Below are 72,089 nucleotides of genomic sequence, written 5' to 3'. Positions count from 1 at the left end.
CTCCTTGACTCTCTGCTGCTTTTGACACTATGGACCACCCTCTCCTTCTGCAAATCCTTCACTCAATTGGTCTGTGTAATACTGCCCTCTCCTTGCTGTCCTCTTACCTCTATGATCACTCCTTCTCTATTTCCTCTCATGACTAATTCTTCTACATTCAGTTCTCTTTTACATGCCATACACTGGCTCCCCTTTCTCTTCCGATTCCAATTCAAGCTTCTCACACTCCCACCCGCCCTCTTCATTCCACAAATACATGCCATCTCTCCTGCCAACTGATGACTTCCTTCCATTCCTGCCTCCAAGATTTGGCCATGGTCCTCCCTACCTCTGAAATTCTCTACCTCTCCCTATCAGACTCTCCACCACTTCTTCATCACCCAGCCATCTCTCATCCTTCTAACACTCTCTTAAATGCTTACTTCTACCCAATCTTTCATCCTAACCCCGTTACATGGCTCACTTCTACCCCATCTGTGTCACCTTTCTGTCTGCCCCTCCCCTTCAGAATGTAAGCTCTCACCAGCAAGGCCCTCTCCCCTCATGTGCTTTTTCCTCTCGTAGAACATTTTCTACTCCCTAACGCTGCCACCATTATTTCAATGTCCTGTCCACTGATGAAGCAATGTTAATATACCATGTATTTGTCCTAGATTGTCTTGTACTGTTAGTCACTGTTTTCTTGTTTTCTTAATTTTTTTATGTACTTTGTTAGGCACTGCGGAATCCTTGTGGTACCACATAAATAAAATAATAATAATAATGATAATAATAATAATAATAATAATAATAATAATAATAATAATATTAAGTAATGTGGGACCAAATATCTTTCTGTGCCAACATTTTTTAGTTGAAAAGGAAAGACAGATGGCATAAGAATAGATGTCCCAAAAATGTCAGACTATTTCTATGCCAAATCTAAGGCTAGCCTGCTTTTCATTAGGTACAGTATGTCCATTATACCCAGGCTGATAAAGAATGTACCCTAATGTCTTATTTATTAAGTGCACTACTTTAGATTTGAACTATTCATAGGCATAACTGTAGTGGAAACAAGGGGTGCCATTGCTAAGTGGTCTAGAGGCTTAGGAGGGCCTGGACCCAGGTTATAAAGTTGCATACCAATTTCCCAGATTTGCCTGCTATGTAATTGGGTCTGATCCACTGTCCAGTCTGAATTGTGTGACATTACATTTTCAGTGAGAGGAGTCTGTAGTGGATGCTATAATAATAAGTGGGCACTGTAATGTGGCATCATTTGAAGTAGAGATGTGTGCCTGGCCATTTTTTGGGTATGGTTTTTTTCCCGTATTTTGGTTTTGTATTGGTTTCACCAAAACCACCTTTGTGTTTATTCGTTTTGGTTCTAATTTTTTTTAAAATAATAAAACAGCTAAAATCACAGAATTTGGGGGTGTTTTTGTTGCTACAGTATTATTATCCTTAATAACATTCATTTCCACTCTAATTTAGTCTATTTTAAATGGGTGGTCTTCAGGTTGCCGGCGTCCGGCCTCCCGGCGACCACCATACCGGCGTCGGAATCCCGACCGCCGGCATACTGACATCTTTTCTCCCTCTTGGGAGTCCACTAGATAGCGTGGCGAGCGCAGCGAGCCCGCAAGGGGCTCATTTGCGCTCACCCAGCTGTCAGTATTCCGGCGGTCGGGATTCCGGCGCCAGTATGCTGGTTGCCGGGACCCTGACCGCCGGCAAACCATACAACACCCATTTTAAACACCTCATAGCTCACAATATTGTTTTCATCCAGTTTAGGCCTAAAGATTGCACCAAGGTAGCTGGATGACTAAGCTAAGTGACAGAAGTGGGTGGCACAAACACCTGGCACATATAGGAGTGGCACTGCAGTGGCAGACCGGATTGCAGTTTTAGAAACTATGTCCAAAAAATGCTCCAAAGAGCACATAATGCAAAGAAATAAGGTGCAAGATGGAATTGTCCTTGGGCCCTTCTACCCACTCTTATGTTGTATATATTAAACAGGAGATGCACAGTTTAACAAACCAATAATTTCAGCAACAGTCACTTGTGGCTGAAATGATTGCTTTGATTGGGCCCCCACAAAACAATTTTTTGAAGGACTTCCTCTGTTAAGAATTACTGTGAGGATGTTGATGATGAGGTGTTAATTGCATTATAATCTTGTAAAATAAATGTAATGTTTTTGCCGCAAATGACGTAACATGGAGGAGAAGCCTAGATGGCTTACGTTCCTACCTCTACTAAATTTGGCCTCACAAACGGAACAGATGCTTTCATAAACATTGTCAGGATTGGGGTAAAAAAAATCTCACATCCAAGTTGTGGATTTTTCGGTTTTATGCCCAGGCATCGCAATGTCTTTCTTTTTATCATGGTCAACAACTGCAGCCACCAGTAGCTGACTTACACAAACAACATTATCGTCAACATCCTCATTGTCAGACAGTACACACATATCCCCCTTATCCTGTCCCTCTTCCACATACACAAAATCCTCAATTAGTATTATGTACTCCTCGTCAGATTCATCATCACCGTCTTTACTTGTACTGCTCCCCACATGTTCAGATGGTTCAGAAATGGTGGAAGGAGGTGAAAGAGGCTTCACTATGAGGACAGTGTGAGAAATATCAGCTAACGTGGACACTCCTAAACGTTCCTCAAGAATGTCTGATGGTTCTGATAATGAATGCGCAGATTGTCTTACTGCCTCTGCAGATAACTTTCCTTTTGTTTGTTTTTTTCTTTATCACTCCATATAATTAAATGTTTTTACATACCCTGGCCTAATCCCTCTATGCCCCTGGGCTTCTGCCTTAGCAGATGGCATTGACGAACTTGCATTGTCAATGTCATGACTAGTGGCAGCAACTTCAATACTAGTAATAGCCTCCATTATCAACACAAAGTGGGGTTGACCTTCACCGACAGCACCGCACACATAAGTCAGAAATATATATAATAAATAATTACATACTGTGGTTGACTTCACCGACAGTGTAGCACAAATAAGTCATAATTGTATTTAATAATAATTACACAGTGCAGTTGACTTCACCGACAGCGCAGCACAAATGAGTCAGAAATGTATATAATAATAATTATAAACTGCGGTTGACTTCACCGACAGCGTTGTACAATATGTGTATACTGCAGGTTGACCAGCTGTGTCACAGCTTCAACACTAATAGTAACCTCCATTCTGAACACAAAGTGGGGTTGACCTTCACCGACAGCATCGCATACATAAGTCAGAAATATATATAATAAATAATTATACACTGTGGTTGACTTCACCGACAGAGTAGCACAAATGAGTCAAAAATAATAATTACACACTGCGGTTGAAGTCACCGACAGCGTTACACAAAACGTGTATGAGTAGGAAATACTATACTGCGGTCTGACCAGCTGTGTCACAGTACTTATGAAAATAAAATAAAAATTGTATAGTACACTGGGGTACAGCACAAACAAACAAAAAATATATATATTTTTTATAATTATAATTTTAGGCGTTTTGTTTTTAGCTTTTATTATTTTAATTTTACACTGGGGCAGAGCCCCTGGATGGACGGACAGATCACCCCTTTGAGATACAGCAGACAGAGAGAGCACCCCCTTCAGATACAGCTGACAAAGAAAGCACCCCTTTACAGATACAGCTGACAGAGAGAGAGCATCCCTCTCAAATACAGCAGACAGAGCACCCCTTTTTCAGATGCAGCACACAGGGCACCCCCACCCGCCGCACGCCACGCAGTACTGAGATGGACACGTCTAGTACACTCTACAATGCCGGAGTGAAGATGGCGCCGATGCACGAGGACTTATATACAATCCAAAACCCACAAGAATCCAACAGCGGGATGATGATGATGTTTTGCCTTGATAATGTCATCGAGGTGGGCAGGAAAACCCGAGCCGGGCTTGGATCGCAAAGTTCGTGGGGGTTTGGTTCTCAGGGAGGGCACTGTAATGTGTCATAATGTGATCAGCTCAATGTAATGTAGAGGGCACTATAATCTTATATAATAAGAACTGGGGCACTGTAATGTGGCATAATATTAAATGGAGGCACTATAGTGTGGCACAGTATGAAGAGTGGGCACTGTAATGTGGCATAATATGAACTGGGGACACTGTACAGTATTTCATAAAGTGAATTTGGGGGTACTGTGTGGCATAATGTGTACTGGCGGCCCTACAGTGTGACATAATGTAAACTATCAAACTATGATGATTCATAAAATAAACTAGGGCACTACTATGATTCAGTAAGTAGTCTATGGTCTATTATGGAGCATAAAATTAACAACTGCTGTGAATAGTGTCTCTCAAGACTCATTGAGAGAGGGGCAACTTCATTATGTTGCTATGAGGCCCACAAAGTTCTGGTAACGCCCATGGAACTATCCCTGTGGTCAGGGCCGGTTCCGGGGCTTCTGGCGCCCCGGGCGGCATTAGGGGGCGTGGTTTCATACAGGGGGCGTGGTCAGTTATGCCCCCTGTACTGTTGTAGGATGTGCGGTGCGCGATGACGTCATCGCGCACCGCACAGCAAAGGTCCTCTCCACGAAGGTAAACTAGACGCTAAGCATCTAGTTCCCTTCGTGGAGAGGACCTTTGCTGTGCGGTGCGCGATGACGTCAACGCGCACCGCACATCATTACAGTTAAGGTCCTCTCCAGGAAGGGAAATTAGACGTGTAGCGTCTAGTTTCCCTTCACAGCGGGCAGCCCACGAAGGGATACTAGACGCGTAGCGTCTAGTTTCCCTTCACAACGGACAGCAGGCCGCAGCAGCGGGGGGCACCACAGCAGCAGCAGATCTTGCCATGGTGCGGCGCCCTCCGAATGGCGCCCTCCGGAAGGCGGCGCCACGGGCAAAAGTCCTGCTTGCCTGTGGCAAGATCCGCTACTGCCTGTGGTAGTGGATGCGGCTGCCTTATGAGCACTTTGTACTTTGAGCTGTTAATTCATGTTTATGAATGAGAGATGTACGGGCTAATTTTCCTGAAACTATGAACCTCAGGGATCCAAGGGAACCCCAGTACTGGCTCGGATTTTCCAGTCTGGTTTGGATTCCAAAGCGAGGCAAAACGTAATCATCCCAGTATTGGAACTTGTTTGTTTTGGATTAAATATAAGTCCCTCCTGCAGTGATTTGGGCTCCATTTCACATTGGAATGAAGTGTTGGATGTCAGGCAGACAGAATAGATTACAAGCAAGATTCAAAGCGCACAAGAGAACACTGATTTGCAGTGGCACCCACATGTCCCTTACTTAATGTTCATGCTGGCCAAGCTAGTTTTATATGTAGGCAGTTAGCAATCATTGATTTTATTTATTTTTTATAGTGCAGGAACATCTAAGTTGTATTGTCTAATTGTGTCACACTGGTGCTGTACTTAACTGAGCATTAACCCTTGGTGCAACTGCACACTGGTGATTTTTTTTTTTGTCACTGCCAGGAGCTTCTAATATACTCTTGTGTAGACAAAAGTGATTGGACACCCCCGTGCAAGCAAAATGGTGTGCTCCTGCAGAAGACACATGTTCATGAAAGTATAATATGGGTAGAGGGGCATTGATTAGATCATTTGCTAACAAAATGGCTTGCCAGAAGGAGCTAACCTGAAAAAGGGATCATTGTGGGCTGCTTGATCGGTGGTATATGTGGAAGAAGTAAGGTGTATGTTAGGAAGGTTCCTAAATCCACTCTGTCTTTTATCATAAATTCATGGAAGAAGAATGGTCATTGCAGGAATGCATCTTGCCCTGGAAGACCCTCAAAATTTCAACCCAGAGAGTGCTAACCAGGAAGAGGAGAAAGAACAGGGGTCGTCACATGCATACTATTGCACAAGAGTTTCAAATGGCCACTAATGGGCAGTTTTCAACAAGAATGCTTCACAGGGGGTCCCATGCACTTAGATATTATGGGGGAGCAGCTGCTCATAAACCTCTAATCACAAAAAAGAATGCAGCCCAGCGCTTATAATGGTGTAAAGAGCAAAAAAAGTGGACAGAGGAGTAATGGTGGTGAATGTGATGGAGTGACGAATCACGATTTACACTTTTCAGATCAGATGGACGTGTTTGGGTTTGGTGATTGCCAGGAGAACGTCTGATGCCAGAGTGTACAGTACCTACAGTAAAGCATTGAGGTGGTGGCGTTATGCTATAGTGCGGTTTCAGCGGGTTTAGCATTGGTCTACTAATTATAATGCATGGTCACATTAAATATAGAGGTGTTCTCGATAACTCTGCTCCCTAAATTGTGGCAGTTATACGGAAACGACAAATGTTTTTATCTGGACAACAATGCCACCTGTCATCTTTCCAGGGCGAGGCTGGACTGGTATACAGAAAATTTGGTAACCTGGATGGACTGGCAAGCTCAGAGTCCAGATTTTAACCACACTGAGAACCTCTGGGATGAATTGGAGCAACAGCGGCATTCTAGGCCGACTCAACCTTGTTCAGTGCAGCAGTTGATCACTGTACTTAAGACAGAATGGCAAAACATACTGCTTGCTATCATCCAGGAATTTGTGGACAGTTTGCCAAGAAAGGTGTCTGCATGTGGTGGACCTACAAACCACTGCTGTCAATAAAATCTCATTGATCTGTTTGCTACCAGTGTCCAATCACTTTTGTCTACGTAGAGTATACCCTGTCCGAAGTGTGGCGAAGAGTTAAAAATACATTTTAAAAATGTGTGGGGGGTCCCCAAATAAATAACCAGCCCCGGACGCCTTAGTCTGGGCTAGTATGGGAAAATAGGGGGAAAATGCGTGAGGTTCCCCCTATTTTCTTATGGGTGTGGAATCAGGTCAATACCATATGGTCAACAGTCATAGGTCAACAGGTACAAAACGTTGAAATGAAAAAAGTAGACAGTACAAAAGGGTCGACATGTACCTGGTCAACACAAAAATGGTTGACACAAGTTTTTTGGGTGTCATTTTGTATGTTTAACCATATATGACCCAAATTACTAGAAACTTGTACCCTCACGGACTCTTCTCGCCACACTTTGGACAAAGTAACTAAAGGTAATAGTGGCATGAACAGTAAACTAAGCAAAACTTGAAAAAACAAAAAACATATGTTGACCATATGTGTGTCGACCATTTGCATAGTCGACCTTTTTACCCTGTTGACATATTGTACTATTGACTTTTTGTAAAGTCTGTCTTTCACATGTCAACTTTTTTACCTTGTTGACTTTTTGTACCTGATGACCTTGGGATAAAAAAATGGTAATACCTATACCTGGTGCTATGTAGATGTTAACACACCAATAACCATCAATTTAAATCCCAAATAAACAAGTATAATAGATTATGGCAGGTGAAAAAACAATGGGTTTATTAAAACATGTGATACACATAAATGATAATATACATATAATATTAAAATACATATAATAGACCACTGGATATGGATAAAGGATAAGTTATTTCTTAATCGTACCCTTGAGTGGGGCTCAATCAGAATCAGAATCAATCAGAATCAAATTTATTGGCCAGGTATGCACATGTACTGTATACTAAGAATTTTTCGCTTTCAAGAGCATCAGCCAGGTATTCACATAGAAAGAGGGAACACATATGATATACATTACACAGTGTCGGACTGGGACATGAAGGGCCCACCGGTAAAATGCAGTGATAGGGGCCCATACTAAAGGGTGTGGCCAGCCCACAAAGGGGGTGTGGCCAGCCTCCACAGAGGCTTGAAATACAAAATAGTCTAGTGCAGTGTAATGCAACATATCTACCATGTATAATACAAGTGCACAGTCTGGAACCTGATCCCTAGAGGAAGGAGTGGGCACTCAGGCAGTGGGGCCTACCGGTGGTTTCCCTGGTGCCCCTGTGGGCCAGTCCGACCCTGGATATACATAAAGTACACAATGCAGTAAAATACAGTAATACTGTAAAATACAATTCCTATCAAGAAAGACTACAATACTATAAAATGGGAGTGTCTACCATCCAGCAGCGATACAGTGCAATATTACATAAAAAGGAGATTTAGTTAGAGCCTCCTATTGGGTTTGCTTGGAGATCCAGAGTCCCTGCATATCTGTCCGTATAAATGCATTTCAGAATCAATCCTTTTTCAAGAAGTATTTAAATGTATTGGTATGTTAAACATCTACATTTGACATAGCGCCAGGTACAGGTATTACCATTTTTTATCCATATTCAGAGAGGGTGGTGTCACCTAATTTCTTCCTGTTAGGCAGCTTAGTCACTGTTTACTGCGCTAGTACAGGTGCTGTCTCATTCTTCTCTGTACCTGAGGACCTATTCACTGTCAACCATATGGTGTCGACCTATTGACTATAAATCTATTATCCGCTACCCTATAACCAGCATCAGGCTGAACCAGCCACGGGGCTACTGCTATAGCAGGGGGGCTCATAAAGTGGGATCCTCTTGTCATAATGGCCATCAACCCCAAACTGGTAAGCCCAGGGCTTGATTTCCTCGGAAAGTCAAAACCCCCAAAAATAGGGTCCGTCTCCCTAGGATCAATTAGTCCTGTGCTGAAAGCACCCACCATGAATAAAGGTTAAAAAATGGTTAATGGTTAAAGAATAGATAATATTGTTTCTGACAGGCAGAATACAAGCCCCAGCAAGCCTGAATCCGGCATGCCGGCACTTGTGGAACCAGCATGCCCAAACATTAAGGGCCCACTGGCACCTGTAGAATATCTGTAAAGAAACTAATAAAATAACCACACACACCGGCTGTAGTAGTATTTTAATTAAAAACAAAACAACAACAACAAAAAAAACCCAACAACAATTCACGTACCATTGAATGGCCTCCTCTTAGGCATCCAGTGGTCTTGGTAAAATAAACTGCAACAAACCCATCCAAACTACACTTTCAGACCAGGGCTGGTTGCTCCTCTGTAAGCAAGAGATTGGAGGATCAGGGAGTTGCTTCCTGAATGTGAGCTAGGGGTGCACCCATTTGCCCCATATGCAAAAGCCAGATAATGAGATTTTCTGTTGTGGGAAGAACATGATCCTGAAGAAGCAGACATTGGGCCTAATTCAGAGATCAAAGTAAACCCCTATGGTTTTAGATTTGCACATGTGCAGAAGCCGCAGTGCACATGTGCAGATCTTGGGCTGCAATGTTGTTTGCAGTGTCTCAAACGCTGCAGCATGATCGATTTGCTGCTGGCGCTTGGGGTTGGCAGTGACAGGAAATGTCCCAGAAAGTGTCCCAGAAAACAGGGGCGTGTCAGCCCATTTTCTAGGCCTGCAAAGCCAGTGGCTGCATCCTTGGGCGCAGTTTTACTGGCCCCAGCAGTGCTATTTAACAGACATCTGTGTCCGATGTTCATGCAGAGGATCCGATGCTGCTTCCTTGAACACAGCAGCAGTTTACAGGAGCCTGCAGTGATCGTCTTTTAACTCAAGGCGTTTCTTGTGGCTTTTGCATATTTTAACACAGCCGCGGTGCTAACTGCGTCCATCCCTGAATCAGGCCCATTATGCCATTTTTTTTTGGGGGGGGGAGGGGGGGGTATGTATTGTCATGTAGCTGCAGATTCTCTTTCTCCCTTAAAACGACTTACATTAGGTCTTCTTTATATGTATAAGAGCATTTGAGGCCGCTGCCGGAACTCTGACATCACTTGGAATGCCGACACTGGAATCCAGAATGTAAGTATGCCGGGATCTCCTCCTAGGTTTTGGCAACATGGGTGGGTGGGTGGGTGGGTTAGGTTGCTGGAAAGTAAGAGTTAGGCTGCAGTGAAGGGGGTAGGTTTAGGCACCACTGGGGAGGGTTAGAGCTAGGCTACGGGGGTGGGAAGTTAGGGTTAGGCTGCAGGAAGGGAGGGTTTGGAGGGGTAGGGGGGAGGTTAAGTATACTTACCTGACCAATGTCGTTCTTATGACCGCTGGCATCCAAAAACGCTGGTACTCCGGATCACACCCCAATAAAAGCATTACTAACAATAAATAGGACACCCCATTAGCCCACATTGCCCAACAAAAAGTCATTTAATAAGAAGGCAGTGTGTTGTGTTTATATATTCATCTACGATTGACTAGGGTTAACTGCATTGCATTTCTGAACGCACACTGCCGTGTTGTTAGTGGCCATGGCAACATATATTGTTCCTTGACACATACACCAGAAAAATATCTGCTTACTAATTCTCCCGTTTTACAATATAGTAACTGTTGCTTGGAATAACGTATTTAAACGTCATAAATGACATAGAAGCATTTTGGACATGTGGTCCTTGGGATTAAAGGAATAAGTATCTACCTAAAGATATATTTGATAAATGAATACGCAATGAAATGGGCAGTACTATTATTAGCTATGTGTTTACAGTCTGAATCCTTTAACTTTTTTTTTACGTAACACTTTAATACATTTAAAACTTTAGGTTTTAATGGTAACTACAGACCAGATCCAAACCTCAGCAGAACCACCAGTAAAAAAGACACCGCTAAGGGTAGAATCCAATTAGCCATGAGTTTTACACAGTGGGTTATTAGCCACGCTGGGATATTCAACAATTGGTTTTTATCTCCATGTGTTAAACCACATAGGTGGACTTTTTCTATCAGCTACAGGATCTGTGAGGAAAAAGTCAACAAGAAAAGGCACAATCATGGGTTTAACGCGTGGGGAAAACCCACTGATTATGCAGCTTATATGGAATGGGTAGGGATAGCGCACATTAACCCCTGATTTACCGCATGGAAAAAAGTTATTTAATTGATTTGCCTTTCCCTTCGCGGCTCGTAAACCCTGCAGCTGATTGGTGTCATCCACTAAGTGCTTCACCTTCCTGAGTTTTTGACAAGGAAAGCATATAAAACCCCAGATTTGTCATAAAAAAAGCCTGACAAAATGAGATGCTTCTGACGGGTGACTGATAGAATGAGCTGCACAGATTCTTCTATTTTTATTTTATGTTAATTTAAGTATTTTTTTTTTATTTTTTTTGTATTATACATAGAGCATAGTTGCGTGGCGCTAAGGAATCTATGCAGTTCTGTAGATGGTTGGTGCATGATAACTTTTGCAGCAGTTATTTTTGCTTTGCTTAGACCATTTTTATACCGACAGGCATCAATAGCGGGTTTAGCATAAATAGGGGGAAATTCAATTGTTTTGTGGGCACCCAAGTGTAATGGGTGTCCAGCTGTGTGTGAGCACAGTGTGTGCACGCTCATTAGTACCTGGTTTTACCACGCAAAGCATGGACAGCAAAACTCCTGTTTGGGCACCCAGAGTGCCAACTTATTGCACCTTAGGAGGCAGCGAGCTGAAATTTGCTCCCCTTTACTGCTATTTGCAACTGAACAGAGCAGCATTTAAATTGCTCTGTTGGACGCCATCTAGTGGCAGCCATGAGAAAAAACAACTGAATTAACCTCATAGTCAAATCGATCATTTGTAAATTTAGGGGTTTTGACCTACAGTATAAACCAGTAACGTGCGTTGAGGTTAATGCCTGGGGAGGCAGTGGCTAGTATCAAAGGCAGATTTACACACACATATACAGATGTAGCCATGCTCTTGCTGCGATGTGGCATGCTGCAACTATTCACAGCCGTCGATCGCTCCATTAATTCCTAATGGAATTAATAGAATTAATTCCTAATGGTATGTGTTGGGAGACTTTCCTGCCTCATCTGCTTAGAGAGGCTGAGGATATTTGCCCTCAAGGGTCGTTGGTGGTACACCTGAGTGGCAACAATCTTGGAACCCGGACATCTGTGAACTTGCAGTTGCCCAGGACTTGAGCAATTTGCTCTGTGGAGTTCTAGATGCTCAGTGGTGTTGTCATCCATCATTCCTCTCTGGTATTGGTGTGGTGGTTATAGTGGTGTGGTTGGGATCAAGGATAGAAGGAAGGTTAACGCCTTAGTGTCCTGGAGAGTGGTTGTGATGGGTGGTTTGGTGGTGACACATCTGCTTTTACGGTATGTTTATGCTCACCTTTTCCGGCCGGATGGTGTACATCTCAACGTGGATGGTTTTTTTCTTTTTCTGGAGAGTGTTTTTCAGGATTTAGATAGCTTGTTTTGAGTTATAGTGGTCGGCTTGACTTCTGATCAGTGCCTAGCTTAGCCGAAAAGAACTGCAGCCAATGGGCTAGTGAGCAGCTTAATTGGTCACACCCCTATAATTTACCTTTTGGCTGATTATCCCTACTGGGATCAGTTTCCTAACCAGGATATGATGGCGTGGGATTTTTTTTTTTTTATACCTATGTACTTGCCTTGAAGGAGCAATTTGCCCTGCAAGTTTTTGTCATTTGATAGGTAGTCATTGACCTGTTAGTTGCTGTTTCTTTTGGTTGCTGCTATATACAGTTTATTATTATTGAGATTTAAATACAAAGGGGATACGTTTTTAATACCTACTTGTACTGTGGACTGCCTCAGTCTGTGTCACACTCACCCTTAACTCTGCACTCATTTCCCCACATTTAGATAATATTTAATTCATGCCGTATACAGATCTGGATGTGGGGTTGGATATACAGTACAGTGTCTCCAACTCAACATACAGTATGCAACAAAATCTGCTTTTTATTTGCATGCATTTTTTGGGGCGTATATTTGGTGCATTAATGTCAACTCTACATGAGCCCTTATATCTTTAATGTATGGTATTTTGCATGATACATATTTGCATTAGACACATGCTTTTGGGGTTTAAAATGTAATGTATTTTGTTACACTGTGGTGAGAACAGTACAGGTCTCTGTATACTGCTGATGGCGGCAGGAGGGAAAGTAAGGCATTCACTTCTAATCCCAGTTAAAAAAAGACACATTGATTTCTTCTATTACAATTTAAATTATTTCATCAAATGCTAGTCACCTGTGGCGAGGTGCACAGTGTTCACAATATAATAATTTCCTTTGCTTCTATGATGTATAACACTAAAATAGCAGGCTTAAATTCATATTTATCAAGGCTACATAAAAAATTACTGCTAAGAATTTTTAAGAAACTTGCTCAATCCTTCACAATCTGGATATAACTTGTATTTTCAAATGTAGTATTCAGAATTTCTACATAATGTATATTATAAATGATGTGGCATATTTAGTGTCAGTTATGTATATTATAAATTATGTGGCCAGGTGTGCCTCATGCCTTACAAAATTGGCATATACAGTATGCAAACTTGATGCCAGAAGACGGCAGTTGCATACAGTGCCATTTATTTTGGCAGGTGAGCAGTGCGATCGCACGGGGCGTGCGCTGTGGCACTTTGTGGTTCCATTCTTCTCCCCCTCCTCCCTCTTCCCTAGTACTCCGCTCGGGGGCGGAGCATCATGCAATGACGCAGTTGCGTCGGGATGTTATGACGCAACTGCATCATTCTGCGGAACTCCACCACCCGCGCGGAGTACTAGGGAAGAGGGAGGAGGAGGAGCAGAATATCAGCGCAGCAAATATACACCCCCTTGGCAATGAGCATTACACTTGGCAATGAGCATGGATTCAAAGCATGAAACCCCAGGCAACGAGCATGACACCAAGTGCATGAAACCCCTGGCAATGAGCAGGTAATTTAAAAGTAATTAGAAGTTTTACTGTAGGGCATAATTTATCACGGGCATTGCGGTGTGTGGCATAATATGGTGCAAGGTGCATTACTGTGTGGGGCTTAATATGGTGGAATCTTTTTTTCTGTGGTGGCCGAGGTCTGTTGTTGCAGGGTCAAAAACTGGAGTGCCTTTTCCTGTGAGGAAACGCCTATTTTAGTGAGACCACACCCATTTTAGAGAGGTCAGGCCCCTTCGCCGGCAGCGTGCGCACTGATGGCTATAGGGGGCGGGGCATTCTTTTTAATACTCCCACTGGGAGCCAAATTGTATACAAACAGCCCTGGTTGAGCTTGATTTATGACAGGAACATCAAAAGCATAATGCATACTTGCCAGCTCTCCCTAAATGTCAGGGAGACCCCCTGATCTCACTGTTTGCACCTTATTGACATTATGTAACTTCTATGTACTTGGAAAAAAAAATATCAGAGTTATATGATATTGCAGATCCGCAAGGAAGTGGCTATGCAATACTGTACAGTTAATATGCTAATGCAGCAGGAGGCATCTTGTGCAAATAGATGCCTCCTGCCAGCTTCAATGATTGCTATTGCATTTCAAGATGCACCATCGGATCACTATGCATGACCATTGGTCATCTGAGCACCCTGGAGCCTCCCTGCTGATCCAAGAGGGTATGCAAGTATGAGTGACCCTGCGTCCCCAGATGCAGACACTGACTTTGGCACTCCCACAAACAGGAGGCGACACATTTGAGGAACGGATCTGTATGCTGCCCGTTCCCTGCCCCAAAACACCCTCAGCCTGTCAATCAGACTGGGTCTTATGGAGCACTATGTGTGAGGATGCAGGACCTGTTCTGTACAGTGGCGGAAATACCGGAGATAATGGAGATGGTCGCTGCGGTGCACCAGTTCTGAGGGAGCACCCTGGCCTTCTCTATTGTCTCCGTACACCAGCCAGCAGCAGTATTCTCCACAGCCGTGGACAGTGGTGGTGGAGTTTTGACGGCGGTGTCAAGCAGTGCTTCCGCCTCCTCACAGCCCCGCAACCTATCTCTGACCTGAACGTCTATCTTATCCTCCCCTCCCCTCTCCCGCTGTTTGTCTCCTGGCCAAACATCTCTCACTGCCGCTCGTCACCCGCGCGCAGGGCCGGCTCCAGGCCTACTAGCACCCTGAGCGAGAAAATGTAAAAGCGCCCCCCCCCCCCCCATGCGCGCGCCGAAGGCGATCGCGTTCCCGGAAAAGTGGGTGTGGCCTCTGGAAAAGTGGGTGTGGCCTCATAACTTCATATCATCAAACTATAAACATATTTTCACACAATTAGCAGCCTTACACATAGCCACAGTAGTGTTCCTTACACACAATGTCTCCAGTATAGTGCCAGATACACATGACATGCCCCGCAGCAGTGCCAGCTACACATGACATGCCCCGCAGCAGTGCCAGCTACACATGACATGCCCCGCAGCAGTGCCAGCTACACATGACATGCCCCACAGCAGTGCCAGCTACACATGATAGTGTTCACTTTTTAGGGCATGGTGCTGATCACAGGGAGGGCACATTTTTAAGTTAGGAGGGCAAAATGATGTACATACTGCTTGTTGTTCCCATACCTATATGCAAAAGAATGGACAGTGCGCGCCGAAGGCGCGCAGCAAAAATTAAGGGGAGTTACTTCGTGGGGAAGGTACGTGGCCACATAATAGTGGCAATTTACATTACACCACACTAATACACACTGCACCAGGTAGAACCTCCTATACACTTTGCGCCAGGCACAGCACTGAGACACATTGCCTAGCCACAGACGCCTAGCGGGAACACTACATGACACGCCCCCCAGCAGTGCCAGCTACACGTGACATGCCCCCCAGCAGTGCCAGCTACACGCGACAAGCCCCCCAGCAGTGCCAGCTACACGCGACATGCCCCCCAGCAGTGCCAGCTACACGCGACATGCCCCCCAGCAGTGCCAGCTACACGCGACATGCCCCCCAGCAGTGCCAGCTACACGCGACATGCCCCCCAGCAGTGCCAGCTACACGCGACATGCCCCCCAGCAGTGCCAGCTACACGCGACATGCCCCCCAGCAGTGCCAGCTACACGCGACATGCCCCCCAGCAGTGCCAGCTACACGCGACATGCCCCCCAGCAGTGCCAGCTACACGCGACATGCCCCCCAGCAGTGCCAGCTACACGCGACATGCCCCCCAGCAGTGCCAGCTACACGCGACAAGCCCCCCAGCAGTGCCAGCTACACGCGACATGCCCCCCAGCAGTGCCAGCTACACGCGACATGCCCCCCAGCAGTGCCAGCTACACGCGACATGCTCCCCAGCAGTGCCAGCTACACGCGACATGCCCCCCAGCAGTGCCAGCTACATAAATGGCCACAGAGTGCCAGATACATAAGTGCCCACACAGTGCCAGATACATAAGTGCCCCCACAGTGCCAGATATAAAAATGCCCACACAGTGCCAGATATGTCCCCACAGTGCCATATATAAAATTGCCCCCACAGTGCCAGATATGCCCCCACAGGGCCAGATACATAAATGCCCCCAGTGCCAGATACATAAATGCCCACACATTGCCAGATGCATAAATGCCCCCAGTGCCAGATGCATTATTGCCCCCCACAGTGTCAGATACATTAATGCCCCCAGTGCCAGATATGCCCCCACAGTGCCAGATATACCCCCACAGTGCCAGATATGCCCCAGTGCCAGATATGCCCCCACAGTGCCAGATAAATAAATGCCCCCCACAGTGCCAGATAAATAAGTGCCCCCACAGTGCAGATATACCCCCACAGTGCCAGATACATAAATACCCCCACAGTGCCAGATACAGAAATGCCCCCACAGTGCCAGATACATACATGCCCCCACAGTGCCAGATACATACATGCCCCCACAGTGCCAGATACATACATGCCCCCACAGTGCCAGATACATACATGCCCCCACAGTGCAGATACATAAATGCCCCCACAGCGCAGATATGCCCCCACAGTGCAAGAAATGCCCCCACAGTGCCAGATACATTAATGCCCCCTCACAGTGCACAGATAAATGCCCCCCCCCCCGCAGTGCCAGATAAATGAATGCCCCCCACAGTGCCAGATAAATGCCCCCACAGTGCCAGATACATAAATGCCCCCACAGTGCAAGATTCATAAATGCCCCCACAGTGCAGATATGACCCCACAGCGACAGATATGCCCCCACACTGTGCCAGTGCCCCCACAGTGCAGATATGCCCCCACACAGTGCCAGTGCCCCCACAGTGCAGATATGCCCCCACACAGTGCCAATGCCCCCACATAGTGCCAGTGCCCCCACAGTGCAAGATTCATAAATGCCCCCACAGTGCAGATATGACCCCACAGCGACAGATATGCCCCCACACTGTGCCAGTGCCCCCACAGTGCAGATATGCCCCCACACAGTGCCAGTGCCCCCACAGTGCAGATATGCCCCCACACAGTGCCAATGCCCCCACATAGTGCCAGTGCCCCCACAGTTCCAGTGCCCCCACACAGTGCCAATGCCCCCACACACAGTGCCCGGCCCCGACGATCCCAACATACCCGGCGACGCTGGGAGGGGACGTGCTGCTGTTGAGCCTGAGGGCCACCGACTGTTCCCGGCCGCTTGGTGCGCGCTGCGCGGCGTCTGACGTCAGACGCCGGCGCCGCGCAGCGCACAGTTTTGAAAGGCCGGGGACGGCGGGGAGAGCTGCCTGCAGTGTACAGGGCCGGCTCCAGGTAAGACTATGGCGGCGCCAGCGCGCGGCGCCCATTAAGGGTGGCGCCCCGCGCGGCCGCTCTAGTCGAACGTGCCTAGAGCCGGCCCTGCCCGCGCGGGCCGCGCGAACACCTCCCCTTCCCCCATGCCATCGCAATAGCGCATGTGAGGTGAGGAGCAATGTGGGGAGTAATATGTGACACTGGGAGAGGGGACTGACGGGAAAGGCTGTTGTTGTAGTACAGACTGGAGGGCACACATCCAGCTCAGGTGGGAAATAAGAGATCATAAGTTATTTAGTATGTAAGTGTGTATCTGTGTGCATATGGCTGTGTATGTACAAATGGACGTTTCTGTGTGCATGTGTGGCTTTTTATACGAGGCTGTGTGTATATGTGTGACTGTGTGCATGTGTGACTGTGAGTGTGCATATGTGGCTGTATTTAATATGGACCGAGCGTGTGGGGATGGGACTGAAATGCCAGTGGATGGGATGCCAGCAGTCAGAATACAGACCATGGCATCCCGATGATCAGATTCCCCACAGGGGAAGGTAATTATACTTACAGTCCCCCCCCGGCCCCCTAACCCTCCCTTCTAGTAGCCTAAACCTAACTCTCTCAACTCCGCAGCCCAACCCTAACCATCCTGGGTGGTGCCTAAACCTAACCCACCACCCCACAGCCTAAACCTCCCACCACCTCCCCCACCCCTACGGCTTACCTGTGCTGCGACCCGGCGGATGTTCCTTCAGGATCCCCGTGCTGGCCTGGTGACCCTATTCTGACTGCTAGTATCCCGACCAGATTCCAGCTTGTGTACCCCCCACCCACTACATAGTACTGCCCACTGTTACATCCACACTTTGAAATTCCATCACTAGGGGATCAAAACTGGACCAAAGGATAAACATAGAGTTGTCCTTAACAACAGTGGAGGAAATCGTGCAATGTACAGTATTGGGATGCTTAACCAATAGCCTTAAAAAAAAAACTACTACAGCTACATCCTGAACAAAACTTTTTTTTTTTTAAATCTGTTTATTAATTTTCACAAAATATGGAATACAGATACAATCAGTCACCGAACATAAAAGAAGATACAGTAAATATAAAGATATACATATACATATATCAATGAGAAAAAGCCTAAAATCACCAATCCAGTGACTATGAAACAGCTGAAACAGACAAATATATAATACAATATATCTGTGTAGTTGGATAACAGGAACATTCAAGACAATCAAGTATTTAGCCAGAAGTCTAAAATTTTGACACAATATGAGTTGTATGACAAGCATAGAATAAACAGCATTGAAAGATAATGTATATAGCCAATAAGGTGTGTGACAAGATAATTTTTCGGCACCAGAACAGTTAGGAATGGTAGATACTGGCGTCGTGCAGGACCCAGATCCCATTCATTAAAATTTGCACAGAGACAGGTCAAAGGAGTAGCTATATCCTTTACTTGCAATAATTGGTTAATATACACTACCACTTTATGCAAAAATTTACGCATCAGACCACACTCCCAAAACATATGATAAAAAGAGGCAATACGTGCATTCCATTTGGGATATTCCCCAAATTCTGAAGAGTTAAATCTAGCATGTTGAGTTGGGGAGATATAAGCTCTCTGTAGGGTACAAAGGTGAACCTCCTGCAAATATGGGGAGGCCAGTAGTTTCATCGTGGAAACATAGTGATTACTGAGTTGTTGGTGGTCTGTGAAATGGGGTAAATCTTTACACCATTGTGTAATAAATGTATCCCATCTGACATCTGTCGATGCAGACGTCAGGATTGAATAAATCAGTCTAATGCGTGTAGGGCCAGTTTTATGAAAGATAGCACTTGGGGGATACCGCACAGGTCGTATAGATTGTTCAGATATAATATAGTATGGTACTACAATTAAATAGTTAGGGGGAAAGAAAATTCCTTATTTAATAATCTCTTGGTGTTGTATTATGCAAAACAAACAGAGGAAAGAAGACTCTTTCGTGGGTGCACTCTTGAAAATTGTCAAAAAGACCCAAATATTGAAGAATAAGTATCAGGATTAATATTAAAATTGATTATATTTTATTGCATTCTTTTCTTTAAAAAAAACTAAGTAGTTGGGTGTATTCACAACAATTACATACATAAACATAAACAACAAATGTGAGATGTCCAAAGAGTCCTGACAGGAGTGGTTTCCTTACTATCAAAATTTAAAGGATAATTCCATATTGGGGAACCGGACATCAGGATATCAATAATAAGAACCCAGGGCCGGCGCTACCACTAGGCAGCTTTAGGCAGCTGCCTATGGGCGGCGACCACTGGAGGGCGGCAGCGTACAGTGAATGAAAGAGAGAACACATATTACAAGTTTACACTGCGGCTCCCCCCACAATTGGCTACCGCATGATGCCCGCTCTGGCGCTCCATCCCCCCTGAGATTGGGCTCCCAGCTCCGCATCTTGTTACCCGCTCTGGCGGTCCCACCCCCCGTGATCGGCTCCTGCAACTTGTCACTACTCACCAGCTCCCCCCCACAATTGGGCTCCCGCTCCCGAATGTTACCAGCAGTGCTGCCTCCCCGAGTTCCCCCCCTCCTCCTGCATCTTGTCACCAGCTCCCCCGCCTTGGCAATTGGGCTCCTGCTCCCGCACGTTTCCCGCTGCCTACCCCCTTCATCTTGTTACCAGCTCACTCACCCCCCTCGATTGGTCTCACCCGCATGGCAGGAGTACCCAGGGCCAGGCAGTGGCGTAAGTCCAGGAGGCAATGGATTCGGTTGCCGCCGGGCTCCAGCAGTGACGGAAGCACCGTCTCCATTGCCTCTAACAAGTGCGGCTGGCCAGCTCCACGACTGGCAAAAGCCCCCCCCCCCTTCCCCTGTGAGATGACACGCCGGCTGGCCGGCTCCCGCCCCATAGGGCAGCTGGCCGGCTCCGGCTCCCGCCTCACAACACAGTTGGCCGGCTTCGGCTCCTGCCCATCAGCGGCGCTGCCCGACTCCTACATGCTGACACCTGGCAATGGGGAGAACTAAGCTGTACAGTAAGTGATGGAGGAGAGTGTGAGGGTTGGGACAGTATGTACGTCAATGTGGCTGTGTGTGTGTGCATGTATGTGTGTATTTGTATAGGTATGTGTGTGTATGTGGCTGTGAGTATGTAGCTATGTGGCTGCATGTGTGTATATGTGGCTATTTGTGTATAAGTGGTATAATGTGTGTGTGTGTGTGTGTGTGTGTGTGTGTGTGTGTGTGTGTGTGTATATATATGGCTGTGTGTATATGTGGTTGGGTGTGTATTTGTATATATATATATGAGTGTGTGTATTTGTGGCTGTGTGTGCGTATACCATAACTGGGCCGGGGGGGGGGGGGGGGGGGGGAATATAAAATTATTTGCCTCCGGCCGTCTGGTATTAACTTACGCCCCTGGGGTCAGGAGAGTGCTAGGAGGTTCAATAGGAGCAGGCGAACAGTGTACCATCCCATTAGTGCACAGTTTGCCAGCCGCCGCAGTTACCGATGACTGCAGCTGAGAGCTGTACCTGGCTGGAGCTCCGGCGCCACTGCCGTCGCTGTCAGCGTGTATAATAATAATTAGGGGCAAACACAGGATTTTCATGGTCGGGGGGAGGGGGAATCCGTACACACGCACACAGCAAGGAAGGGGGTGGGGGGGTGTATATGTATGTATGTATGTATGTATGTATGTATGTATGTATGTATGCGTATATGTGCTACAGTATGTGTTAGAAGACAGGTTGTAATGCGATTTATCATTAACACCTCCTTGGAGTGCCGGCCACTATCTTTGCTGAAAATGAATAAATAAATAAATAAATAAGTATATATATATATATATATATATATACTTATTTATTTATTTATTTTCAGCAAAGATAGTGGCCGGCACTCCAAGGAGGTGTTAATGATATATCGCATTACAACCTGGTTTCCTGCAAAGCTGACCTATGCTGTATTGCTGACCTTGCTCACTGACTGTATAATCCTTGAAAAAGGTCCCGCCAGGGACCGAAACGTTGGAAATCGCTTTTGAAACGACATTGGAACTGTGAGATTACCCTTACATTAAATTTACTATTTGCTTCATTGGATGCTAAGTCTGGAGAGTGCTATCTTTTACCATTAGTGTGGGATAACCTGTATATATATATATATATATACATATATATATATATATATATATATATGTTCCAAAGGTCCGGCACTTCAATAATAGAAAGAATAGCCCCTGGTGCCCGCACAGTCACAATTACATATACTTCAACGGTATGGCACTCAGGGTAATAAACACAAAAGACAGAGTACAACAACGTGTCAGCGCTATACCACTATCCTCAGGTTACCTTGTAATCTGTCTACTGTGTTTATTACGTCGAGTGCCACACCTATGGTGTGTGTAGATTTTATATATATATATATATATATATATATATATATATATAAAATCACAGATCCTGCACTTCAATTAAGCAGCGGGCCCTGAGGGGGCGGACCCACTCTCCCCTCCCTAACCTAGGAGGATGACAATGGCTGTGGAACTTCTAGGAAGCCATTTACTTTTTAAGCCATTTAGACTTTACATCTCGGGGACTGGAAAGTTGGTATTGGTGTGTGTGTGTGTGCGTGTGTGTGTGGGGGGGGGGGGGGTGCAGCGAAGGGAGAGGGCAGTAGACAGATGGTTTGCCTAGGGTGCTGGGAAACCGTGCACCGGCCCTGTAAGAACCCAAATATGGGAATGGACTCACGGGTTTACTTCCACAAGTAAAATATACAGAGTGGTGCACGTGTAAATTTAAACTGATATTTTAAGCAGCCTGCTTGTAACAAAGCACCTTATTTCAATATGAATTAATAAAGTATGACAGAGCTTGCCACCATAGATAAAGAGAGGATAGATAAAATGAAGCCAAGCAGAAAGAAGGTGAATCTGCTGTCAGTGTTAGGCTCTGAGCATGGCAAACAATTCTGAGCACTATGACAATAGGTCTTCCTAGGGGGTCTCCTACCAAAGTACTGACCTAGCCCAAAACTTATTAGCTTCCAAGATCGAATGGATTCTGGCGTTTCCAGTGTGGTATGATAGTAGAAATAGATGACTGATCATGTTAATCTGGGATCACTGATGAGAGTTCACGAAAATTAGAAGAAGAGAAGTGAACAATAAGTGGCAGAAAAACATGAGAAATAAACAATAGGTGGATCTGCTGCCAGTCCCATATTTAGGTTCTTATTATTGAGATCCTGACATCTGGTTCCCCAATATGGAATTATCCTTTAAATTTTGATAGTTAGGAAACCATTCCTGTCCATCTCACATTTGTTGCTTATGTTTATATATAATTGTTGTGAATACACCAAACTACTTACTGTTTTTTTAAGAAAAGAATGTAATTAAATATAATCAATTTTAATACTAATCCTGATACTTATTCTTCAATATTTGGGTCTTTTTGACAATTGTCAGGAGGGGTTCACTACGATATGCCGGCTGTTGGGCTCCGGGAGCACGACCGCCGGCTTACCGACAGTGTGGCGAGCGCAACTGAGCCCCTTGCGGGCTCGCTGCGCTCGCCACGCTACACGCACGGTGGCACGCTACGCACGCCACACTATTTTATTCTCCCTCCAGGGGGGTCCTGGACCCCCACGAGTGAGAATAAGTGTCGGTATGCCGGCTGTCGGGATCCCGGAGCCGGCAGTGGCGGATCCAGGGGGAGGGGGCACTCGGGCCCGTGCCCCCCCTGTCATTTGTGGCCCCATCCGTCCCCCCCCGCACTTGTGTCACTGAGACACGCTGCCGCTCAGTCGGCGGCAGCGTGTCTCAGCTGTCAGGAGGAGAGCGCGGCTATCTGGCGGCGTGTTGCGGACTTCAAACCAGCCGCCGGTTTGTGAGCCAATCAGAGCTCGCGGACCGGCAGCCAATCAGGAGCCGCCAGTCCTATCAGGATTAATATTAAAATTGATTATATTTTATTGCATTCTTTTCTTTAAAAAAAAATAAGTAGTTGGGTGTATTCACAACAATTACATACATAAACATAAACAACAAATGTGAGATGTCCAAAGAGTCCTGACAGGAGTGGTTTCCTTACTATCAAAATTTAAAGGATAATTCCATATTGGGGAACCGGACATCAGGATATCAATAATAAGAACCCAGGGCCGGCGCTACCACTAGGCAGCTTTAGGCAGCTGCCTATGGGCGGCGACCACTGGAGGGCGGCAGCGTACAGTGAATGAAAGGGAGAACACATATTACAAGTTTACACTGCGGCTCCCCCCACAATTGGCTACCGCATGATGCCCGCTCTGGCGCTCCATCCCCCCTGAGATTGGGCTCCCAGCTCCGCATCTTGTTACCCGCTCTGGCGGTCCCACCCCCCGTGATCGGCTCCTGCAACTTGTCACTACTCACCAGCTCCCCCCCACAATTGGGCTCCCGCTCCCGAATGTTACCAGCAGTGCTGCCTCCCCGAGTTCCCCCCCTCCTCCTGCATCTTGTCACCAGCTCCCCCGCCTTGGCAATTGGGCTCCTGCTCCCGCACGTTTCCCGCTGCCTACCCCCTTCATCTTGTTACCAGCTCACTCACCCCCCTCGATTGGTCTCACCCGCATGGCAGGAGTACCCAGGGCCAGGCAGTGGCGTAAGTCCGGGAGGCAATGGATTCGGTTGCCGCCGGGCTCCAGCAGTGACGGAAGCACCGTCTCCATTGCCTCTGACAAGTGCGGCTGGCCAGCTCCACGACTGGCAAAAGCCCCCCCCCCCCCTTCCCCTGTGAGATGACACGTTGGCTGGCCGGCTCCCGCCCCATAGGGCAGCTGGCCGGCTCCGGCTCCCGCCTCACAACACAGTTGGCCGGCTTCGGCTCCTGCCCATCAGCGGCGCTGCCCGACTCCTACATGCTGACACCTGGCAATGGGGAGAACTAAGCTGTACAGTAAGTGATGGAGGAGAGTGTGAGGGTTGGGACAGTATGTACGTCAATGTGGCTGTGTGTGTGCATGTATGTGTGTATTTGTATAGGTATGTGTGTGTATGTGGCTGTGAGTATGTAGCTATGTGGCTGCGTGTGTGTATATGTGGCTATTTGTGTATAAGTGGTATAATGTGTGTGTGTGTGTGTGTGTGTGTGTGTGTGTGTGTGTGTGTGTGTGTGTGTGTGTGTGTATATATGGCTGTGTGTATATGTGGTTGGGTGTGTATTTGTATATATATATATATGAGTGTGTGTATTTGTGGCTGTGTGTGCGTATACCATAACTGGGCCGGGGGGGGGCAATATAAAATCATTTGCCTCCGGCCGTCTGGTATTAACTTACGCCCCTGGGGTCAGGAGAGTGCTAGGAGGTTCAATAGGAGCAGGCGAACAGTGTACCATCCCATTAGTGCACAGTTTGCCAGCCGCCGCAGTTACCGATGACTGCAGCTGAGAGCTGTACCTGGCTGGAGCTCCGGCGCCACTGCCGTCGCTGTCAGCGTGTATAATTAGGGGCAAACACAGGATTTTCATGGTCGGAGGGAGGGGGAATCCGTACACACGCACACAGCAAGGAAGGGGGTGGGGGGGTGTATATGTATGTATGTATGTATGTATGTATGTATGTATGCGTATATGTGCTACAGTATGTGTTAGAAGACAGGTTGTAATGCGATTTATCATTAACACCTCCTTGGAGTGCCGGCCACTATCTTTGCTGAAAATGAATAAATAAATAAATAAATAAGTATATATATATATACTTATTTATTTATTTATTTTCAGCAAAGATAGTGGCCGGCACTCCAAGGAGGTGTTAATGATATATCGCATTACAACCTGGTTTCCTGCAAAGCTGACCTATGCTGTATTGCTGACCTTGCTCACTGACTGTATAATCCTTGAAAAAGGTCCCGCCAGGGACCGAAACGTTGGAAATCGCTTTTGAAACGACATTGGAACTGTGAGATTACCCTTACATTAAATTTACTATTTGCTTCATTGGATGCTAAGTCTGGAGAGTGCTATCTTTTACCATTAGTGTGGGATAACCTGTATATATATACAGTATTTGCTGGCGTATAAGACTACTTTTTTGCCCTGAAAAACATGCCTCCAAGTGGGGGGGTCGTCTTATACGCCGGGTGCACTTCAGTTGGGATAGACATAGCTGCCATAGTGGCCTTCTGATACTCGCCCGTTGCCCATAGTGGCCTCCCGATGCCCGCCCACCTCATTCTACTCACCATCCAGTATCGCGCGATATCCAGTGCGGCCGCGGCGGGTCACTAGTGCCAATTACAGGGAGATGCAGGGACTGGCCGGAGGCGCTGCAGTCGCGTTGTGGCCGTACAATGGTGACATGGACAGGTACTGTAATGGCACTAATACTAATACTAATGGCACTCATGTGAAACCGGTAACACTAAATGCACACAGGGGTATACTTTTATATATTTTACAACTTTCTCCTCGCACCCTCCCCACTTCTTATGCATACCTTGATAAATACTCCCTATCCAAATCTCTTATCAGGTAATAATATACAGTATGTCACAAATCTGATGTTCTTTTACGTTTTATTTGGTGTGTGGAAGGGGGTAGTCTTATACGGCGAGTATATAACAAACTCTATATTTTGAGTGGAAATGTTGGGGGTCGTCTTATACGCCCAGTCGTCTTATACGCCGGCAAATACGGGTATATATATATATATACATATATATATATATATATATATATATATATATGTTCCAAAGGTCCGGCACTTCAATAATAGAAAGAATAGCCCCTGGTGCCCGCACAGTCACAATTACATATACTTCAACGGTATGGCACTCAGGGTAATAAACACAAAAGACAGAGTACAACAACGTTTCAGCGCTATACCACTATCCTCAGGTTACCTTGTAATCTGTCTACTGTGTTTATTACGTCGAGTGCCACACCTATGGTGTGTGTAGATTTTATATATATATATATATATATATATAGATATAGAACAGATGTCCGGCACTCACGCTTAGGAAGAAACAACGAGTCCTGGTGCCTAACCTCTCTGGATGAGCATGTAGTCGAACGTGTGGTGGCACTCAGAATAAAGACAACACAGGCAACGCTGATGCAGTCAACGTTTCAGGGATGGCTCCCTTTTATCAAGACACGACCAGCAACCTGTGATACATGAAATATATATACATACCGGTAGCCTGCACATCTCCAATCGCGTGGTTCTAGCCGCCTCCCACCGACCCCGGGCAAACACGTCATCTGCACGGGCCGGCGCCGAGAATCGACGTCGGACAGGCAGGGGGGTGCGGCCCGGACCACACGTCAGATCGTTACCAGGCAACCGCAAACAACAGGAAATGTGAACATACAAATACAGATAAATAATACAAACAGTTAAGAACCATAACCACATAATTAAAAACACCTGAACATAAGTTAATCAATACCCGGCAACCCGCTAATATATAGCAGAGTAGTATAATAATGTCAGCGAGCAAAAACACCAGAAACAGTACTTATAAATATCTGAGCATAAGAATGCTCCGAAATCAATGCTGTATCCATCTTTAATCTTAAATCTAAAAAAGATCATAGCTGTATGGTTTGCTTGCAAAAACAATGTAGTTAACCTAATTGGTATATTAGTATAGAGCTAATAATACCGCACACTATATATAACATGTATATAGCCTCAACACGGCATTTTATATGCCATATGAAGCATAAAGACCTAAATGAAACCCCTCATACACCCTGAATGAGCAAATGATTTCGAATACGTGTTATTTAAGCAGAAAAGTTTACAAAAAGCAATTGAAACTAAGTGCCTCATTGAGGCCCAGTGGATGCACCGTTTGAAGGGTGTGTATCCACCATGCCTCTTTTCTCAGAAGTGCCTGACCTCTGTCACCACCTTTTTTATTTAATGGGACGTGATCGATCATTTTGTAGCGGATTGACGCTAAACTGTGATTACAATTTTTAAAGTGTCGTGCTACTGGGAGATCGCTACCTTTGCCTTCTAAGGCAGCCCGTATGCTGGACCTATGAAGTGCGATTCTCTCCTTGAACTGTCTGATGCTTTTACCAACATAAAGTAGCCCACAAGGGCACTTAATATAGTACACTATAAACTTGCTACTGCAGGTCAGGGTATATTTAATATTAAAAAGTTTGCCAGATCTGGGGTGATTAAAAGTGCTGCCCGGTTCCAAGCAGCTACAAGTAGTGCATCCTGTACACCTGTAGTTGCCTGGTTTACGGGTCAAAAAATGTGGCAATTTTTCTTGACCAAAATCAGAAATGTCGTTATGGACTACTATATCTTTAATGTTGCGACCCCTCCTATACGCTGCCATAAGAGTGGTGTCCTTAAAGCTGGGTAGATCTTTGTCCCTAGCAATCACCGGCCATATGCCTTTAGCTTGATGATTTAAGGTCTTACTGGCGGTTGTATAATCCTGTGTCCAAATCATCTTATTTGAAACCTTTTCAGAATCTTTATGGACAAGCGTATCTTGTCTCGATGTCGTAAGTGCTTTCTCCATTGCCTGCTTAAGGGATTCTTGAGAATACCCTCTAGCTGTAAATTTTTTTGCCATATTCAGCATTTGATTTCTGGCATCTTCCTCATTGCTGCAAATCCTTCTGATTCTCAGAAACTGAGAAAATGGAAGACTCCATTTCATAGGTTCTGGATGATGGCTATTAGCCCTCAACAAGGTATTGCGATCGGTGGGTTTATAATACATGCTGGTAACGATATTACAATTACTGTCAACTGAAATAGCCACATCTAAATAGTGGACAGTATTGTAGCTGCATTCATAGGTGAATTTTATAGCGGCATCCTTCTGGTTCACCTGCAAAATCATTTCCTCAAAATCCTGTTGCGTACCCGACCAAATCATCAAAATATCGTCGATGTAACGACGAAATAAGATGATGTGTTGGGAATATGACGCATTATCAAAGAACAACTGTTTTTCTATTTCGCTCATGAAAATATTTTCGAAACTGGGTGCCACACATGATCCCATGGCGCACCCAGTCCGCTGGCGAAAGATTTTTTTATCAAACAGAAAATAATTCCTGTCTAAGGTCAATGCAAGTAGTCGAACAAAAAAATTAATATCAGGACCTGAATAATCAATATTAGATTCTAAGAAAGATCGCATCACTGCTAAACCCCTATCATGGGGAATGCTGGTATACAAATTAACCACATCGATGGTACAAAGCAAAAATCTAGCTGGAAGAGGAGAAATAGATTGCAGTACTCTAATGAGAGAGGTAGTATCCATCAGGCATAATGGTAGACTCGATATCAAGGGCTGTAAATAATAGTCCAGGTAACGAGATAAATTATAATACAACGAGTCTCTGGCAGCGATGATGGGGCGTCCCGGTGGATTGACCGTGTCCTTATGAAGTTTGGGAATCATATAAAACGTGGGAATCTTGGGCCAAGCAACTGTTAAGGCTTCTTTGGTTGCTACTGTTATAATGTTGGTAGACACTGCTGTTTGTAAGATCGAATCAAGTTCCATTTTGTATTGAATGGTGGGATCGTCTGGCAAAATTTCGTACACCGCTGTGTCGTTCAATTGACGATATGCTTCATTCCTGTAGCTAGTTACATCTTGGACTACGATTCCGCCGCCCTTATCCGCCGGGCGGATCGTGATGTCATCGTATTTTCCAAGGTTGCTGAGTGCCACCTGCTCATTTTTAGAGAGGTTATATGGTCCTTTATATTTGTGTGAGGACGCTTCATTGACATAAGATTCCAAACAGCCAGAAAAACTTTTAATGCTTTTATTAAGTGTTGATGGATTAAACACTGACTTTTTGTTGATGGGAGTTTTTTCAGATGCAGAGAGGTATTCCCTTGAAAGAATTCATTAAGTTTGATGCGTCTGTTCAATTTAAACAGGTCGACCTTGTTTTTAAAGACGTCTGGAGTGCATGTAGGCACAAAGGACAAACCTTTGTTTAGCACATTGACTTCATCTGTAGTGAGCGACCTGGATGACAGATTGAACACTATACTTTCTTTCTTGATGCTTTTGGCGGCTTCCCTCCTGTTTTGGCCGCCCCGACGGGTCCTGGCTCTTTTGTCCGCTCGTTTTTTGAGCGTGTGTTTACTCCAGAATTGGACTTCTTTGAAGTGGATGCCGTAGCACATTCTGTATCGCTTGATGAAATCGCTGTACTGGATTGATCAGTCTCAAGAGGGAAATTCCTAGGCGGTCTGCGCTGTCTGGAATTTCTTTGTGATCTCGGGCCTTTGTTGTATACCCAACTGTAGACCTGGTTAAGGTCGTAATCACGATTCACCGTAGTGCGTTTGGCTTTTTTGAAGATTACAAGGTCAGATTGATATTTTTCAATTTGCACTGACAATTTATCAAGCCAATCTGGCGGTGCTTCTGAATGGATTTTAGCAAGATGGGTATTTTCAAAAGCCTCTATTTTGTTTTTAGTGATCTCCAGTTCTCTTCTGGACTCGGCTACCACCAATAAAATAAGATCAAAAGAGCAACGATTGAGCACTGCGGCCCATTTGCGGCAAAACTCCGGGTTTTGACGCCCGATAGTTGGGGTGTTCCTAATGCGGAAGCCTCTTGGAATGCGTTTATCTCTGAAATAATCTGAAAGTGTCACTCCGTGTAACAGAAAGTCCACTTCTTTCTTTTTAAGTTTGGTTAGCTGTGCAATCAAAGCATCAGCTGATTCCTCATTTGTTGCCGTGAATGCTGAAGCTGGAAACAAAATCTGCTCTGCCTCTGTGTCAGTATGTGTGAGAGTGTCTCCCTCTGGTAACACAGGAATACAAAAACCAGGTATCTCTTCAGGTGCAGACATATTAAATCACCATAAATGCAAGAAATTGTGTACAGTGTAAGTCCCACATTCGCTGTGTCTGAACTTCAATTAATCAGATAGATATACAGCAGGTGCCTTGACTGGCAGTGACATAAACTGAAACCACCTAAATAGATATAGAACAGATGTCCGGCACTCACGCTTAGGAAGAAACAACGAGTCCTGGTGCCTAACCTCTCTGGATGAGCATGTAGTCGAACGTGTGGTGGCACTCAGAATAAAGACAACACAGGCAACGCTGATGCAGTCAACGTTTCAGGGATGGCTCCCTTTTATCAAGACACGACCAGCAACCTGTGATACATGAAATATATATACATACCGGTAGCCTGCACATCTCCAATCGCGTGGTTCTAGCCGCCTCCCACCGACCCCGGGCAAACACGTCATCTGCACGGGCCGGCGCCGAGAATCGACGTCGGACAGGCAGGGGGGTGCGGCCCGGACCACACGTCAGATCGTTACCAGGCAACCGCAAACAACAGGAAATGTGAACATACAAATACAGATAAATAATACAAACAGTTAAGAACCATAACCACATAATTAAAAACACCTGAACATAAGTTAATCAATACCCGGCAACCCGCTAATATATAGCAGAGTAGTATAATAATGTCAGCGAGCAAAAACACCAGAAACAGTACTTATAAATATCTGAGCATAAGAATGCTCCGAAATCAATGCTGTATCCATCTTTAATCTTAAATCTAAAAAAGATCATAGCTGTATGGTTTGCTTGCAAAAACAATGTAGTTAACCTAATTGGTATATTAGTATAGAGCTAATAATACCGCACACTATATATAACATGTATATAGCCTCAACACGGCATTTTATATGCCATATGAAGCATAAAGACCTAAATGAAACCCCTCATACACCCTGAATGAGCAAATGATTTCGAATACGTGTTATTTAAGCAGAAAAGTTTACAAAAAGCAATTGAAACTAAGTGCCTCATTGAGGCCCAGTGGATGCACCGTTTGAAGGGTGTGTATCCACCATGCCTCTTTTCTCAGAAGTGCCTGACCTCTGTCACCACCTTTTTTATTTAATGGGACGTGATCGATCATTTTGTAGCGGATTGACGCTAAACTGTGATTACAATTTTTAAAGTGTCGTGCTACTGGGAGATCGCTACCTTTGCCTTCTAAGGCAGCCCGTATGCTGGACCTATGAAGTGCGATTCTCTCCTTGAACTGTCTGATGCTTTTACCGACATAAAGTAGCCCACAAGGGCACTTAATATAGTACACTATAAACTTGCTACTGCAGGTCAGGGTATATTTAATATTAAAAAGTTTGCCAGATCTGGGGTGATTAAAAGTGCTGCCCGGTTCCAAGCAGCTACAAGTAGTGCATCCTGTACACCTGTAGTTGCCTGGTTTACGGGTCAAAAAATGTGGCAATTTTTCTTGACCAAAATCAGAAATGTCGTTATGGACTACTATATCTTTAATGTTGCGACCCCTCCTATACGCTGCCATAAGAGTGGTGTCCTTAAAGCTGGGTAGATCTTTGTCCCTAGCAATCACCGGCCATATGCCTTTAGCTTGATGATTTAAGGTCTTACTGGCGGTTGTATAATCCTGTGTCCAAATCATCTTATTTGAAACCTTTTCAGAATCTTTATGGACAAGCGTATCTTGTCTCGATGTCGTAAGTGCTTTCTCCATTGCCTGCTTAAGGGATTCTTGAGAATACCCTCTAGCTGTAAATTTTTTTGCCATATTCAGCATTTGATTTCTGGCATCTTCCTCATTGCTGCAAATCCTTCTGATTCTCAGAAACTGAGAAAATGGAAGACTCCATTTCATAGGTTCTGGATGATGGCTATTAGCCCTCAACAAGGTATTGCGATCGGTGGGTTTATAATACATGCTGGTAACGATATTACAATTACTGTCAACTGAAATAGCCACATCTAAATAGTGGACAGTATTGTAGCTGCATTCATAGGTGAATTTTATAGCGGCATCCTTCTGGTTCACCTGCAAAATCATTTCCTCAAAATCCTGTTGCGTACCCGACCAAATCATCAAAATATCGTCGATGTAACGACGAAATAAGATGATGTGTTGGGAATATGACGCATTATCAAAGAACAACTGTTTTTCTATTTCGCTCATGAAAATATTTGCGAAACTGGGTGCCACACATGATCCCATGGCGCACCCAGTCCGCTGGCGAAAGATTTTTTTTATCAAACAGAAAATAATTCCTGTCTAAGGTCAATGCAAGTAGTCGAACAAAAAAATTAATATCAGGACCTGAATAATCAATATTAGATTCTAAGAAAGATCGCATCACTGCTAAACCCCTATCATGGGGAATGCTGGTATACAAATTAACCACATCGATGGTACAAAGCAAAAATCTAGCTGGAAGAGGAGAAATAGATTGCAGTACTCTAATGAGAGAGGTAGTATCCATCAGGCATAATGGTAGACTCGATATCAAGGGCTGTAAATAATAGTCCAGGTAACGAGATAAATTATAATACAACGAGTCTCTGGCAGCGATGATGGGGTGTCCCGGTGGATTGACCGTGTCCTTATGAAGTTTGGGAATCGTATAAAACGTGGGAATCTTGGGCCAAGCAACTGTTAAGGCTTCTTTGGTTGCTACTGTTATAATGTTGGTAGACACTGCTGTTTGTAAGATCGAATCAAGTTCCATTTTGTATTGAATGGTGGGATCGTCTGGCAAAATTTCGTACACCGCTGTGTCGTTCAATTGACGATATGCTTCATTCCTGTAGCTAGTTACATCTTGGACTACGATTCCGCCGCCCTTATCCGCCGGGCGGATCGTGATGTCATCGTATTTTCCAAGGTTGCTGAGTGCCACCTGCTCATTTTTAGAGAGGTTATATGGTCCTTTATATTTGTGTGAGGACGCTTCATTGACATAAGATTCCAAACAGCCAGAAAAACTTTTAATGCTTTTATTAAGTGTTGATGGATTAAACACTGACTTTTTGTTGATGGGAGTTTTTTCAGATGCAGAGGTATTCCCTTGAAAGAATTCTTTAAGTTTGATGCGTCTGTTCAATTTAAACAGGTCGACCTTGTTTTTAAAGACGTCTGGAGTGCATGTAGGCACAAAGGACAAACCTTTGTTTAGCACATTGACTTCATCTGTAGTGAGCGACCTGGATGACAGATTGAACACTATACTTTCTTTCTTGATGCTTTTGGCGGCTTCCCTCCTGTTTTGGCCGCCCCGACGGGTCCTGGCTCTTTTGTCCGCTCGTTTTTTGAGCGTGTGTTTACTCCAGAATTGGACTTCTTTGAAGTGGATGCCGTAGCACATTCTGTATCGCTTGATGAAATCGCTGTACTGGATTGATCAGTCTCAAGAGGGAAATTCCTAGGCGGTCTGCGCTGTCTGGAATTTCTTTGTGATCTCGGGCCTTTGTTGTATACCCAACTGTAGACCTGGTTAAGGTCGTAATCACGATTCACCGTAGTGCGTTTGGCTTTTTTGAAGATTACAAGGTCAGATTGATATTTTTCAATTTGCACTGACAATTTATCAAGCCAATCTGGCGGTGCTTCTGAATGGATTTTAGCAAGATGGGTATTTTCAAAAGCCTCTATTTTGTTTTTAGTGATCTCCAGTTCTCTTCTGGACTCGGCTACCACCAATAAAATAAGATCAAAAGAGCAACGATTGAGCACTGCGGCCCATTTGCGGCAAAACTCCGGGTTTTGACGCCCGATAGTTGGGGTGTTCCTAATGCGGAAGCCTCTTGGAATGCGTTTATCTCTGAAATAATCTGAAAGTGTCACTCCGTGTAACAGAAAGTCCACTTCTTTCTTTTTAAGTTTGGTTAGCTGTGCAATCAAAGCATCAGCTGATTCCTCATTTGTTGCCGTGAATGCTGAAGCTGGAAACAAAATCTGCTCTGCCTCTGTGTCAGTATGTGTGAGAGTGTCTCCCTCTGGTAACACAGGAATACAAAAACCAGGTATCTCTTCAGGTGCAGACATATTAAATCACCATAAATGCAAGAAATTGTGTACAGTGTAAGTCCCACATTCGCTGTGTCTGAACTTCAATTAATCAGATAGATATACAGCAGGTGCCTTGACTGGCAGTGACATAAACTGAAACCACCTAAATAGATATAGAACAGATGTCCGGCACTCACGCTTAGGAAGAAACAACGAGTCCTGGTGCCTAACCTCTCTGGATGAGCATGTAGTCGAACGTGTGGTGGCACTCAGAATAAAGACAACACAGGCAACGCTGATGCAGTCAACGTTTCAGGGATGGCTCCCTTTTATCAAGACACGACCAGCAACCTGTGATACATGAAATATATATACATACCGGTAGCCTGCACATCTCCAATCGCGTGGTTCTAGCCGCCTCCCACCGACCCCGGGCAAACACGTCATCTGCACGGGCCGGCGCCGAGAATCGACGTCGGACAGGCAGGGGGGTGCGGCCCGGACCACACGTCAGATCGTTACCAGGCAACCGCAAACAACAGGAAATGTGAACATACAAATACAGATAAATAATACAAACAGTTAAGAACCATAACCACATAATTAAAAACACCTGAACATAAGTTAATCAATACCCGGCAACCCGCTAATATATAGCAGAGTAGTATAATAATGTCAGCGAGCAAAAACACCAGAAACAGTACTTATAAATATCTGAGCATAAGAATGCTCCGAAATCAATGCTGTATCCATCTTTAATCTTAAATCTAAAAAAGATCATAGCTGTATGGTTTGCTTGCAAAAACAATGTAGTTAACCTAATTGGTATATTAGTATAGAGCTAATAATACCGCACACTATATATAACATGTATATAGCCTCAACACGGCATTTTATATGCCATATGAAGCATAAAGACCTAAATGAAACCCCTCATACACCCTGAATGAGCAAATGATTTCGAATACGTGTTATTTAAGCAGAAAAGTTTACAAAAAGCAATTGAAACTAAGTGCCTCATTGAGGCCCAGTGGATGCACCGTTTGAAGGGTGTGTATCCACCATGCCTCTTTTCTCAGAAGTGCCTGACCTCTGTCACCACCTTTTTTATTTAATGGGACGTGATCGATCATTTTGTAGCGGATTGACGCTAAACTGTGATTACAATTTTTAAAGTGTCGTGCTACTGGGAGATCGCTACCTTTGCCTTCTAAGGCAGCCCGTATGCTGGACCTATGAAGTGCGATTCTCTCCTTGAACTGTCTGATGCTTTTACCGACATAAAGTAGCCCACAAGGGCACTTAATATAGTACACTATAAACTTGCTACTGCAGGTCAGGGTATATTTATTATTAAAAAGTTTGCCAGATCTGGGGTGATTAAAAGTGCTGCCCGGTTCCAAGCAGCTACAAGTAGTGCATCCTGTACACCTGTAGTTGCCTGGTTTACGGGTCAAAAAATTTGGCAATTTTTCTTGACCAAAATCAGAAATGTCGTTATGGACTACTATATCTTTAATGTTGCGACCCCTCCTATACGCTGCCATAAGAGTGGTGTCCTTAAAGCTGGGTAGATCTTTGTCCCTAGCAATCACCGGCCATATGCCTTTAGCTTGATGATTTAAGGTCTTACTGGCGGTTGTATAATCCTGTGTCCAAATCATCTTATTTGAAACCTTTTCAGAATCTTTATGGACAAGCGTATCTTGTCTCGATGTCGTAAGTGCTTTCTCCATTGCCTGCTTAAGGGATTCTTGAGAATACCCTCTAGCTGTAAATTTTTTTGCCATATTCAGCATTTGATTTCTGGCATCTTCCTCATTGCTGCAAATCCTTCTGATTCTCAGAAACTGAGAAAATGGAAGACTCCATTTCATAGGTTCTGGATGATGGCTATTAGCCCTCAACAAGGTATTGCGATCGGTGGGTTTATAATACATGCTGGTAACGATATTACAATTACTGTCAACTGAAATAGCCACATCTAAATAGTGGACAGTATTGTAGCTGCATTCATAGGTGAATTTTATAGCGGCATCCTTCTGGTTCACCTGCAAAATCATTTCCTCAAAATCCTGTTGCGTACCCGACCAAATCATCAAAATATCGTCGATGTAACGACGAAATAAGATGATGTGTTGGGAATATGACGCATTATCAAAGAACAACTGTTTTTCTATTTCGCTCATGAAAATATTTGCGAAACTGGGTGCCACACATGATCCCATGGCGCACCCAGTCCGCTGGCGAAAGATTTTTTTATCAAACAGAAAATAATTCCTGTCTAAGGTCAATGCAAGTAGTCGAACAAAAAAATTAATATCAGGACCTGAATAATCAATATTAGATTCTAAGAAAGATCGCATCACTGCTAAACCCCTATCATGGGGAATGCTGGTATACAAATTAACCACATCGATGGTACAAAGCAAAAATCTAGCTGGAAGAGGAGAAATAGATTGCAGTACTCTAATGAGAGAGGTAGTATCCATCAGGCATAATGGTAGACTCGATATCAAGGGCTGTAAATAATAGTCCAGGTAACGAGATAAATTATAATACAACGAGTCTCTGGCAGCGATGATGGGGCGTCCCGGTGGATTGACCGTGTCCTTATGAAGTTTGGGAATCGTATAAAACGTGTTTTTGCTCGCTGACATTATTATACTACTCTGCTATATATTAGCGGGTTGCCGGGTATTGATTAACTTATGTTCAGGTGTTTTTAATTATGTGGTTATGGTTCTTAACTGTTTGTATTATTTATCTGTATTTGTATGTTCACATTTCCTGTTGTTTGCGGTTGCCTGGTAACGATCTGACGTGTGGTCCGGGCCGCACCCCCCTGCCTGTCCGACGTCGATTCTCGGCGCCGGCCCGTGCAGATGACGTGTTTGCCCGGGGTCGGTGGGAGGCGGCTAGAACCACGCGATTGGAGATGTGCAGGCTACCGGTATGTATATATATTTCATGTATCACAGGTTGCTGGTCGTGTCTTGATAAAAGGGAGCCATCCCTGAAACGTTGACTGCATCAGCGTTGCCTGTGTTGTCTTTATTCTGAGTGCCACCACACGTTCGACTATATATATATATATATATATATATAAAATCACAGATCCTGCACTTCAATTAGGCCCACTCTCCCCTCCCTAACCTAGGAGGATGACAATGGCTGTGGAACTTCTAGGAAGCCATTTAGACTTTACACCTGGGGGACTGGAAAGTTGGTATTGGTGTGTGTGTGTGTGTGTGTGTGGGGGGGGGGGGGGGTGCAGCGAAGGGAGAGGGCAGTAGACAGATGGTTTGCCTAGGGTGCTGGGAAACCGTGCACCGGCCCTGTAAGAACCCAAATATGGGAATGGACTCACGGGTTTTCTTCCACAAGTAAAATATACAGAGTGGTGCACGTGTAAATTTAAACTGATATTTTAAGCAGCCTGCTTGTAACAAAGCACCTTATTTCAATATGAATTAATAAAGTATGACAGAGCTTGCCACCATAGATAAAGAGAGGATAGATAAAATGAAGCCAAGCAGAAAGAAGGTGAATCTGCTGTCAGTGTTAGGCACTGAGCATGGCAAACAATTCTGAGCTCTATGACAATAGGTCTTCCTAGGGGGTCTCCCACCAAAGTACTGACCTAGCCCAAAACTTATTAGCTTCCAAGATCGAATGGATTCTGGCGTTTCCAGTGTGGTATGATAGTAGAAATAGATGACTGATCATGTTAATCTGGGATCACTGATGAGAGTTCACGAAAATTAGAAGAAGAGAAGTGAACAATAAGTGGCAGAAAAACATGAGAAATAAACAATAGGTGGATCTGCTGCCAGTGTTAGACAAGGGTAAAATAGGAGTATTTTACCCTTGTCTAACACTGGCAGCAGATCCACCTATTGCTTAGAATATCAGTGTAAATTTACATGTGCACCAAATGAGTCCATTCCCATATTTAGGTTCTTATTATTGAGATCCTGACATCTGGTTCCCCAATATGGAATTATCCTTTACATTTTGATAGTTAGGAAACCATTCCTGTCCATCTCACATTTGTTGCTTATGTTTATATATAATTGTTGTGAATACACCAAACTACTTACTGTTTTTTTAAGAAAAGAATGTAATAAAATATAATCAATTTTAATACTAATCCTGATACTTATTCTTCAATATTTGGGTCTTTTTGACAATTGTCAGGAGGGGTTCACTACGATATGCCGGCTGTTGGGCTCCGGGAGCACGACCGCCGGCTTACCGACAGTGTGGCGAGCGCAAATGAGCCCCTTGCGGGCTCGCTGCGCTCGCCACGCTACATGCACGGTGGCGCGCTACGCACGCCACACTATTTTATTCTCCCTCCAGGGGGGTCCTGGACCCCCACGAGTGAGAATAAGTGTCGGTATGCCGGCTGTCGGGATCCCGGAGCCGGCAGTGGCGGATCCAGGGGGAGGGGGCACTCGGGCCCGTGCCCCCCCTGTCATTTGTGGCCCCATCCGTCCCCCCCCGCACTTGTGTCACTGAGACACGCTCCGCTCAGTCGGCGGCAGCGTGTCTCATCTGTCAGGAGGAGAGCACGGCTATCTGGCGGCGTGTTGCGGACTTCAAACCAGCCGCCGGTTCGTGAGCCAATCAGAGCTCGCGGACCGGCAGCCAATCAGGAGCCGCCAGTCCGCGAGCTCTGATTGGCTCACGAACTGGCGGCTAGTTTGAAGTCCTACACGCCGCCAGACATAGCCGCGCTCTCCTCCTGACACCCTCAGAGCCAGCCGGGCAGAGAAGCAGCAGCGGTAAGCAGCTGCAGAACTGCTGTGGGGGCATTTGTATACCTGCTGTGGGGGCATTTGTATACCTGGCACTGTGAGGGCAATTGTATACCTGGCACTGTGGGGGCAATTGTTTACCTGGCACTGTGAGGGCAATTGTTTACCTGGCACTGTGGGGGCATTTGTATACCTGGCACTGTGGGGGCATTTTTGGATCTGGCACTGTAGGGGCATTTTTGGATCTGGCACTGTGGGGGCATTTTTGGATCTGCCACTGTGGGGGCATTTGTGGATCTGGCACTGTGGGGGCATTTGTGGATCTGACACTGTGGGGGAATTTGTGGATCTGGCACTGTGGGGGCAATTGTGGATTTGGCACTGCACTATTGGGGGCATATGTCTGTGTATCACGTCTCATTTTAATTGGCCACACTCACTATATGACTGCGGGCATTACTACAGGCAACATTACTACTGGGGGCAATAGGGGCATTGCATATGGGGCACCACTACTATGGAGTCTATATAAGGGACACTACCAGTACAGTGGACATTGCATAATGAGCGCTACAACTGTGGGCATTGTATAAGAAGCGCCACCTCACATGCACCGAAGCCGCACGCAAATGTACTTCGCCTTCCATGGTGCCCCCCCCTATCATTTTCTTCTGGATCCGACCCTGGGAGCCGGTATACTGTGCGCCGGGATCCCGTCAGCCGGCATACTGAAGACCACCCGTCAGGAGTGCACCCACAAAAGAGACAGTTTTATGAATATTGAGGGACAATAATAATGGTTTAGGAGTAGTGATGTGCACCGGAAATTTTTCGGGTTTTTTGTTTTGGTTTTGGATTTGGTTCCAAGGCCGTGTTTTGGATTCGGACGCGTTTTGGCAAAACCTCCGTGAAATTTTTTTGTCTGATTCGGGTGTGTTTTGGATTCGGGTGTTTTTTTACAAAAAACCCTCAAAAACAGCTTAAATCATAGAATTTGGGGGTCATTTTGATCCCATAGTATTATTAACCTCAATAACCATAATTTCCACTCATTTACAGTCTATTCTGAACACCTCACACCTCAAAATATTATTTTTAGTCCTAAAATTTGCACCAACGTTGCTGGATGACTAAGCTAAGCGACCCAAGTGGGCGACACAAACACCTGGCCCATCTAGGAGTGGCACTACAGTGTCAGACAGGATGGCACTTCAAAAAAATAGTCCCCAAACAGCTCATGATGCAAAGAAAAAAGAGGCGCAATGAGGTAGCTGTGTGACTAAGCTAAGCGACCCAAGTGGCCGACACAAACACCTGGCCCATCTAGGTGTGGCACTGCAGTGTCAGACAGGATGGCAGATTTAAAAAATAGTCCCCAAACAGCACATGATGCAAAGAAAAAAAGAGGTGCACCAAGGTCGCTGTGTGACTAAGCTAAGCGACCCAAGTGGCTGACACAAACACCTGGCCCATCTAGGGGTGGCACTGCAGTGTCAGACAGGATGGCAGATTTAAAAAATAGTCCCCAAACAGCACATGATGCAAAGAAAAAAAGAGGTGCACCAAGGTCGCTGGATGGCTAAGCTAAGCGACCCAAGTGGCCGACACAAACACCTGGCCCATCTAGGAGTGGCACTGCAGTGTCAGACAGGATGGCACTTCAAAAAAATATTCCCCAAACAGTACATGATGCAAAGAAAAAAAGAGGAGCAATGAGGTAGCTGTGTGACTAAGCTAAGCGACCCAAGTGGCCGACACAAACACCTGGCCCATCTAGGAGTGGCACTGCAGTGTCAGACAGGATGGCAGATTTAAAAAATAGTCCCCAAACAGCACATGATGCATAGAAAAAAAGAGGTGCACCAAGGTCGCTGTGTGACTAAGCTAAGCGACCCAAGTGGCCGACACAAACACCTGGCCCATCTAGGAGTGGCACTGCAGTGTCAGACAGGATGGCAGATTTAAAAAATAGTCCCCAATCAGCACATGATGCAAAGAAAAAAAGAGGTGCACCAAGGTCGCTGGATGGCTAAGCTAAGCGACCCAAGTGGCCGACACAAACACCTGGCTCATCTAGGAGTGGCACTGCAGTGTCAGACAGGATGGCAGATTTAAAAAATAGTCCCCAAACAGCACATGATGCAAAGAAAAAAAGAGGTGCACCAAGGTCGCTGGATGGCTAAGCTAAGCGACCCAAGTGGCCGACACAAACACCTGGCCCATCTAGGAATGGCACTGCAGTGTCAGGCAGGATGGCACTTCCAAAAAATAGTCCCCAAACAGCACATGATGCAAAGAAAAATGAAAGAAAAAAGAGGTGCAAGATGGAATTGTCCTTGGGCCCTCCCACCCACCCTTATGTTGTATAAACAGGACATGCACACTTTAACGAATCATTTCAGCGTCAGGGTCTGCCACACGACTGTGACTGAAATGACTGGTTGGTTTGGGCCCACACCAAAAAAGAAGTAATCAATCTCTCCTTGCACAAACTGGCTCTACAGAGGCAAGATGTCCACCTCCTCCTCATTGTCCGATTCCTCACCCCTTTCACTGTGTACATCCCCCTACTCACAGATTATTAATTCGTCCCCACTGGAATCCACCATCTCAGGTCCCTGTGTACTTTCTGGAGGCAATTGCTGGTGAATGTCTCCACGGAGGAATTGATTATTATTCATTTTGATGAACATCATCTTCTCCACATTTTCTGGAAGTAACCTCGTACGCCGATTGCTGACAAGGTGAGCGGCTGCACTAAACACTCTTTCGGAGTACACACTGGAGGGGGGCAACTTAGGTAAAATAAAGCCAGTTTGTGCAAGGGCCTCCAAATTGCCTCTTTTTCCTGCCAGTATACGTACGGACTGTCTGACGTGCCTACTTGGATCCGGTCACTCATATAATCCTCCACCATTATTTCAATGGTGACAGAATCATATGCAGTGACAGTAGACGACATGTCAGTAATTGTTGGCAGGTCCTTCAGTCCAGACCAGATGTCAGCACTCGCTCCAGACTGCCCTGCATCACCGCCAGCGGGTGGGCTCGGAATTCTTAGCCTTTTCCTCGCACCCCCAGTTGCGGGAGAATGTGAAGCAGGAGCTGTTGACGGGTCACGTTCCGCTTGACTCGACAATTTTCTCACCAGCAGGTCTTTGAACCTCTGCAGACTTGTGTCTGCCGGAAAGAGAGATACAACATAGGTTTTAAATCTAGGATCGAGCACGGTGGCCAAAATGTAGTGCTCTGATTTCAACAGATTGATTACCCGTGAATCCTGGTTCAGCGAATTAAGGGCTCCATCCACAAGTCCCACATGCCTAGTGGAATCGCTCTGTTTTAGCTCCTCCTTCAATGTCTCCAGCTTCTTCTGCAAAAAGCCTGATGAGGGGAATGACCTGACTCAGGCTGGCAGTGTCTGAACTGACTTCACGTGTGGCAAGTTCAAAGGGTTGCAGAACCTTGCACAACGTTGAAATCATTCTCCACTGTGCTTGAGTCAGGTGCATTCCCCCTCCTTTGCCTATATCGTAGGCAGATGCCTAGGCTTGAATGGCCTTTTGCTGCTCCTCCATTCTTTGAAGCATATAGAGGGTTGAATTCCACCTCGTTACCACCTTTGCTTCAGATGATGGCAGGGCAGGTTCAGGACTGTTTGCTGGTGCTCCAGTCTTTGGCACGCAGTGGCTGAATGCCGAAAGTGGCCCGCAATTCTTCGGGCCACCGACAGCATCTCTTGCATGCCCCTGTAGTTTTTTAAATAATTCTGCACCACCAAATTCAATGTATGTGCAAAACATGGGACGTACTGGAATTTGCCCAGATGTAATGCACACACAATATTGGTGGCATTGTCCGATGTCACAAATCCCCAGGAGAGTCCAATTGGGGTAAGCCATTCTGCGATGATGTTCCTCAGTTTCCGTAAGAGGTTGTCAGCTGTGTGCCTCTTATGGAAAGCGGTGATACAAAGCGTAGCCTGCCTGGGATCGAGTTGGCGTTTGCGAGATGCTGCTACTGGTGCCGCCGCTGCTGTTCTTGCTGCGGGAGGCAATACATCTACCCAGTGGGCTGTCACAGTCATATAGTCCTGAGTCTGCCCTGCTCCACTTGTCCACATGTCCGTGGTTAAGTGGACATTGGGTACAACTGCATTTTTTAGGACACTGGTGACTCTTTTTCTGACGTCTGTGTACATTTTCGGTATCGCCTGCCTAGAGAAATGGAACCTAGATGGTATTTGGTACCGGGGACACAGTACCTCAATCAAGTCTCTAGTTCCCTGTGAATTAACGGTGGATACCGGAAATGGGATCCGGTCTGAAGATCGACAGTGTCTAGGTCGACAATGTTTAGGTCGACCACTATAGGTCGACAGTCACTAGGTCGACATGGATGGAAGGTCGACAGGGTTTCTAGGTCGACATGTGCTAGGTCGACAGGTCTAAAGGTCGACATGAGTTTTTCACTTTTTTTTTTTTTTCATACTTAACAATCCACGTGGACTACGATTGGAACGGTAAAGTGTGCCGAGCGAAGCGGTAGCGGAGCGAAGGCACCATGCCCAAAGCATGGCGAGCGAACGCGGTGCACTAATTTGGGATCCCGGTCACTTTACGAAGAAAACGACAGCAAAAAAAATAAAAATCCTCATGTCGACCTTTAGACCTGTCGACCTAGCACATGTCGACCTAGAAACCCTGTTGACCTTCCATCCATGTCGACCTAGTGACTTTCGACCTATAGTGGTCGACCTAAACATTGTCGACATAGATACTGTCCATAAAACTAACCACACCCACCGGAAACACGTTTCTCACCATCCAGGCTGCCGAGGCCTGAGTTATCTGCTTTGCAGCAGGATGACTGCTGTGATATTTCATCTTCCTCGCAAAGGACTGTTGGACAGTCAATTGCTTACTGGAAGTAGTACAAGTGGTCTTCCGACTTCCCCTCTGGGATGAAGATCGACTCCCAGCAGACAAAAACAGCAGCGCCAGCAGCAGTAGGCGTTACACTCTAGGATGCATCGGAGGAATCCCAGGCAGGAGAGGACTCGTCAGACTTGACAGTGACATGGCCTGCCGGACTATTGGCTTTCCTCTGTAAGGAGGAAATTGACACTGTGGGAGTTGGTGGTGTGGTTTGCAGGAGCTTGGTTACAAGAGGAAGGGATTTAGTGGTCAGTGGACTGCTTCCGCTGTCATCCAAAGTTTTTTAACTTGTCACTGACTTCTGATGAATGCGGTCCAGGTGACGTATAAGGGAGGATGTTCCTAGGTGGTTAACGTCCTTACCCCTACTTATTACAGCTTGACAACGGCAACACACAGCTTGACACCAGTTGTCCGCATTTGTGTTTAAATAATTCCACACCGAAGAGGTGATTTTTTTTGTATTTTGACCAGGCATGTCAATGGCCATATTCGTCCCACGGACAACAGGTGTCTCCCCGGGTGCCTGACTTAAACAAACCACCTCACCATCAGAATCCTCCTTGTCAATTTCCTCCTCAGCGCCAGCAACACCCATATCCTCATCCTGGTGTACTTCAACAGTGACATCTTCAATTTGACTGTCAGGAACTGGACTGCGGGTGCTCCTTCCAGCACTTGCAGGGGGCGTGCAAATGGTGGAAGGCGCAACCTCTTCCCGTCCAGTGTTGGGAAGGTCAGGCATCGCAACCGACACAATTGGACTCTCCTTGGGGATTTGTGATTTAGAAGAACGCACAGTTCTTTGCTGTGCTTTTGCCATCTTAACTCTTTTAAGTTTTCTAGCAGGAGGATGAGTGCTTCCATCCTCAGGTGAAGCTGAACCACTAGCCTTGAACATAGGCCAGGGCCTCAGCCGTTCCTTGCCACTCCGTGTCGTAAATGGCACATTGGTAAGTTTACGCTTCTCCTCAGACGATTTTGATTTAGATTTTTTGGTCATTTTACTGAGCTTTATTTTTTGGGATTTTACATGCTCTCTACTATGACATTGTGCATCCGCCTTGGCAGACGACGTTGATGGCATTTCATCGTCTCGCCCATGACTAGTGGCAGCAGCTTCAGCACGAGTTGGAAGTGGATCTTGATCTTTCCCTATTTTACCCTCCACATTTTTGTTCTCCATTTTTTAATGTGTGGAATTATATGCCAGTAATATATCAATAGCAATGGCCTACTACTATATATACTGCGCACAACTGAAATGCACCACAGGTATGGATGGATAGTATACTTGACGACACAGAGGTAGGTAGAGCAGTGGCCTACTGTACCGTACTGCTATACAGTATATACTGGTGGTCAGCAAACTGTGCAAAACTGAAATGCACCACAGGTATGGATGGATAGTATACTTGACGACACAGAGGTAGGTAGAGCAGTGGCCTACTGTACCGTACTGCTATATAGTATATACTGGTGGTCAGCAAACTGTGCAAAACTGAAATGCACCACAGGTATGGATGGATAGTATACTTGACGACACAGAGGTAGGTAGAGCAGTGGCCTCCTGTACCGTACTGCTATATAGTATATACTGGTAGTCAGCAAACTGTGCAAAACTGAAATGCACCACAGGTATGGATGGATAGTATACTTGATGACACAGAGGTAGGTAGAGCAGTGGACTACTGTACCATACTGCTATATATATAGTTATACTGGTGGTCAGCAAAATTTTGCACTGTCTTCCTACTATATACTACAATGCAGCACAGATATGGAGCGTTTTTCAGGCAGAGAACGTATAATACTGGTGGTCACTGGTCACTGGTCAGCAAAACTCTGCACTGTCCTCCTACTATATAATACTGCTGGTCCCCAGTCCCCACAATAAAGCAATTAGCACACTGAGCACAGATATTTGCAGCACACTGAGCACAGTCAGATATGGAGCATTTTTCAGGCAGAGAACGTAGATATTTGCACTTGCAGCACACTGAGCACAGATATTTGCAGCACACTGAGCACAGATATTTGCAGCACAATTTGCAGCCCACTGAACATAGAAACTGAGAGGACGCCAGCCACGTCCTCTCACGATCATCTCCAATGCACGAGTGAATAATGGCGGCGACGCGCGGCTCCTTATATAGAATACGAATCTCGCGAGAATCCGACCGCGGGATGATGACGTTCGGGCGCGCTCGGCTTAACCGAGCAAGGCGGGAGGATCCGAGTCTGCCTCGGACCCGTGTAAAATGGGTGAAGTTTGGGGGGGTTCGGATCCCGACGAACCGAACCCGCTCATCACTTGTTAGGAGAGAGTGAGGCAACTTGTGATGCACGTTGGGAACGAGTGGCCGATTCGAGGTAATATCGAACCTGCAAGTACATGAAAATATGGGAGCACGGGAGATCAAACTTCTCTTGCAAAACTGAAAATTGATGCAGTGAGCCCCCTGGATCAAACACCTTTGAGGAATTCGTCAGACCCTTCTCTTTCCAGACAAGGTAGTTGGAGTGAGGGAGGAAATGCAGGATTAACCTACAATGGGATACATGGAGAGGCCTTAAGTTAGAACTACATTTAAATTTCTTATTTAGGGAAATCCAAGCATAGTAAATGTCATGAAAAAGGGGATTATTGAGTATGTGAGCGGGAATAGAGGAAACTTTGGATAGTAAGAGTACTCCCGGAGAAAAAGGATAAAAAAGTGCCTCATCCAAGGGCGGATCAGTAAAAAGATCCCTGTCAAACAACCAGTCAACAGCACAACTGAATAAGGTGGCTATAGATTAAGACACATAATCCAGGATGCCTATCCCACCCACTGATTTAGGGGGCCATAAATTTGTCCTGAGTTATGAACGCTTTCTTCCCCTTCCACAAGAACTTTGACATGATCTTGCGTAAATACTTAGATTCACGTTTAGTATGACCTTTGGGAAGCATTTGTATTAAATAGAACAATTTCGGGTACACTACACTTTGTAGGACAGCCACCCTGCCTAAGAGAGATAGGGGCAACAGTTTCCAACTATCCAGCTATGTGCTTATACGCATCAACATGGGGGAAAAATTTTCCTCATATAATTAAGTGAGATTATCTGGGTTCTGAATCCCTAAATAGGTGATTTCGTACGGGCAACTTTAAATTAGAGGGTCGGGAGGTGTTGGGAGAGGATGTGACAAGAGATCCCTAAAGGAAGAAGTTACGACTTGGTGATGTTGATCCTGTATCCCGCCCTCTCTCCAAATACTCGAATCAAACCAAGGATTTCAGGGATGGAGGAAGCTGGGTCTGAACCAAACAATAACATATCATCTGCGAAGAGGGCGAGACGAAGATCAACACCACCAACTCGAATCCCATTGAATTTTTCTGAATTTTTCAGAGCAACTGTCAAGGGCTCCAAGGCAATCGCGAAGAGTAGGGGAGATAGAGAACAGCCTTGCCTTGTGCCTCAATGAATTGTGAAGGGGGAGGAAAGGACAACTTAACAAGATACGTGAATCTGTGAGCTAGAGTATAGAAGCGTCAGGAAATTAACAAAGGAGTCGGGAATCAGAACTGTGAAAGGGAGAGAAACAGATTATCCCATTCAACCATGTTGAATGCTTTTTCTGCGTCTAGGGAGAGGATGACAGGAAGGTCAGAGGCGGGCAGAGTGTTGGAAATATATACAGCAGATAATACCTGTCGAACATTGATTTCGGAGTGAAGCCCCCATATAAAACCAGTCTGATCTTTGTGTATAATATTGGGGAGTAATAAGTTTGGGTCAGCTAAGATCTTGGTGAGTAATTTATAGTCAAGGTTTAAAAGAGAAATCATATGGTAAGAACCAGGGAGGGAGAGGTCTTTACCGGGCTTGGGAAGGACCTTAAGAATTGCTGTGTTAACGTGGAGAGGGAGAGATTTTGAGGACAGTATCGCGTTCAGAACCCATACTAGAGTTTCAGAGGAGGAGAATCTTATAAAAATCTGGATTTAAAACCATCCGGTCCAGGTGCTTTATCGCGACCGAATTGACCAATAACATGTTGGACTTCTTCTAGTGTGATAGGGTTAAGGAATGCTTGAACCATAGTTGACGGAAGCTGTGGAGTGCGAAGGTTGTCCCAGAAAGTCAAAGGCCATGGTGAATCAGTGGGAATAGGCATAGGACATGGGTTAGAACGAGCTGAATACAAGTCTTGAAAAAAAAATTTCATCACCTAAGAAGTCTCCAGATTACTGGTAGTTAATGTACCTGAAAAGGTGCGCAGTGGGCGAGTGACGATAGGAGGGTATGAACCATTAAGCAGGTTCATCATTATTTTCCTGGTTCTATTACCAAATTTATAGTATCAATAATTCACTGAGAAAAGGTGTCTATCACCCATTAAGGTCATAAATTAATAAAAATGTGTTTTTGCATTAGTATATAAGAGACAGTTATGAGGGGTCGGGTGAGATTTGTATTGCTGATAGGCTGTAGACAGGGATCCCTGGAATTCCAGGTATTGGGAGGCATATTTTTTATTCATAGCTGAGACTTAGGAAATAATATCGCCCCAGAGGACTGACTTCGCAGTCATCCAGAATAAAATTGGGTCATCTTCTAAGTGAGACATGTTATTAATCTTAAAAGTTTCCCAGGCAGACTCCAAACGTTGTTGGAACTTAAGGGATTTTGCGAGATACGAGGGGAATCTCCATAAGTTAGGGGTGGAGGAAGAGTCTAGGGCAATAGCTTCAATATGAGAATCCGACACCTGCGATAAAAGAGATTGAGACAGGATGTAATCTATTCTGGAAAGGGTGTGGTGTATAGTGGACAGGCATGTGTATTCTTTATCGGTGGGATGTAGGGCCCTCCATATGTCCACTGCCTGTAACCTCTGAGCCAGAAAAGGTTCCTCTAGTTTAGGTAAAATGAGAGGTCGCGTGGGTGTATGAAACCTGTCCAGGTAAGGGGAGGAGATAAGACTTAAATCACCACAAAAAATTAAAGGGTCAGAGATTAGGGGACTTTCCTATCAACGTTTGAAAGAAAAGTTTAGAGGATACATTTGGGGCATAGGCATTACATAATGAATAGGATCTGCCACTAATTTTTACAGACATAATCACATATCGGCCCTCTAGGTCAGCCATAGTAGACAGTACTTCTACAGGAAAATTATGTTTAATCAAGATTGCTACACCTCTAGCTTTAGAGTTGAACGAACTAAAACCTAAAATATGCCAATTTAAACAGTTCAGTTTTGCAGTCTCTTCTGGAGTCAAGTGAGTTTCCTGAAGAAATGCCAGGTCCACACGTTGCTTACTGAGGTAAAGGAGAAACCTCCGAAATTCCATGACCCCACAACTAAGTCAGGGATGATTCAGGAGAGATTGCAAAAAAAGAAGGTAATATTATCAAACAGAGACAGATGAAAACATATATGTAAAACCCAGAGGAGGGGGGGGGGGAAGAGACAAAGACAAGGGAACAGAGAAAGCAACCAAAAAGAAAGACAAGAGTGATTGAGTGGTCATACAGTATCAATCATAACATACAGTAGTAAGGCACTATATGAATGACCTCAAACTTCCAGCTAGTGAACATGTGTGAGCGATAGATATACTAGACTCGCACACGGGCACTAGTAACGGAGTAAACGGGGTAGGAGCCCCTTCCAGCCACCCCGCAATATTATTTATTTATTATTTATTTATTACCAGTTATTTATATAGCACACACATATTCCACAGCGCTTTAGAGAGAATATATGGCATTCACATTGGTCCCTGCCCAGTGGAGCTTACAATCTAGGGGGGTCATTTCGAGTTGATCGCTCGCTAGCAGTTTTTAGCAGCCGTGCAAACGCATTGTCGCCGCCCACAGAGGAGTGTATTTTCACTTTGCAGAAGTGCGAACGCCTGTGCAGCAGAGCGCCTGCAAAAACATTTTGTGCAAAACAAGACCAGCCCTGTAGTTACTCTTCATGTGCGTTGATTCTAACGTTGGTGGGTTGGCTTTTGACACACACCCGCCCAGCGTTCGGCCAGCCACGCCTGCGTTTTCCCTGGCATGCCTGCGTTTTTCTAAGCACTCCCTGAAAACGGTCAGTTGACACCCAGAAACGCCCTCTTTTTGTCAATCATCTTGCGGCCGCCAGTGCGAATGAAAACTTTGCTAGAACCTGTGCAAAACCACAAAGGACTTTGTACCCGTACGTTGTGCGTGCGCATTGTGGTCCATACGCATGCGCAGAAATGCAGATTTTTAGCCTGATTGCTGTGTTGCGAACATCGGCAGCTAGCGATCAACTCGGAATGTCCCCCTATATTCCCTACCACATGTACATGTGCACACATTCATACTAGATGCAAAGTTTCCTGTGCTTTTCGCAGCTGATTTCTTGGAGGCCGGGAAGACCGCTTCAGGTCCTGAGTCAGGCACCATATTGCCAGCTGCGTGGCGCTTCTCTTACTTCGTGGAAGCACCGTCGGGAGACCGCAGTTATGGAGGCTGTAAGCATCCTATAAAAGGTACAATGCGAGCGGCGGGAACGGAGCTCCTGCAGCAAGCTTCCTAACCCATCAAGCTCAGAACCGGAAGTCCAAAACCTTTTTTAAATAATTTATCACCCAGCACTGGCCACCTCATTTCCGCACCTCACAATAGGCCCTCAATAATTTTCTGCCCCAGGCCCATGTGACCTTTAATACGTCCCTGGCTGCTGGGGTGTTGGTAGGGAATGTAAGGAGACACCATCATTTATTTCGACTCTGGGCATCTGGCATGAATTTACGCTACTGGTTCTGCACATGTGCAGAAAGGATCCTACACATGCACAGCACCTTCTGACTTGTACGCTAACCATCGGATCTTTTTATTCAACAAGTAGATCTTACTGAGCAACAATACTCACCGGCAGCAGTACACAAGCAATTTAACACCACGCTCATAGGCGTTGCTTTCACAATCTCCCTGAAAGGCTTTTTCATTAGTAGGCAAGTATGGAATGACAGTTTTAGTAGTGAAAGCTAAAAAGTAGAGATGAGCAGGTTCAGTTCCCTGAGAAGCGTACCCTACCGGACGTCACTACCCGAGCCCGGATCGGGTTTTCCCACCTGACTTGGAAACCAGAACTAGGCAAAACATCTTCATCCTGCTGTCGGATTCTCGCGGGGTTTGAATTCCATATAAGGAGTTGGGCGTCGTCTCCATTTTCACTCTGGCATTGGAGAGTGTAGAGAGAGGATGTGTCTCCATCCTCAGTGTCCTGCATCAGTACAGTGGTAGTGTCTTGTGCTGTATCAGTCTAATCACAGTGGTTGTGTCCTCTGCTGCCATATGTCCAGTGCTGCTGTATAACTCCAGTCCAGTGGAGCTGTGATGTGCTGTTCAGTCTAGTGGTGGTGTCTTGTGCTGCATCAGTCCAGTCACAGTGGTGGTGTCCTCTGCTGCCATATGTCCAGTGCTGCTGTATAAGTCCAGTCCATTGCAGTGGTGCTGTGTTATCCTGAATCAGTCCAGTGGTGGTGTCCCTGTGCTGCTGTATATGTCCAGTGGTACTGCCGTATATGTCCAGTGATATTGCCGTATATGTCCAGCGGTACTGCCATATAAATCCAGCGATACTGCCGTATATGTCCAGTGGTACTGCAATATAATTCCAGTGATACTGCCGTATATGTCCAGTGGTACTGCTGTATAAATCCAGTGATACTGGCGTATAAATCCAGTCCAGTGATACTGCCGTATATGTTCAGTGGTACTGCCATATAATTTCAGTGATACTGCCGTATATATATCCAGTGGTACTGCCGAAAAAAAATACAGTGGTACTGGCGTATAAATCCAGTCCAGTGATACTGCTGTATATGTTCAGCGGTACTGCCGTATAAATCCAACGATACTGCCGTATATGTCAAGTGGTACTGCCATATAATTCCAGTGATACTGCTGTATATGTCCAGTGGTATTGGCGTATAAAACCATTCCAGTGATACTGCCGTATATGTCAAGTGGTACTGCCGTATAAATCCAGCGATACTGCCGTATATGTCCAGTGGTATTGCTATATAAATCCAGTGATACTGTATATGTCCAGAGGTAATTCTGTATAAATCCAGTGGTACTGGCATATAAATCCAGTCCAGTGATACTGACGTATATGTTCAGTGGTACTGCCTTATAATTTCAGTGATACTGCCATATATGTCCAGGGGTACTGCTATATAATTCCAGTGATACTGCCATATATGTCCAGTGGTACTGCCGTATAAATCCAGTGGTACTGGCGTATAAATCCAGTCTAGTGATACTGATGTATATGTCCAGGGGTACTGCCAAATAATTTCAGTGATACTGCCATATATGTCTAGGGGTACTGCCATATAATTCGTGATACTGCAGTTTATGTCAAGTGGTACTGCCATATAAATCCAGTGGTACTGGCATATAAATCCAGTCCAGTGATATGGCCGTATATGTCCAGTGGTACTGCCATATAATTCCAGTGGTACTGCCATATAATTTCAGTGGTACTGCCATATACTTCCAGTGATACTGCCATATAATTCCAGTGGTACTGCCGTATAAATCCAGTGATACTGGTGTATAAATCCAGTCCAGTGATACTGCCGTATATGTCCAGTGATACTGCCATATAATTCCAGTGGTACTGCCGTATAATTCCAGTGGTACTGCCATATAAATCCAGTGATACTGCCGTATAATTCCAGTCTAGTGGTACTGCTGTATAAGTCCAGTGGCACTGCCGTATAATTCCAGTGATACTGTCGTATAATTCCAGTGGTACTGGAATATAAATCCAGTAATACTGACGTATAATTCCAGTCATACTGCCATATAATTCCAGTCATACTGCTATATAATTCCAGTGGTACTAGCGTATAAAACCAGTGATACTGCCATATAAATCCAGTCCAGTGGTACTGCCGTATAAGTCCAGTGGTACTGCCATATAATTCCAGTGATACTGCCGTTTATGTCCAGTGGAACTGCCGTATAAATCCAGTGGTATTGGCGTATAAATCCAGTCCAGTGATACTGCCGTATATGTCCAGTGTTACTGCCATATAATTCCAGTGATACTTCCGTATATATGTCCAGTGGTACTGCCATATAAATATAGTGGTACTGGCGTATAAATCAAGTACAGTGATACTGCCGTATATTTCCAGTGATACTGCCATATAATTCCGGTGGTACAGCTGTAAAATTCCAGTGATACTGCCATATAATTCAAGTGGTACTGGCATATAACTCCAGTGATACTGCCGTATAATACCAGTGATACTGCCATATGATTCCAGTGATACTAGTGTATAATTCCAGTGGTACTGGCATATAAATCCAGTGATACTGCCATATAAATCCAGTCCAGTATAAGTCCAGTGATTCTGCCGTATAATTCAAGTGATACTGCCGTATACTGTATGTCCAGTGGTACTGCCGTATAAATCCAATGGTACTGCCATATAAATCCAGTCCAGTGATACTGCCATATATATCCAGCGATACTGCCATATAAATCCAGCGATACTGCCATATATGTCCAGTGGTACTGCCATATAATTCCAGTGATACTGCTGTATAAGTCCAGTGGTACTGGCGTGAAAATCCAGTCCAGTGATATTGCCGTATATATGTCCAGCGGTACTGCCATATAAAACCAGTGATACTGCCATATATGTCCAGTGGTACTGCCATATAATTCCAGTGATACTGGCGTATAAATCCAGTGATTCTGCCGTATAATTCAAGTGATACTGCCGTATACTGTATGTCCAGTGGTACTGCCGTATAAATCCAATGGTACTGCTGTATAAATCCAGTCCAGTGATACTGCCATATATGTCCAGCGATACTGCCATATAAATCCAGCAATACTGCCATATATGTCCAGTGGTACTGCCATATAATTCCAGTGATACTGCTGTATATGTCCAGTGGTACTGGTGTATAAATCCAGTTCAGTGATATTGCCGTATATATGTCCAGCGGTACTGCCATATAAAACCAGCGATACTGCCATTTATGTCCAGTGGTACCGCCATATAATTCCAGTAATACTGGCGTATAAGTCCAGTGATTCTATCGTATAATTCAAGTGATACTGCCGTATACTGTATGTCCAGTGGTACTGCCGTATAAATCCAATGGTACTGCTGTATAAATCCAGTCCAGTGATACTGCCATATATGTCCAGCGATACTGCCATATAAATCCAGCGATACTGCCATATATGTCCAGTGGTACTGCCATATAATTCCAGTGATACTGCTGTATATGTCCAGTGGTACTGGCGTATAAATCCAGTCCAGTGATATTGCCGTATATATGTCCAGCGGTACTGCCATATAAAACCAGTGATACTGCCATATATGTCCAGTGGTACCGCCATATAATTCCAGTGATACTGCCGTGTAAATCCAGTGGTACTGCTGTATAAATCAAGTGGTACTGGCGAATAAATACAATCCAATGATACTGCCATATAGGTCCAGTGGTACTGCCATATAATTCCAGTGATTCTGCCATATATGTCCAGTGGTAATGCTGTATAAATCCAGTGATACTGTCGTATATGTCCAGTGGTACTTCTGTATAAATCCAGTGGTACTGCCATATAAATCCAGTGGTACTGGTGCTTAACTCCAGTGATACTGCCATATAATTCAAGTGATACTGCTGTATAAATCCAGTGTTACTGCTGTATAATTCCAGTAATACTGGCGTATAAGTCCAGTGATCCTGCCGTATAAATCCAGTCCAGTGATACTGCCATATAAGTCCAGTGATACTTCTGTATAATTCCAGTGGTACTGGCGTATACATCCAGTGATACTGACATATAAATCCAATCCAGTGATACTGCCGTATATGTCCAGTGATACTGCCATATAATTCCAGTGGTACTGCCGTATAATTCCAGTGGTACTGCCATATAAATCCAGTGATACTGCCGTATAATTCCAGTCTAGTGGTACTGCCATATAAGTCCAATGGCACTGCCGTATAATTCCAGTGATACTGTCGTATAATTCCAGTGGTACTGGAATATAAATCCAGTGATACTGACGTATAATTCCAGTCATACTGCCATATAATTCCAGTCATACTGCTATATAATTCCAGTGGTACTAGCCTATAAAACCAGTGATACTGCCATATAAATCCAGTCCAGTGGTACTGCCGTATAAATCCAGTGGTACTGCCATATAATTCCAGTGATACTGCAGATTATGTCCAGTGGAACTGCCGTATAAGTCCAGTGGTATTGGCGTATAAATCCAGTCCAGTGATACTGCCGTATATGTCCAGTGTTACTGATATATAATTCCAGTGATACTGCCGTATATGTCCAGTGGTACTGCCATATAAATATAGTGGTACTGGCGTATAAATCAAGTACAGTGATACTGCCGTATATGTCCAGTGATACTGCCATATAATTCCAGTGCTACTGCCATATAATTCCAGTGGTACTGGCATATACCTCCAGTGATACTGCCATATAATTCCAGTGATACTGCCGTATAATTCCAGTGATACTGCCATATAATTCCAGTGATACTAGTGTATAATTTCAGTGGTACTGACATATAAATCCAGTGATACTGCCATATAAATCCAGTCCAGTGGTACTGCCGTATAAGTCCAGTGATTCTGCCGTATAATTCAAGTGATACTGCCGTATATGTCCAGTGGTACTGCCGTATAAATCCAATGGTACTGCCATATAAATCCAGTCCAGTGATACTGCCATATATGTCCAGCGATACTGCCATATAAATCCAGCGGTACTGCCATATATGTCCTGTGGTACTGCCATATAATTCCAGTGATACTGCTGTATATGTCCAGTGATACTGGCGTATAAATCCAGTCCAGTGATACTGCCGTATATATGTCCAGCGGTACTGCCATATAAAATCAGTGATACTGCCATATATGTCCAGTGGTATCGCCATATAATTCCAGTGGTACTGCCGTATAACTCCAGTGGTACTGACCTGTGCTGTATATTATTTACTCCATTTAAAGGGGTTAATAATATTTAATCCAAATATTTTTTTCAGGGTTTGCCCTGTGTGGTGTAGGGATTTGCTGTCCTGTGCCGCTTATTGTGCTATATAACTCCAGAAAAATAATGGAGAACAAAAATTTGGAGGATAAAATAGGGAAAGATCAAGAACCACTTCCTCGTAGTGCTGAAGCTGCTGCCACTAGTCATGACATAGACAATGAAATGCCATCAACGTTTTCTGCCAAGGCCGATGCCCAATGTGATAGTAGAGGGCATGTAAAATCCAAAAAGGCAAAGTTCAGTAAAAAGACCCAAAAAAAGAAATTGAAATGGTCTGAGGAAAAACGTAAACTTGCCAATATGTCATTTACGACACGAGTGGAAAGGAATGGCTAAGGCCCTGGCCTATGTTCATGACTAGTGGTTCAGCTTCACATGACGATGGAAGTCTTCATCCTCCCACGAGAAAAATGCTAAGAGTTAAACTGGCAAAAGCACAGCAAAGAACTGTGTGTTCTAAGATGGTATCACAAATCCCCAAGGAGAGTCCAAGTGTGTCGGCGGTTGCAATGCCTGACCTTCCCAACACTGGATGGGAAGAGGTGGCTCCTTCCACCATTTGCACGCCCCCTGCAAGTGCTGGAAGGAGCACCACAGTCCAGTTTCTAATATTCAAATTGAAGATGTCAATGTTGGAGTACACCAGGAAGAGGATATGGGTGTTGCTGGCGCTGAGGAGGAAGTTGACAATGAGGATTCTGATGGTAATGTGGTTTGTTTAAATGAGGCACCGGGGGAGACACCTGATGTCCGTTGGATGAATAACCCCATTGTGATGCCTGGGCAAAATATCAAAAAAGCCACCTCTTCGATGTGTAATTATTTCTCCACAAATCCAGACAACAGGTGTCAAGTCGTGTGTTGCCTCTTAAATCCATAATAACTAGGGGTAAGGACGTTAACCACCTAAGAACATCCTACCTTATACATCACCTGCTGTGCATTCATCAGAAGTCAGTGTCAAGTTCTGAAACTTTGGGTAAGAGCTCAAGCAGTCCACTGACACTTAAATCCCTTCTACCTCTTGTACCCAAGCTCCTACAAGCCACACCACCAACTCCATCAACGTCAACTTCCTCCTCAGTCAGGAATGTCAGTAGTCCTGCAGGCCATGTCACTGGCAAGACTGAGGAGTCCTCTCCTAACTGGGATTCCTCCGGAGGATCCTTGAGTGGTACGCCTACTGTTGCTGCTGCTGGGAGTCGATCATCATCCCAGAGGGGAAGTCGGAAGACCACTTGTACTACTTCAACTAAGCAATTGACTGTCCAACAGTCCTTTGTGAGGAAGATGAAATATGACAGCAGTCATCCTGTTGCAAAGCGGATAACTGAGGCCATGACAGCTTTTTTGGTGTTAGACGTGCATCCGGTATCCGCCATTAGTTCAGTGAAACTTAGAGAATTGATGGAGGTAGTGTGTCCCCGGTACCAAATCCCATCTAGGTTCCACTTCACTAGGCAGGAGATACCGAGAAGAGAATGTACAGAGACGTCAGAAAAAGTGTCCTCAGTGTCCTAAAAAATGCAGTTGTCCCCACTGTCGACTTAACCACGGACATGTGGACAAGTGGAACAGGTCAGGCTAAGGACTATATGACTGTGACAGCCCACTGGGTAGATGTATTGTCTCCCGCAGCAACAACATCAGCGGCACTAGTAGCAGCATCTCGCAAACGCCAAGTCGTTCCTAGGCAGGCTACAGTATGCTATGTATCACCACTTTCTGTAAGGTGCACACCTCTGACAACCTCTTACGGAAACTGAGGGACATCATCGCACAATGGCTTACTCTACTTAGACTCTCCTAGGGATTTGTGATATCGGACAATGCCACCAATATTGTGCGTGCATTACATCTGGGCAAATTCCAGCACGTCCCATGTTTTGCACATACAATTAATTTGGTGGTGCATAATTTTTTCAAAAATGACAGGGGCGTGCAGGAGATGCTGTCGGTGGCCCAAAAAATTGTGGGACACTTTCGACATTCAGCCACCGCGTGCCGAAGACTGGAGCGCCAGCAAACACTCCTGAACCTGCCCTGCCATCACCTGAAGCAAGAGGTGGTAACGAGGTGGAATTCAACCCTCTATATGCTTCAAAGAATGGAGGAGCAGCAAAAGGCCATTCAAGCCTAGGCATCTGCCTACGATATAGGCAAAGGAGGGGGAATGCACCTGACTCAAGCACAGTGGAGAATGATTTCAACATTGTGCAAGGTTCTGCAACCCTTCGAACTTTCCACACGTGATGTCTGTTCAGACTCTGCCAGCTTGAGTCAGGTCATTCCCCTCATTAGGCTTTTGCAGAAGCAGCTGGAGAAATTGAAGGAGGAGCTAAGAGGGAGCGATTCCGCTAAGTATGTGGAAGAAACACCTGGAACGTTAGTTGAGTACATTAGATGCACAAGAGGATGCCAAACTACCAGCACCCTACCGATGACAATGAACAAAGGCCTAGTGAGTTTTAAGGACATTGTCACAGTAAGATGCTGAAAAAAATAAAATATGTACAAACTAATTCATTAATTGTAAAGTTACATCCTCTAGCTGTCTCAAATCCTCTCTCCCCAAATCACTAACAGTTTTGTTCATAATATTAGTACTAGAGATTGTGATTCTTTAACCATTTTTCTATGTGGTTTTAATTTTTACCCTTTTCTCTTATGCCACACAAAATTAAATCTTCATAGCCAGAGGAGGACCACTTAAAGGAAGTCTGTTGCTGGGTCCAGTCTGCTTGGACTGCATGAGAACCATATGTAGCTGTCAAAAAGCAGTAGATGCTGGTAATTGTATTGTGATCTATGTATGTATTAATGGTTTCCATAAGTGACCACATAATCAACTTTACCCACTAAAACTACTACTAATGTCTTTACAAATAAATTGGCTATTAAAAAAGTCTATATTTATAGTTTCATGTTTCAATTTCTGTTTCTTACTCTGCAAGATTAAAGTGCATCTATTTGCCAGATAGTGCACGTCATACACTGTATCATACTTGCCGACTTCATGGCTGCTCTCTCCGGGAGAGAGCAGCCAGGTCGGCTCAGCAGGGGGTGGGCAGTGGCGTGACGTGAAGAGGGGGTGGGCCAGAGGCGGAACGGGGGCATGGCGGATGCAGAACAGGGCGTTGCTGCGGGATCGGGTCATGTAAGCCATGCCCCTTGATAATGCTGATTTGATTACCTTATAACCTTCATTATATGGGTAAGAGACTCAGTACGCAATTGGCGTATGGGGTACCGTAAGGGTACGCACTTAGCGTAGCATACGCTCGGCCGTGATCGAGACGCACATGCGGCACGCTCGCTCACAGCTTAATGCGTGGTGTCGAGCACGCTATAGGCGGGCGACTACCGTAACGCTACGCTACCAGCGTAGCGGACGCTCGAGACCACGAGGAGATCACGAGCAGCGCAGACGCTCACAAGATGACAATCAGTAAACCTTGAATGTAACACACAGAAAGGATACTCTTATACTGTAAACCTTGTACTGAAACACTGTAGCGATATAACGCTGCTTAACCTTGTTAATACTAAAGCTGTTTGAGCGATCGAGACGCTCCTATTACCCACTGCAATGTAATGAACACACGATACCGTGCTAAGGTTCCAACACCTTTACTAACAAGCTTTTAAGTTATATCGAAAAAGGTAAAACAGTTCACAAGTCATACACTACAAACTAACATATAATTCTGACAGAACATCTAGACAGAAATATACAATAGCGTCACAATCCTATACTATAACAGAAAGGGGGAATGGCCAATACAAACAGAGAATAAGTTGGTTTGCAGAGAATTACTTACACACACTGGGAATGATCGCTGCGCAGCTTTCTGGTACCAGCTCCGAGTTAGTCAAGATGAAAACCGTTTGTGGAGAGTGAGAGAGCTGCCCAGGCTGGCTGATCTTATATACACTGAGTACAGTATACTACAAAGGGACCTATAATCTCATTGTTCATTGGACACAGGAATGTCTCCTCGTATCATAACAAAAGGTCATAGGTTAGTTTGAACAGGTGGGCTGTGACTATATCAAACTGCTCAGGTGGGAGGGAATCTGAAGATTCCCGCCGCATGGGTAATAAATCGCAAATATAGTAAATGTCCAGAAAATACTAATGGCCATATCTATACGCAGGAGCGATTAATCTTTACCTAACCAGCACCGGATTGTTTCTAATAAAATGTTCTTTAGTTAGGTACCAGACACAGCTGTTCAAACCCTGTCTGACCCTTCGTACCATACAAAGAGGAATTCCTCTGTCCAGCGACCATTTACATTAAACAAACTTACAGTCATTATTAAGGGGAACATTATCTATAAAACATACTATTTGGTGTTATTATTTAACGATTGAGTCGCCCGCTAGACGCACACAAACTCTACCGTAAATGCACATACAACGCGCTCGAGCGCATGGCCGAGGCGCCATCACGCGGCTGCGAGTATCCGCACGCACGGGAGAGAATGTGCACGTGCAGCAGGCACACGCATGAGGTGAATATATGGCAACGTGTAGCATGATATTTTTCTGACTTTGACAGTCCACCCTTTGGCAGTCATCAATAACTGCCACTTCCTAAAACAGTTCAAAAAGAGAAAAATATATGTCATGTATAAATACATTTCGATGATTGGGTAAGGGAGAAGAGAGGAAGGTGGGAAAAAAGTATGACCTAGTGAGATAGTAGAAGCATGTGTGTATGAATCCATGTTTGAGGGGTCATGTATCATCGTGCCGTACATGTTTTAAATTAAGCTTCGAGGTATTGCGAAGTATACATTTGAATTCCTTCTTATCCCGTATTACGGGTCTGTGGATGGGCTGTCAAACTTTACCGAGCTCTTTTCAGCTTTTTGTTGTAACAAAATGGGGGAGCACATTTTAGTTGATGATACATGATTGGGGGGGATATGTGAGTGCTGATATCTGTGCCTATATTCCCTATCGACTATGTGTGTCATTACCTGAAGGTTGTAGGAATGAAGATAAGAAGCAATTTATGGTAAATGCAGTCATAAACTATGTGAGTTTAATATACATTTGCCGATTGAGGTCTTGTCTTGGGTCTTGTCTCGATGTACATGTTGCCTGATGTCTCTTTGGGCTTTTGCTATAATGCGAGCAAAGCCGTTTCAATGTCCATAAAATTTTAAATCACTAAAGTTCTGGGCTAGCGTTTTCATTAAAGTCACTAGGGATATTGGGGGCCGGCAACATAGTACATAAAAAAAAAATCTTTGTATAAATGTGGTCTTCAAATCCTTCTTCCAAGCGAGTCTTTGTACCTTGGAGAAAAACAAAGGAGAAACGGGTGAAAGAAACGGACTGAGGAATCACATTTTCATCACAACATTGTCTCTATCGTTGGGTCATACATCAAATTAGTTGTTGTTAGTACAGTGTCCTCGCTCCTTAGACTCATCACCCTGGTATTACTTTTACGCTTCGCTAAAACCCGAACGCATCTAAATATCAGGCCAACCAATATGGCGACTCCCAGAATACACAAAAGAAATTTCCCTACATCCATAATAATACCTTGGGCCCATTCTCCTAAGCCCGAGAACCAATTTCATGGGTTCAACCATGACACCCAACTGGTCAGCTCATTACCCACAGCAGCGAGTGTGAGATTGTGTTTCCTTCGAAACTCCCACTTTAATTGTAAAATGTCATCCATCTTTTGGTCTATGACCTCGGCTGGGTCCTCCGTGCTGTTTGTAATATACGTGCAGCACTTGATTCCATATTGAGTTGCCAGGGTAACACAATACCCGCCTGTCACAGCTGTGAGGTAATTGAGAATCATCCTATGCTGAACCAGTTCTGTTTTGTAGGCTTGTAACTCTTTCCCAGTGTACCTGAATGTGTCGTCATACATTTCGGTGATATTGTCTAATAAATTTGTAAGCGCAGATATATATTTGTAATTTATCACTCCTCTGGCGGTGCGAGTGATATCTAACGCGATTAGGAATTGAATCCCGGTGGATTCATGGATCAGGTCAGAGGCCGGATGCTCTGTTCTCTCCATCAGGTGCCGTTTAACGATGTGCTCGTAATGAGTGTGAGTATAAGGAGCTTGGGCACTGCAGTGAATATCCTTCATTTTGTTATGGGTTACAGTCATTACTTCAGGCAGTACTTTTCCAATATAGCACAATCCCTCTGAGTTTGGGGCAAGCCACTTATACGCCTTCCTCCCGCATATGAAATATGCATCATCGGGGAGAACATATGGGACGGAGTATGACATTATCATGTTACAAATTTTCCATGTGAAATCTCCTAACCCTAATTCTCCCATCTGTTTAGTACACGTATCAGTTTGTACGATCTGTGCACAGTATCCTGGTGATACCTCTCCAACTCGCATGGTCCTACTTCCTAAGGTGTACCTATACCGGAAAAATTTCCTATGGTCGGCTATCTGGCGTATAAGTTCTGTGTCTATGGGCATTCTGTCGGGTCTGTATGAAAAGGTTATGGTTTGATTACTCCATGACACTTCCCAATTTCCCGGCTTTCGGGGATTGGAAATGTTAAAGCATACTAAGGACCTATCCACATGATATTGGTGGAGCTTCAAACTAGGAGGGCTAGAGATATTAAACCTCTTGTCCACCGGCCTCCCACCACTTAGCTCAAGTACCTCTCCTACAGTTAAAGGGAATGGTACTAGTCCTGATTTGCTATGGCCTTGAGGTACTTGAGAGCATACCCAACAGTCTGTCTGATTTAACACTTTACCCACTAAGGAGTGATAGTCACTCAATGGATGCCGGTCCATGTGGACATTAAAACTGGACTGACATTTCTTTATGCACCCATCCTCAACTATATTGTCACAATGCCTACAGATGCAGTTCTCTTTGTCACGATCCGGGTATCTGGACGCCATTTCTTACCCATCAGATGCCTCCTAAGGCTGGCTCAGCGCTCCAGGACCAGATCCCATCTGTTATCCTGATGTGTACATTCCTGTATCCTCTCCTGTCACTCTGGGACACTGTCACAGTAAACGCCATATTACACCTGGCATGGCGTCTCCCGCGGCCTCCGCCGCCGTCCCTGAACTTCTGCATGCAGAGTGTCTGAGTGGCGATTACGTCAGCCGCGGCCTCCGCTGTGTCCGCGTGGTGGGATGTGCATCTGTCAGCCTGGCGCCTCCTGTCTCCAGTGGCCGGCGCCGCCATTGCTGTTTTCATTACCACATGGATTACAAACCAAACTTCCCTCCAAGTGTCTGCATGGGCGCAGCCATCTTGGATTCTGTCAGCTGATCATTTACTCCAATCTGTTGTCAGTATTGTTAATCTGCATAATTGCCTAGCCAATCCCTTCCTTGCTGCAGGTATAAATACACTGTGCCTGAGCAAGGAAGGCGTCAGTGCTTTGGTTGTCAAACCTAGTTCCTGTTTGTCTCTCTCCTGTGATTGTCTTCCAGGTTCCAGCTCCTGTCTCAAGACTTCCACCATAGAGACCCGCACCAGCATTCCACCTGCGGTGTAGCCTGACTCTCCGATCCATTGTGGATTCATCTGTTTCCAGCTACAACATTACCTGCTTCCAGCAGAGTACAGCTTCTCTTAAAGGGCCGGTGTCCTTTCTACACTTTACCACTCTCCACCGGTATTATTATTTCTCTGCTCTCAAGTTCTACATTTCATTCATATTGCATCGCTCTCAAGCTTCATTTATTATTTAACTGGTTCCAGCCAGTATCCACTCCGTGCTAACAACAGTCTGGTTCCAGCCAGTATCCACAGCAGCCGTTTTATCTTCAGCAACCCAGCTTTTCCTGGAACACCAGCTGGTACAATCCTGGGTTATCTCCATTGCTACAGTCGGGCCTGGTAAGGACTTTCCATCTAGAAGATTATAAGAACTATCTCACACTACCAGTGCCCTGTGGCTCCTGCCACCCTGTAGTACCCAGGAACTGTATTTATTCTTTGCTGACTTTTATGTTTTCTTTTACTGCTGCTGTGTTGCGGAGTTGTCATAATAAACATCATTGACTTTTATCCAAGTTGTCGTGGTCACGCCTTCGGGCAGTTATTATTCATGTTACTTACATGTCCAGGGGTCTGATACAACCTCCCAGGTTCCGGTACATCTCAGCCCCTACAACTGAGGCTGCCTCCCGTCAGCTCAGTCCCTCAGTTGTGACAGTAAGCACTGACCTAATGAATCCAGCCGGAGACCAGGATCAAGCGGCCAGGCCGATGCAAGAACTGGCAGCCCGACTAGAACATCAGGAGGCTGCACAGGGCCACATCATCCGCTGTCTCCAGGATTTCTCTACTCGGCTGGATGGGATTCAGACAACTCTCCGTGGATCAGGCGCGTCTGGTGCGTCAACCACAGTGACTCCAGCTATAACCCCACCCACCTTACCCATTTCTGCTCCACGTCTTCATCTTCCAACGCCAGCAAAATTTGACGGATCTCCAAGATTCTGCAGGGGATTTCTCAACCAGTGTGAGATTCAGTTTGAGCTACAACCTGGCAATTTTCCCAGTGACCGTACAAAAATTGCCTACATTATTTCTCTTCTCAGTGGCTCAGCCCTTGATTGGGTATCACCGTTATGGGAGAGGTCCGACACCCTGCTATCTTCCTACACTGCCTTCGTGTCAACATTCAGGCGCATCTTCGACGAGCCAGGCCGGGTAACCTCAGCTTCATCCGAGGTTCTCCGTTTACGCCAGGGGTCACGTACTGTAGGACAATATCTGATACAGTTCCAGATCCTGGCATCCGAACTGGCATGGAACGACGAGGCCCTGTATGCTGCATTCTGGCATGGCTTATCTGAGCGTATTAAAGATGAGTTAGCTACCAGAGACTTACCCTCTAAGTTAGATGAGCTAATCTCACTCTGCACGAAAGTTGATTTACGTTTCAGAGAGAGAGCAACTGAGCGTGGAAGATCATCTGCTCCAAAATCTTCTGCTCCTCCTCCTCGCCAACTGTCACCAACTAAAGATGAGCCCATGCAAATTGGCCGTTCCCGTTTAACTCCTGCTGAGCGCCGAAGACGTCTCTCCGAGTCTCTCTGTCTTTATTGTGCAGCTCCGTCTCACACCATTAATGCCTGTCCCAAACGTCCGGGAAACTCCAAATCCTAGCTCGCCAAGGAGAGGGCCGGCTAGGAGTAATGATCTCCTCTTCATCTCCTCAAGATTGTAATCTCCCAGTCTCGCTTCAAGTTGCTCAACGTTATCGGAACGTCATTGCCCTCCTTGATTCCGGAGCAGCTGGGAACTTTATTACCGAAGCCTATGTTAAACGGTGGTCCCTACCCACCGAGAGACTTCCTTCGTCCATTTCTTTAACTGCCGTGGATGGCAGCAAAATTTTTGATGCAGTTATTTCCTTAAGGACTCTACCAGTTCGTCTGAGAGTGGGAGTTCTTCATTCCGAACTTATTTCTTTTTTAGTGATTCCAAGAGCCACACATCCTGTGGTCCTGGGCCTTCCATGGCTCCGTCTTCACAATCCTACAATTGATTGGACGACTACGCAAATCCTGGCATGGGGTTCCTCCTGTGCTGAGACATGTTTGTTTAAAGTATTGCCTGTCTGTTCTTCCTCCCCCAGGTCGTCTGATGTTCCACCTCCTCCATATCAAGATTTCACGGATGTGTTCAGTAAAGCTTCTGCTGATATCCTTCCTCCTCATAGAGAATGGGATTGCCCGATTGATCTCGTTCCAGGGAAGGTTCCACCTCGAGGCCGAACTTATCCGTTGTCTCTGCCTGAGACGCATTCTATGGAGGAATACATTAAAGAGAACCTAGCAAAGGGGTTCATTCGACCTTCTTCTTCCCCAGCCGGCGCAGGCTTCTTTTTTGTAAAAAAGAAAGATGGTGGTCTGCGGCCGTGCATCGACTACAGAGGTTTGAACGACATTACCATCAAGAACCGTTATCCTTTACCCCTGATTACTGAGCTCTTTGACAGAGTTAGCGGAGCTACCATCTTTACAAAGCTGGACTTGAGAGGTGCATACAATCTCATCCGGATCCGTGAGGGTGACGAGTGGAAGACCGCCTTTAACACCCGTGACGGACATTATGATTACCTCGTCATGCCCTTCGGATTGAGCAATGCTCCAGCTGTCTTCCAGCATTTTGTCAATGAGATCTTCAGAGACATTCTATACCGTCATGTCGTGGTCTATCTAGACGATATCCTCATTTTTGCCAACGATTTAGAGGAACATCGTTTTTGGGTTAAAGAGGTTCTGTCCCGTCTCCGTGTCAATCATCTCTATTGCAAATTAGAGAAATGCGTCTTTGAAGTCAAGTCCATTCCGTTTCTAGGGTACATTGTGTCCGGTTCCGGACTAGAGATGGATCCTGAGAAACTACAAGCAATCCAAAATTGGCCGGTACCCTTAACCCTCAAAGGGGTCCAGAGGTTCTTAGGGTTCGCCAACTATTACCGAAAGTTTATACGAGACTTTTCCACCATTGTGGCGCCTATTACTGCTTTCACTAAGAAGGGTGCTAACTCGTCCAAGTGGTCTGAAGAAGCCATGCAAGCATTTCATCTTTTAAAACAAAGGTTCATCTCTGCGCCTGTTCTGAAACAGCCTGACATCGACTCTCCTTTCATCTTAGAGGTGGATGCCTCCTCCGTTGGAGTAGGAGCGGTGTTATCTCAGAGGGCTAAAGATGGCCATTTACACCCTTGCAGTTTCTTCTCCCGGAAGTTCTCTCCAGCTGAGCGCAACTATGCCATTGGCGACCAGGAGTTGCTAGCCATCAAGCTCGCTCTAGAAGAGTGGAGGTATCTGTTGGAGGGAGCTTCTCATTCAATCACCATACTTACAGACCACAAGAACCTTTTATATCTGAAAGGCGCACAATGTCTCAACCCTCGTCAGGCCAGATGGGCACTTTTCTTTTCCAGGTTCGATTTTAAACTCCAGTTCTGTCCGGGCTCTCAGAATCGCAAGGCCGATGCCCTTTCCCGCTCATGGGAGCAAGAAAATGAGTCAGAGTCTTCAGACAAGCATCCTATTATAAATCCGTTGGCATTCTCCACGGTAGGGATGGACTCTACGCCCCCATTAGGGAAAAGTTTTGTGAAACCGATGCTAAGGAAGAAGCTCATGCATTGGGCCCATGCTTCCCGTTTTGCCGGACATACAGGTATCCAAAAAACCCTGGAGTTTATCTCTAGGTCCTATTGGTGGCCAACTCTGAAAAAGGACGTCCTGGAGTTTATTGCATCTTGCCCAAAGTGTGCTCAACATAAGGTATCCCGCCAGTCGCCTGCGGGGCAACTGGTTCCACTCTCTGTTCCCCGTCGACCTTGGACCCATTTGTCGATGGATTTTATTACAGATTTACCCATGTGCAACAAGTTCAATACCATCTGGGTGGTAGTTGACCGGTTCACCAAGATGGCACACTTCATTCCTCTCACCGGTCTTCTGTCAGCTTCCAAGTTGGCTCAAGTATTCATACAAGAGATCTTCCGACTCCACGGTCTTCCTGAAGAAATTATCTCAGATCGAGGAGTTCAATTCACAGCCAAATTCTGGCGAAGTTTATGTCAAGTCCTCCAAGTCAAGCTAAAGTTTTCTACGGCTTACCATCCTCAGACCAATGGTCAAACCGAGAGGGTGAATCAGGACTTGGAGGCCTTCCTCCGCATCTATGTGTCCTCCTCTCAAGATGACTGGGTTCAATTACTTCCCTGGGCCGAGTTCTGTCATAACAACCAGTATCATTCTTCATCTGCTTCAACACCATTCTTCACTAACTTTGGATTCCACCCTAAAGTCCCTGAGTTCCAACCGCTTCCAGCAACTTCTGTTCCCGCAGTGGATATCACCTTGCATCAGTTTGCCAATATCTGGAAGAGCGTACGATCAGCTCTGCTCAAGGCATCGTTCAGGTACAAGAAGTTTGCGGATAAGAAGCGTCGAGCAGTTCCTGCTCTCAAGGTGGGTGATCGGGTATGGTTATCCACGAAGAATTTGAGGTTAAGAGTTCCCAGTATGAAGTTTGCACCTCGCTATATCGGTCCTTTCAAGATTGAACAAGTCATCAATCCTGTTGCTTACAGACTTCAGTTGCCTCCCTTCTTAAAAATACCCAGGACATTCCATGTTTCCCTGTTGAAACCGCTGATCTTGAATCGGTTTCATTCCTCACTTCCTCCAACTCCGAAAGTCCAAACTCAACGAGGCGTTGAGTATGAAGTAGCCAAGATCCTGGACTCACGTCACCGTTACTGTCAACTACAATATCTTATTGACTGGAAGGGTTATGGCCCTGAGGAACGTTCATGGACCAATGCTTCTGATGTCCATGCTCCTGCCTTGGTCCGGAGATTCCATTCCAAGTTTCCTCAAAAACCAAAGAAGTGTCCTGGGGCCACTCCTAAAGGGGGGGGTGCTGTCACGATCCGGGTATCTGGACGCCATTTCTTACCCATCAGATGCCTCCTAAGGCTGGCTCAGCGCTCCAGGACCAGATCCCATCTGTTATCCTGATGTGTACATTCCTGTATCCTCTCCTGTCACTCTGGGACACTGTCACAGTAAACGCCATATTACACCTGGCATGGCGTCTCCCGCGGCCTCCGCCGCCGTCCCTGAACTTCTGCATGCAGAGTGTCTGAGTGGCGATTACGTCAGCCGCGGCCTCCGCTGTGTCCGCGTGGTGGGATGTGCATCTGTCAGCCTGGCGCCTCCTGTCTCCAGTGGCCGGCGCCGCCATTGCTGTTTTCATTACCACATGGATTACAAACCAAACTTCCCTCCAAGTGTCTGCATGGGCGCAGCCATCTTGGATTCTGTCAGCTGATCATTTACTCCAATCTGTTGTCAGTATTGTTAATCTGCATAATTGCCTAGCCAATCCCTTCCTTGCTGCAGGTATAAATACACTGTGCCTGAGCAAGGAAGGCGTCAGTGCTTTGGTTGTCAAACCTAGTTCCTGTTTGTCTCTCTCCTGTGATTGTCTTCCAGGTTCCAGCTCCTGTCTCAAGACTTCCACCATAGAGACCCGCACCAGCATTCCACCTGCGGTGTAGCCTGACTCTCCGATCCATTGTGGATTCATCTGTTTCTAGCTACAACATTACCTGCTTCCAGCAGAGTACAGCTTCTCTTAAAGGGCCGGTGTCCTTTCTACACTTTACCACTCTCCACCGGTATTATTATTTCTCCGCTCTCAAGTTCTACATTTCATTCATATTGCATCGCTCTCAAGCTTCATTTATTATTTAACTGGTTCCAGCCAGTATCCACTCCGTGCTAACAACAGTCTGGTTCCAGCCAGTATCCACAGCAGCCGTTTTATCTTCAGCAACCCAGCTTTTCCTGGAACACCAGCTGGTACAATCCTGGGTTATCTCCATTGCTACAGTCGGGCCTGGTAAGGACTTTCCATCTAGAAGATTATAAGAACTATCTCACACTACCAGTGCCCTGTGGCTCCTGCCACCCTGTAGTACCCAGGAACTGTATTTATTCTTTGCTGACTTTTATGTTTTCTTTTACTGCTGCTGTGTTGCGGAGTTGTCATAATAAACATCATTGACTTTTATCCAAGTTGTCGTGGTCACGCCTTCGGGCAGTTATTATTCATGTTACTTACATGTCCAGGGGTCTGATACAACCTCCCAGGTTCCGGTACATCTCAGCCCCTACAACTGAGGCTGCCTCCCGTCAGCTCAGTCCCTCAGTTGTGACACTCTTCAGCTAACAATCCTTCACAATTCCTTCTATTGTCAATGCTACCAGATCGTTTTCTGATACTCGCCTTTACTCGGAGATTATGTTGTTCTTGGAAATCTACGCCTGCATCCTGGTCATCAGAACCCATTCCCGATCCTTTCTCGACCTCCATGGTACTCTCACCGAAACAGACTGCTCTGGTCAACATCATGGTCAACAGGAAAATCCGGATCACAGTCTCTTTAGGCAAGTCCATCTTAGAGGAGTAAAAGGAGAAAACTAAGAAGGGGGAAAGGAAATAGGAGGGAGGTGGGAACTGGAGAAAATAACAAATGGGAAAAAGAAATCTGGCTCGACAAGCTTCCGGTCTTGTTATTCTCCGCGCTCAGGTGTCGTCTCAATCCTCCCTGAACAGACACTCTAGTGATACAACCTCTACCGTCTGTTCTTTATCACGGGACCTCTCTGGGTCAGTGACCTTTTTACAATGAGACGAATGGACCCAAGTCTCTCTCTCGGCAACCTTCAAAGCAGTTGTGCTGGTCAATAAGACTTGATATGGTCCTTCCCATCTGTCAATAAGGCAACCTGAGCTTAGAAAATTCCGTATCATTACATAATCCCCAGGTTCAATGTCATGACAATTACTGTCTGGCAAATCAGGAATCACCAACTTTAGATTATCATTCTGATTCCTCAATTGCTTACTCATCTTAACCAAGTACAGGTTGAGTATCCCATATCCAAATATCCGAAATACGGAATATTCCGAAATACAGACTTTTTTGAGCGAGAGTGAGATAGTGAAACTTTTGTTTTCTGATGGCTCAATGTACACAAACTTTGTTTAATACACACAGTTATTAAATATATTGTATTAAATGACCTTCAGACTGTGTATATAAGGTGTATATGAAACATAAATGAATTGTGGGAATGTAGACACACTTTGTTTAATGCACAAAGTTATAAAAAATATTGGCTAAAATTACCTTCAGGCTGTGTGTATAAGGTGCATATAAAACATAAATGCATTCTGTGCTTAGATTTAGGTCCCATTGCCATGATATCTCATTATGGTATGCAATTATTTCAAAATACGGAAAAATCCGATATCCAAAATACCTCTGGTCCCAAGCATTTTGGATAAGGGATACTCAACCTGTACTTTACGGTTACTTCATTGTTACATTTCAAATCATCCTGGGGGTTAATCATAACATGGGGTTGTCGACCAAACAGAATTTCAAAAGGAGACAGATTAAGAGGGGACCTGGGGGTGGTTCTGATGCTGTATAGTACGATTGGCAAAGCTTCAGGCCATAACAGTCCTGTTTCAGTCATTACCTTGCTCAATTTATTTTTAATAGTGCTGTTTACTCTTTCCACCTTCGCGCTCGCCTGGGGGCGGTACGGAGTATGCAGCTTACTATTAATTCCCATCAACTTACACATTGTTTGAAAGACTTCACCTGTGAAATGGGTACCCCTATCACTTTCAATTATTCTAGGGATTCCGTACCTACACACAAATTCCTGCACAATTTTCTTTGCAGTAAATACAGCGGTATTTGTGGCCGCGGGAAATGCTTCAACCCAATTTGAGAACACATCAATACAGACCAAAACATACTTTAAATTTCTACAAGGTGGCAATTGTATGAAATCAATCTGTATTACCTGGAAAGGACCATCTGTCGGAGGGATATGGGATGGCTCTGTCGGTATTGCCTTTCCGATATTCTTCCTCAAGCAGGTGAGACATGTCATCGCTCTTTTACCCGCGTGGGAAGAAAATCCTGGGGCGCACCAATAAGCTCTTACTAGCTTACACATTCCTTCTTTGCCTAGATGAGTCAGCCCGTGTGCTGCTTCCGCTAGACTTGGAAGGTATGCTCTGGGTGCCACTGGTTTACCATGTCCATCTGTCCAGAGTCCTGAGGACTCCTGGCCATATCCTTTTGACCTCCAGACTGCCTTTTCCTGTGGGGAACACAAATTTTGCATTTCACACAATTTCTGTGTGTTTACAGTATTAAATACCATCAGTCGTGTACTATCTGTTTGTATGGGGTTACTAGCTGCTGATTTAGCAGCTTCGTCTGCTCGGCTGTTACCAAGTGATACCGGGTCTTGGCTATATGTGTGAGCTTTACACTTGATAACAGCCACTCTGTCGGGTTACTGTATCGCTGTTAGAAGTCTTTTGATGTGGGCTGCATGCGCTACGGGTGTGCCAGCTGCCATCATGAAATTTCTGAGGCGCCATAGGGCTCCGAAATCATGGACTACTCCGAAGGCGTACCTAGAATCTGTGTAAATATTGGCTGAC

The sequence above is a fragment of the Pseudophryne corroboree genome, chromosome 1 (genome assembly GCF_028390025.1).
Source record: "Pseudophryne corroboree isolate aPseCor3 chromosome 1, aPseCor3.hap2, whole genome shotgun sequence".
NCBI lineage: Eukaryota > Metazoa > Chordata > Amphibia > Anura > Myobatrachidae > Pseudophryne > Pseudophryne corroboree.
This window is presented reverse-complemented; position numbering follows the sequence as displayed.